The sequence below is a fragment of the Watersipora subatra genome, chromosome 3 (genome assembly GCF_963576615.1).
Source record: "Watersipora subatra chromosome 3, tzWatSuba1.1, whole genome shotgun sequence".
Lineage (NCBI taxonomy): Eukaryota > Metazoa > Bryozoa > Gymnolaemata > Cheilostomatida > Watersiporidae > Watersipora > Watersipora subatra.
The window spans coordinates 47,310,908-47,365,568 of record NC_088710.1 but is presented as its reverse complement, the minus strand read 5'-3'; the positions used below and the strand labels follow the sequence as shown (position 1 = coordinate 47,365,568).

The following is a 54,661-nucleotide window of genomic DNA, read 5'->3' as shown; positions in this document are numbered from 1 at the left end:
GTTGTTTATACATAGCAGTAGCTATCAAGTGATCTCCTGATAAGTGTATGATGTATAATGTTAAATTTCTCTTTTGTACTCAGGTGTTTTATCATACAGAATATGATGGTCACTACGAATCACTGAGCTGTGCTTTTGCTTCATTTATCGGAGGCAGTGTTCAATATGTTCAATATGTTCAATATGTTCAATATGTTCAATATGTGAAATCTATATATATAAATCTCAGTGTTTGTTTAACATTTGCGTGTCCAATGACAGCGATAAAGTTTTAGGAGTAATAAATCCACTCCATACTGAATGTGAACTCGGAACCTCCAGTTCTGCAGTCAGTCATCCTATTCATTAGACTACGCATTCAACTGGTCATATTGAATAACTGTGCACATACTTATGCAGCTGCCACTCTTTAATGCCGATTGGTTAAGATAGCACACTTCAGTTAGCACACTTAAAGATCATGACTTCGTGAGAGATCATGACGCAATCTTTTCCCTGGCTCAAGTTATCATAACAGCTCTTATTATAGTGAAGATTCAGACTAGCTTAAATTACTCAAGTTCATTATGTAAATAAATTTCAGCAATTGAAAACGAATTCTTTATGTAAAAGACTTGTTAATTACCTGTGCAATGCCAAGCATTCAGCTGGTATTCATTATATTGAGGTAATGGTGAGAATTCTATAAGATTATATTTTCAGCTCGCATGCACCAATTTCCAAACAGGGTGCTAAAAAGGTGTGCTACATGGCTGTTCATACTCACAGGGCCAAACATAAAAAACAACACTGTAGTTTCTATTTGAGTGTAGAAGGTAGCTATTCCTGACTGTGGTCAGCATTTAATTTACTCCGTGGATGTAAATAACATCCATATTTGGTGATATCCTTTAGCTGCCCCTGTTCACCCGAATACAAGTGTGTGCATCGTTGGCCCACGTGTACTACCTTGGTGGTCTACATAACATTTACTAGAGTAAATAAAATGTTAACTCCCACCGGATGACAAAAGGTTACTTTTCAGTTTTGGTCCACCAACCACTAAAAATACACAAATTACTTTTTTGGAGCTATCGGGGACGAATATTTTGTCATGTTTCCCATTTAAAGTGTTAATTTTTACATTTTGTTCAATGTGAGGAATGACACAATTTAACTTAATGGACAGACAACAAATCTGAGTGTTATAGTACTTTGTAAAGTTTAATGTCTTCAAAAATAGCGAAGCTTTGCAAAACTTGGCCAATAACAAGTTAGTAGTATTAACAAAATGAATGTCTGCATTAATCACTGTATGAACTTACCAAGATTATAGTGCCAAGGTTACCGTGGAAACACAAAAGATTCTACTTTTTGAGCACAAAATGCTTTCACCAGTTATTGGACCGCTGTCGCATGTTACAGATACTTTCATTAGCGAACAGCTTGGTGTATTTGAACACTTTAATGTTTGCCAAGTCTAACAGCGTAGTGTGATTTATTAAGGTCAGCACAAGTGTGACATCACAACTGTTTAGTTTATAATTATAACAAATGTCAATTTGCATATTTTCTGCTCGTAAGTAAGGAATGACTCCATATATAAATAATGGTGTACTTCGTCAGCACACTTTGCGTGCTTGTACTACAGACAATGAATGTTTTAACTTGAAGTGCTTATTCTACATTGAAAAACTAAATATTCAGGCTAAATATCATAAACGAGAATACCCTAGGACACTTATGTATTCGCCTCATCTAACTTTCGCGTTTTCGCGGAGTCATCCTTTCGCGAAAATTTCATGTGCGAGACTAAACTATCATAACGAACGAGCGGAAAGGCGAAATTAAACAGCTTTGTTCATTGATAGTCCAAGAAACAAATGGCAGCAAGCGATCAAATTGCATTATCGATCTCGCCCACACCATTCTACCTGCAGTTCACAATTAAAAACTAGTCCCAAATTGAAATTTTTTTCTTATCGGTGAAGTTGTGAACTGAACCTGAGGAATCTAATTATGTTTGTTCCACTGCATTTATTTTCACATCACTATATTTTCGCACTCATCAGAGCTGCGAAATTAAGTTGAAGTGAATTTTTACGATGTATGCTACTCACGAAACTAAATACTAGCGAAATATAAGTGTCCTAGGGTATATAGACTAGAATATAAACAAGATATAAACAAGAATATAAACAATAAAATCGCATTATTTTTCCACTCGCAGTTCAAAGAGAATAAAAGCGAGTCGCAAGATTTTGGATTCATGTTTATTCGGAAATTACAACTCATCACACTTGTGAAAAATAATTGTAAAAAAGATGGTCTATTTTTGAGTAAAAGAAAGTCCTATTAATGAAAAATATCATGAAAACTTAAACATTTAGCAAATTAGAACTGCACATGGATATGGTGATATATGGGCAGTGAACAAACACACTTTGGCCTCACGCTCTTAAAATTCCTGAAGGTAATAACAAGCAATGAATATACACAAAACATTAGAGCCAAGAAATTGCAGTCCACTTGCATTCAGGTCAAAACCAATAATCAATGAGATGCAAATGTTATGCTTTGAAAGATAGAGACCTAGATAAATTATAAAGCCAAAAGTTATATAGACAAACCTAGTACTCACAAATCCTGGCTTTGAGATAATCATTTTAAGAATTTCGCTGAAGTGATAAAAGCCTAAAAAATTACTAACACGTTTAGGAGCATTATCCTGGAATACCCCTGCAGAGCTAAAGAATCAAGTGTTTGGAATTTCACCCGCATCTCGATCAATTGTGGTATTAAGTGAGATTTAAGAATCAATGTTAAAAAACTTGGCATGTTTCAGCAATCTACAGCTCTATTTCTGGGCTCAGATCTGGTTCAGGTCCTTCCGGGCTTAAACCATAATCTGGGCTGAGGGCTCCAAATGATGGTTCTACATCTAGGCGACCATAAGAACTAGATGAGTTGAGAAACTCCCACATGAGCCTGTTGACTTCCTCAGGGTTATCTTGCTGCACCCAGTGGCTCGCTCCCTCCACATACTCCAACGTAATCAAATCAGAAGCGTTTGCGGACTTAGCTGCGAGCTCGAGGCTAAGAGCCTGGTCTTCAGTTCCCCATATCAGCAACACAGGGCATTCGAGCTTGAACTTTTTGCCCCTGAAATGATCTCTAGACAGCATGTTATTCCTACGGTAGTAGTTGATAGCGCTATTTCTTGCCTCTACAATGGAAACATTGAAATTTAACAATTGCTGGAGAAACGTAATTTCTAGAGTTAAAAGTGAACATATGTATGGCTCATTTTTTTGCAGAACTAATAGCTTTCACATAGGAATTTAAATACGTGCAATGCAGATTTTGCATACAATCTAAAGAGTGCACAAAACGCATGTTCAAATAAAGCTATTGAATCACAAAGAACAAAAATATTTCTGCTAAAAATATTTTTTAAGGTACATGTACAAAATAACTTAATTTGAACAAAAGCAAAACTGTCTTCTCTGTGGATTGTTCATCGCAAGATAAACTTTTTGTAGTCTTCTTATTATTTCATACTTGAAATTTACAATATAAAAACCTCACTTGTGTGAACCTACCCCAGCTGCTTAAGGAATATTTGTAAACCTCCACGTCTTCGTCTGTCAGACGACTTTTATCTGTCACACCCCAAGCGCCACGGAAACAATCATTCATAAATTGAAAATCACAGCATGACATCATAAACTCTGGAAGCCATGGTAGTTGAAAGAAGAACATGTACCTGCAAGATAAATATCTGTTTGAACCAGACTATGCTCTGATACTACCCGCAACAGCGGATATTGTAAGACGGTTGTTTATAATTAAAGTATTGCTTATGCTTTCTTTTTATACAATTGATTTGTGCTTTTCCTGTAATATCCTTTTTTGGAAACCTTTGGAAGCTTATGCCAGGTTGGAAGAGGGTTACTTGCTCTTATGTATGCAAATATAGAGGTTACAGTTTTAGAAGTGTCCAACAGTGAAATATAGTTACAGAAATTAATAGTTTTTTATTTTTTCTTATACTATGTATAAAAATACTCCAAAGGTACATTGCTCTAAATACTCCACATGCAGTGGAAACAGTGAGTGGTTATGAACATGGGTTCCTGCGGATTGAATTATCTGCAGTGACCAATTGAGTAGCTCAATGGTAGTAGGAGACACAAACTACTACTTACATGTACTAATACTTACTATTGCTAAGTTAGCTGCCGGCTAATCACTGTCTATGACCATGGTTGCTAACTCATTTTTTTAAACCTGGCTTTAATACATTCTCACAAAATTTATTTTGAGTTTTTAAGAGCTCCCGTCTTTCGAAGTGATGGAAATCTTTACTATAATAAAAGCTGTATCCATCAGAAGCCAGTTTTTTAAAAACATGACCTACATCGAACAGAATTTGAACCCACGTTTATCAGCTTGATAGACCAATGCTCCAACGACTGAGCTAATCAACCACCTTGCAGCATCAACGAATAATTGTGCAGATATTTATATTACACCTGACGATCTCTCGCGACGCTACGAGCTGCCAGCGTACGAGTATTTATAGTAATAAAAATAGCAAACAGTAAAATAGTAATGATGGTTAGTACAACTGAACAATGTTCAGCACTTTGGATGTTTATTAATAAAAGTAAATTTGAACAACATATCTTTTAAATTTATATTGTATAATGATGAGTAACGCTACAAGACCGAAGCCTGGTAAACAAAGTGTTCATTTTCTGTTCGTTGAATACATTAAAAACAAAAACTGTTACTACGCGTCTATGCTCGCAACTTCAATAGTCAAACGCAGAAAGCAATGCTTAGATTTAGATGCATAAAGTGAACTGTATAAACTAAAGACATTGCATGACTGTGTAATGCATCAGCCATAGCATTACAGCCACACCTGAGTCTCATTAGTCAACACACACTAAGCTAAACTGCTATAATAAACTATATAATATACCAAGTGAAATGTATTAGTCAGCAGATTTTAATTTTCTTTTAAATTGGCAGAAGTTGTGGAGGTTGACAATTTGTTCAACGCAGCTTTATAGTTGATTTGAACAAATTGTCAACCTTCACAACTTCTGCCAATTTAAAATAGCTGTTTGAAACATTGTAGGAAGCTAACAATTTATATGTAGTAATAAACTGCATGCAAATCAATAAATTACGTATATGTGTTAACCAATAAATTACGTATCTGCGTATACGACAGAACATAAAATACTGATGCGTAGCGCGTAATAACCCCTGCCTATACTTAATTTCTGAGTTATTAGCAACAGCAACTAGCAACAATAGAATAATGCTGGAAGTATCACACTCTTCATATGAACTATAAAAACCACAAACACAAAATAATTATTTTACTAGATTAGTAAAATATTATTTTTAGCAAATGTTGTAAACTCAATTTAGCTGACATATTCAAAGGGCATTCATTAGCACCTAGAAGACACACAAGACATTGTTTAGCAAACATTGTTCTTAACGATGATTGATGACAGAGCAACAAATACTCACCAAGACATGCAGTACTGTTTAAAAGTAAAACCTTTCTGGAATCCGACAGCATTAGGAGCATTCATAACGATCACCTGTTCACACTTGTCAGCATGGTTGACAGCAAAGTTCCACGCTAAAGCACCGCCCCAGTCATGAGACACAATGGTTGCACTTTCATAGCCTGTGAATGTTAAAAGACCACAATCTCAATATGCGATCACCAAGGAAACAAACAACTACTATGAACAAAAAAGAACTGATCATCAGTTACAAATGCTGGATAATTTGAATGAACATTGAAACGTTAACAAAAGCAAATGCTAATATTTACTATAATAAGAGCCGTGTCTGCCTGTCCGAAGTCATACTAGAAAAGCAACGAAAAAAATTCTTCAGACAGGAATATATTAGGAATTGCAGGCAACCAAGGTACCACTCGATCGCCTGGCTGCACCATGGAATAATTATGCATATAGTTGTTACACATGATGATATCTCACGATGCAAGTAACTGCAACCATACTAGTCGTTACTATGATGAGAGCTGTGCTCATCCGTCTGTCCGAAATCACGCTTACAGACTAGAAAAAAGATAGCGTTCAACGAGATTCAAACTCTCGAATTTTAGTTTGGTAGACTGACACTACAACCTGTGCCAGGCGAAGCCGTTGCTGTTTTGTCGAAATATTTGTGCAATTACTTAATTACAATCTCTCACAGCGTACCAGACTGCCACGATACTAGCCTTTACATAAAATAAACATTCAAGTTTGTAAGAAAGGGTATCAACTCCACAAGCTATGAAGTAGCATTGCTTAATGACTCACAGTGAAAGAACAAGTAAAATATACTCGCCAAGCTCAATGATGATTTGCGCAATTGTGTCGACTAAAGAAGTAACAGAGTAGAAGTCTTTGTCTGCAGGTTTGTCACTGTCACCATAGCCAGGCAAATCGATAGCAACGACCCTGCAACCATATTTTAGCCTCTATGTGAGTGATTATAATTAAATAAAATAATAAGGCAAATCATAAAATAAAAACAACATAATAGGATACAGTAACAAGATCATGTTGCAAAAAGAAATTCCACATAAAAATCTTAGCACTCTGACAAAAAATAATAAAGATGAAGATTTTAATATATCAGATATTATCAAAGTATTCATTAAAAGCAAAAGGTAATTAAATAATAATGAAAATAAAAAGACATAAAACCGCTTCAAACTATATTTCAATATTTTTTCTGATGTTTTCGCAATATTTGTAACTGTCTTCATAATTTGCAACATCAGTAACTGCTAATCATAACAGAAATACAATATACTATAAAACATTCACGCTAAAAATATAATACATGTACCGTAACAATTTACACTTTACATTCTATTATCCACCAAATCAATAATATATATAATATACATCTCAGCGTTTGTCATTTTTCTGTCATTTGTGTCTCCAGTTATAGTGATAAAATGTAAATAACCAAAAATCTACTTCGCACACGAGCTACCTGCGATACAATGGATTAATCAAGCACATAGTCTTTACATCGGCTAAAATACACGCGCTTGGGCAAATATTATCGGTTACCACTGGCTTAGCTTATTAGCTACTAGATCTGTTAGAGATCATTACGTGTAGCGTAATTATTACCGTATTAAGCGGGCTTCAGATGTTGCTTTTATTATAGTAAAGATTTAGACTAGCTCAAGTTACTAGCTTATCAGATAAGTTGCTCAAATTCATTGGGTCAAAAAACTTGACTAATTGAAAATAAATTTTCTATTCAAAAAACTTTTTTTTATTACCCATGCAACGCCGGGCATGCCGTAGTATTAATTTAAATCAGATTATTTTTGGTAACCAACAGAATCTCAGTGATAGGCTATAAAACCAAACGAATTCTTAACAAACCTTTTAATCTTTTGAGATAGTTCTCACCTGTATTTGCTGGAAAACTCCTTCAATTGATGTCTCCAAGAGTACCAGCACTCGGGAAAACCATGAATGCACAGCATAAGCGGGAGTCCAGATTTACCATTGGCCACGTACTTGATTTTTAATGACTGAAAGACGTTTCGTAGCAATTATCACGTATGCAAGGCTATGAGATCAACCATTGGATGTTGCGTTGCATTGGATGTTGCGTTGCATTGGATGTTGCGATGGACCAACCATTTGTGCCCATAGACAAAGAGTGAGACATAAAGATACATGCTAAAACTTAAATTGAAAAAAATGAAACTATGCAAGCACAGCACAATAACTTTCTAATCAGATGATTAGCATGTTAATTTTACACGTACCCTAACCGAGCAAGCTGACGTTTCACCTCGAAAGTTCAAAGTCAAACTGTCGTGGGTGCCCAGAGAAGGATCTGTTGCACAACTTGGCAGCTGAGATCGATTTTTCTTAACAAACAGCACCTTTGAAAACTTGATAATAGTACTCAACATCATAAGTATTCCACGACATCCCCAAATTGCAATGGAAATGTAGAATATAACCTTCACCAAAATACGTTGCACCGCTGAAGCCATGGTGAAAAGGCGTTACCTTTGATCCGGAAGTGGGTGCCAAGTTCTAAAAAATTAGTTGGAAAGGGTTATCTATGTGCGTTGCGTTTTGCATAGAGTTATAATGGTTGATTAAGTCTATGATTTTCAAATGGCGCTTCGTAGTTTGAACGAAGAAACCAAGGACGATTGCATAATAGAATACTAGTAGACACAAATCGGTTCGGCCCGAATTGTAATAGATATTCCGGTGGAGTTACAAAGGCGACTCTTATCAGTCGATGAAATTTATCCACGATTTATGACGACGAATAATCGTCAGTTGCCGACAAATCCTTCTTGCATCAAAGGCCGGACTAGCTTATTAAGCCCTCTTTAGCGGGAGTCCTTTCACGGAAATTCTCGAACAGCAATGGCTTCCACAGGGTGGTCACCTGAAGAAGAAGGATTAAAACAAATAATTGACTTACTAAAGGAGTCACAATCATCTGACACAAATATTCAGCGACAAGTTCAGCAGGTAAAAAACAATAGCTCTTTTACGCTTTTTTAAACAAGCCATTAATTTTGGCTCGTACTGATTGATTTTCAATGTAAATAACTAATACCACGCATGGAGTACCGAAAACATAGTTTTTAGTTGACCAAATTATCGCAATTGAAACTGTTTTTAATAGTTTAGTGCATCAAAGTTTAGGAGAATAACTGGGTTTCTATCTCATATCTGCAAAACTGGACATATATGCCCATTCAACATGCCGGTCGTTGGTCACAAATTATATTTTCAATTTATCAACCAGCATTGGTTATCGCTCAAGGTTGGATGCTATTGTATATATTTTGGCTTATGGCTGGTGAGTTTTTAGGTTCTGGTTATTTCAGCTGAAGATATCGTTGCTGCGCTCGTAATTTTCACAACTTATGCTGTAACCAGCCATGGTTTTTCGCCTGCTAAACGTTTCGTCGGCATACATTTACAATTACGTTCACATTAATATTATAACATTTTATATAGTAGATATTTAGGTGTTTCACCTTTGAATGGTATGTCTTTCCTTCGTTTCTCGTACCAGCTATTTTTAACATAACTACATGATGGCTGTAATGATTAATTTATCCAAATTCAAAATTCGCTAGTATACTTCATTGCAACAATATTAATTAGGCTCATGTGAATTATGTATTATTCATGTTATTTGTACTAAAAGTGAAGGCTGTTAGTGTAGTGCAGCAACTTAAACTGTGTTGCCATTGTCTTATTTTTTCAATAAGTACATTTCCATTTACTTTGGTAAATGCTTTGTTTGTTTTAGAAACTTGAAGAGCTGAATAAATTTCCCAACTTCAACAACTACTTAATATTTGTATTAACCAAGCTGGTTACGGAAGGTGAGCTATTATATTTGCATAATGTTTTGGATCCTCATTGTGACAAATCAGTCATATCTGAAGATTTATGGTGAACACAATTTCTTTATATGTACACACAAAGTTTTGCTATTAATTGCTATTGACTATCCTGCCAAAAGGTTATTTTTGTGGTGTGTTGAGTGTTTTTCTTCAAATTTACTTTAAACAAATTTCCTTTGCAGCCAAAAATAAATATCTGTATAAAGAATTGAATAAGATAAATCTTGAGATGTGTAGAAATACCTCAAAGTTTGAAATGGTACCCATCAGCGTGTATAGCCATCTTGTTCACAAAGATTAATCATTTAGAAAAAAACATTCTTACTAATCTTCGGTTGGTTGGCTGCCTATTGGAGTGTAGAATAATATGTATACCGTAAGTCCTCATGTTCAAGCCGTGCGGCTTGTGCTCAAAACCAGATGACTCACGAAAGAAAAAATAATCCTCCAACAAGCCGCGCATGCCCACAAACCGTGGCTAATGACTGAGGTTTTGTCGTCCTTGACCCCTTCAGGAGGGAGAGTGTTGAGAAGGGTTTCGCTATACCCCTGTCCTTTTGAATTAGAAATCAGTACATGTGAAAAGAATTTTCTTTTACTTCTAAGTTCGAATTAAAATTCCTAAACCCTTGCATCAAGAACTTACTTGCCATGTCTCAGCTAGATTTTTATTGCGCTGTTAGAGAGCTTCACGTTTATGGAAAGATGCCGGTCAAGAATGAAACGGTTTTAATAACCTATGACCGGTGAGTTAAACATTAGTGATAAATTCGTCTTTTGTCTAAAGTATTCCATAAACATGACCTTGAAAATAAACGAGGTCGCCAAAATCCCGTACATAAAAGTGTATCATGACTGCGATTCTATGGTTATAGCGCGGAACTGAGCAGAGACTGCATTTATTGAGAAGCTGCCCTAAGCCTCACGTAAGTTTTAAAAACTTGGCTTTAGCCGCGGTCTATGACCTTGAACCAGATGCCGCGCCCAATGACAAGCCGCGCGGCTTGAGCATAAGGACTTATGGTAGTTGATTTGGCAGAGACAGCTATTTAAGGTTGGATGCCCTTTCTCTCACCATCAGTGGCCCTTTTTTTCTGAGAATTGCACACCAACCTGTTCACAAGTCAGGCACGTTACATAACATTTCATGTTGATCACGTTTGAAGCATCTGATTAAATATTTCTCTTTTTTGCAGATGAACCAACACGATCACTCAGCGGACTCATTGTAAAAAATAACATCCGTGCTCACTATTCTAAACTTCCCAAAGAAGTTGCAGTATTTATAAAGCAAGAATGTCTAAGCAGTATAGGTGATCCGTCAGCCTTAATTCGAGCCACCATAGGTATTCTCATTACTACGATCACATCGAGGGAAGGTCTGGAGGAATGGCCGGAGCTTCTGCCAACCCTCTGCAATTGTTTAGACTCGACAAACTACCATGTGGTAGAGGTAGGACTGAATTGTTAAGTTTCTTGGAGCAGTTATTGGTTAGTTGTATTATAAAAGTTAGTGCCGGCTCTCAAATAGAATAAATATGTCAACGACTGACTTTCTATAAACGTAAGGGTGGCAATTTTTTGTTAGTTTTTATATGGATAAATGTTTTTTGAGGGTAAATGGGGAAACACGGAAGGGCTATTTTTCTTCCTCTGTATCTACTAGACCCGTGTTGTTACCCTTTGTTACAGGGTGCTTTTGGAGCCTTGCAGAAGATCTGTGAAGATTCTCCAGAGCTCTTGGATTCTAATGTAGTGGATAGGCCATTAAATATACTTATTCCAAAATTTTTACAGTTCTTTAGGCATGATCATGCAAAGATTCGGTAGGTCTTTCGTTTGTTAGTTTCTAGACTAGCTTCCAATTACTATATCAATTGAATGGCTTCACTTGTTCTAAAAGAACAAACTTTGCTGGTAGACATAATAAAAACATAAGGAGATTGTTTGTTTTTGCAGGTCGCATGCACTTGGATGCGTCAATCAGTTCATCATGAGCCGAGCTCCAGCCCTTATGAACAATATTGATAAATTCATTGAGGTGAATATAGAGCTGCAAGTTTTATACTCATTTCTATTCTTTCTTTTCACATTTCGATGGCTGATTAACTCTTTTGTAAGCGTAGCTAACATGCTTCTATCAAAGAGGTAATAGCCCTTATCACAGATTTATATACTGAGAGAAATAGCTTAACTGGACTTATCACTGATGCATGTATCACTGATACCTGTATCGCTGATGTCTGTATCGCTGATGTCTGTATCGCTGATGCTTGTATCGCTGATGTCTGTATCGCTGATGCCTGTATCGCTGATGTCTGTATCGCATACACAATGCCATATTATGGCTATGCATTGTGGGCATTAATTTTAGCTTAACCAACAGGCCTGCGTAACTTTAGGATTGTCATAGTAATCATGTACGTCACAGCGAGTCAGCGCATATGTCTAGCGTATGGGCCTCAATAGCGGGTCTCTGCATCATAGCGGGTCTCGGCATCTTAGCAGGCCTGTGCAATAGATATATACTGATCTTGTTTGCTGGTTGGCTAATGTAATAGTAAGCGGATTAGATAAGAGACGATACGTTGTAGAACTTGTTTGTTCTGGCCGAAGATGATGATGCGGAAGTAACGAAGAATGTCTGTCGGGCTCTAGTGATGCTCGTGGAAGTAAAGATGGACAGACTTTTGCCTCAGATGCCAAACATTGTGCAGGTACATACCTCCGAGTGCTGTCCTCACCTGTGCCTTATATCTCAACAAGCATAGCATGCAACATCTTTCTACTTTCTCTGATCAGCTTGAGCTCATGTATTCACTCACAATGGCACGCTTTATTTGATTAGTACGGTTGATTTTATCATTTCAACCGCCATTCATTTTTGTACAAATGTAGAGGATGTATTATTAGACTTGTTTTGAACTATACTGTTGTGGAGTTTAGTGGATATGCAAATATCTTGATCTCCAAGCTCAAGCTCTCTGCGTTTTATAATTGAGTGTACTTGTAAACTTGGCTCAACTTAAGAGTCATGAATGTATCCTTGACGAATAACACTTGTGTGTGCGGCATTTACCGTTTTGTTATATTGCTTTTTCTCGCCAACACCCTAGGCCTAGATCATTTTGTGCGGTGTTGTAGTTTATGCTTCTGAGAACTCAAGACTCTGATGAGACCATTGCGCTTGAGGCATGTGAATTTTGGCTATCTCTGGCGGAGCAGCCGGTGTGTCGTGAAGTACTCGGCGCTTACATGGATCAGCTTGTTCCCGTGCTGATCAGGGGCATGAAGTACTCAGAACTCGACATCATTCTCCTCAAGGTATGGCTGTTGCTAATCCCTACCTATAGGATATGTTACAGAAGCAGATGCCCATTACAATGGAGGGGCAATTCATTTGTAGTTTGTTTCCATTTATATATTCATTGAATTCTTCTTTGGTTACAGTCAAACTTCGATTTACGACTACTCATACATAGGAAATTTTAAAATTTTGGTGAATATTTGTTTGAACATGCAAAATGATTTTCAGCGTTCAAATTTTTGCAAAATACAGTATGCGCTTCTACAAAGTAAATAATTCGTTCTATGAACATTTACGTTATGAGGATATTACGTTATAAGAACAGTAAAATACATGTAAATTGCCTAATCTGTTCCAAAAAATTTTTTAAACTCACCCTTTTGGGCATTCAAAAAGGAAAAACTTGATGTAACTTTTTTAATGTGTGGGCTGTACGTTAACTGCAGCATTATTATTTTGCATCCACTTTTCTCCTTTTTATTATCAATCTCACTGGTGTTTATAGACCATGATTGTGGTATTTCTATAATAAGTTGATGGAAAGCACACATTTTTGACGTTCATTTGCAACGATGCAAAAAAGTGGGCCTACCTGTTCGTCGTCTATCTGTAACCACAGGTCACGTTTAGCATAAAAGAGAACTTTTGACTATACTCCAACTTGTGACATTCCGATCGGTGGACTGACGCTGTAACACCTGCACCAATCGATCGCCTTTGTGTTTAAGAACAATGCGCAGGCACCTTATTCTCTGTTTTGTTGACCCATCTGGCGATCTAACACAACGAACTAGATTGTTGCGAAAGTTGTATATATAATAGGTGTACATGTAACAACGTTATACGCGCGTCATTTTTTTGCCAAGTACGATGAAGTAGATTAATGTTCAAATCGAATTTGATAACTCGTCTGACTTGGCATTTTATATGGAATTTTTTACGTAGTAGGAAGCAAAAACGTAATATAATTTTTTTACGATATCTGGGTTTTACGTTATAGGAGCATCTACTGTATTCCAATTCCATTTTTACTAGAAATCATAAAATATATGGAAATAATTCAAAATCAAATGTTATAGTAATAGACAAATTGAGTTAGGTCAAATCATACCTCGTGTAAGTTAAAAGTAAGTTACTTCACGTATCTTCATCACTTGTTCAACCACTAAACTTACACTTAGCAAGTCTACATCTCCGTCTCTGTAAGGTAAGAATGGAAACTTTGTGCTTAATACTTTAGTAATTTAATTTTTACATATAATTGATATTACATTATTCTTGTAAGTTTTTTTATAGTTTTATATAGTGAATTTGTTTTAAGTACTTGATTACTTGAAATAGTTATCATTGTTTTTGAGCTTCAAAATGAATCAAACAAAATATTTTTTTATAAAAATTTTTACTTCAGCACATAATTGTTTCACCTTATGACACAAATTCTGGAACGGATTAACTTCATATTTCAAGGTTTTATTTTAACCAGTATGCTTACACACGCAAATTTGTGCATATGCTATCACAACCCCTCAAGCTCACAATAAGTTACTAGATGCTGGTCCAGTCTAGAACCTCTATATTGTGAGACTGGTTGCACCATATTGGTGTTGTTGTAATTGTATGCTGCATCGAACTGTATCAATGTTTGAAACCCATTATGTAATAGACAAATTTTTGTATGCAATTACATGTAAATTGCCTAATCCATTCGAAGATTTTCCCAAACTCACCCCTTTGATCGTTCAAAAATGAAAAAGTCTAGACAACTTTTTAATTTAATGATTTACTGTAACTGTAGTATTATTGGTTTGTAGCGACAACTTCTCCTTTTCTAATCATTTTCACTCGGTTTGTAGTTCATGATTTGAAAGTTAGGATCGCACACCTCTCAGTGTCCTTTTACATCAAGCTTTACTTTTATTCTAGACAGCAAAGTACATGTTGAGAATGAAAAATAATGATAAACGTTTTATACTTCTGCGATAAAGCTAAACAAAAAATATTTTAGCAATAATGAAAGCGATGTCTATCTGTCAGTCTGTCTATTCGTCTCAAGGATTCAAGGTTAGGATAAAGTTTTGACGATACTCCAACCTGTGACATTCAGATTGGTAGATGTCACCCTAAGACCTGCATCAATCGATCGTCTTTTAAGTATATTTGAATAATTCACGGCTACGTATTCTCTGTGTTTTATTGACACAACTACCGGTCTCTCACGGCAAACTAGAATGCCAGGGTACTTGGACATATGATAGAGATATATGTCGTTTTCTCACCCAAGTGGGGCGAAAGCGATATTTTAAGGCTATCTACAGATTCTTGCTATTCAAATCGAAATTCAGAACTTACACCGACTTGACACTTCATGTCATGTTTTTTTATCGTAATACGAAACAAAAACTACATGAATTCTTTACGTTATGTGGAATTTACGTTATAGGAAGTATACATTATAGGAGGTATATGTTATAGGAGATATACGTTATAGGAGGTATACGTTATAGGAGATATACGTTATAGGAGGTATACGTTATTGGAGGTATACATTATAGGAGGTATACGTTATAGAAGGTATACGTTGTAGGAGGTATACGTTATAGGAGGTATATGTACGTTAAAGGAGGTATACATTATATGACGTATACTCTATAGGAGATACACGTTATATGAGGTATACGCTATATGAGGTATACACTATAGGAGCGTCTACTGTATACCTGTAGTATCTAAGTTATGGACTAGTTTGGTTCTAAACAACTGATGGTAAGTCAAAATGGTTGTAAATGGGATCACATTCAAAGTAACTCTTACATTTCAAAAGATTGCGAGGGATGACTTGCTTTTAGAATTTTCTAAAATGAGTATTTTTACATTTAAAATCGCAAAATTCTTATAGTCACATATTTAAAGCTTGTTTCGGTCTCGCATCAGCCAGTCTATCACTAACTGCCATGCAGACTGAGTTTTGTTAGCATAAAATCTATAAGGGTTATAATAGGCTTCATTCATCATCAATGGTGATTTATGTACACTGTCCTTTATCTTATCACATTTGCAATTGCTCTCCCACTAAAACTGTTTTGTTACCAAAAGCACCACGAGGCACGGGCAATAACTGTATGTTTTAACAATTTCTGGTGATAATTCTTTGGTTTGACTTCTTTTTGTTGGTTGTCATGTTGGTCTCTGAAAATGCTAAAGATAGCCAAATAGTTCTTAAAGTTTACTTCTGCTCATTGGGGTTACATTAAAGGTTGACTTGCAATAAAATTCACATTACAGTTATTTGGTATCAAAAGATTCACCATGTCTTACTCTGTTGTGTTGTAGGTGCAAAATATGTGGAAATGTGATTAAAAGCTCATAAACGAAAAGCCGCCATAGATTGGAATCTCTTTATTTTGATGACGTAGCCATGAAATTTGGTTATTGTCTTGTCACATGATGTTCTCACGTGAATTGAAAGGCCAATAAAAAGCTCAATATAAAACTTATTGTAGCATTAGTTTATGACAAACACTTCGGGTTTTACCGAAGACCCCGTATCAAATATAGATCCTCGCTACTTTACAGTTTTGTTTCGGCATTATTCAATCGTCAAGTCGTAATCTGATCATGTGACCCAATACTTCGCAAATAATTTTCGCAGCACTTTTCGATTATCACAGGTGACCAACAGGCTGGTCATGATTATCAGACAATGATATGTACTCCTTCAAACTAAGGCTAAAAAATTAAACGAATTTTTATGATAAGTTATAGGATATCAGTGCCAAAAGTGACAGCATTACGGTGACGATCAAACAGCCACGTAAGAACAATAGACATGGTTTTATTGAATGCGTGAAGTATATTTGTGAAAATATTTCGACCAATAAGGTTGCATAAAAGTGTAAACAGAAACCATCTCTCACAACTACATCACATTTGAGCCGTTTTGGAAAGAGAATCCAAACTACGGCGGTCTCGTGTGGCTGCGATTTTCTGATCGTTTTTGAGCTTTTAAGAGCTTGTAATCACATTTCCACATATTTTGCACCTACAACACAACAGAGTAAGACATGGTGAATCTTTTCATATCAAATAACTGTAATGTGAATTTTGTTGCAAGTCAACCTTTAACATTATACTATTGGTGTACTAGCACTAACATTGTCATATGTGTGTTTCTACCGACTGCATGGTGACCACCAGTTGGATATAAATTTGAAAGCTGTTGTCAAGAAAGTCGGAAGTCAGAAAATTTAGTGGTAGATGATTAGATGGATTGTTATTGTGTCATTCGTATGGTTGAATTGAGTTTTTGTTGTAGGGAGATGTTGAGGATGATCAACACATTGAGGACAAAGAATCGGATATTAAACCCCGCTTCCACCGGGCCAAGTCTCATACTCAGAAACATTCCGATCCTGCTAGCGGAGACGGGACAGCCGGTGAGAGTGATGAAGAGTAAGTCATCTCTTACATAAAGCGCTTACATTTTATGCTGTTTTGTCATGTTCTCCAATCTCTCACCAGAGATTGTAACTGTTTAAATCAGTGGTTCTTAACCTTTTTCAGTGTATTTCCCACTTTGAAAAACCACACTTCGAGATTTCCCCCTCTCTAGCAGCCGAAAATTGTGGTATTTTTGCCACTCTCAGATTGCAGGAGGAGGCTTTTCAGATATCATTTTGCCATACAGTCAAAATGAATCAATTATTAATTGAACTGTGATAGAAATCATATTTTATAGATAGTTTGTCATGATATAGGCCTACCTTTTATTTATGGAAAAATGAAGTTCAAGATAAACACAACAATAGAGTAATTTAATTATCCAATGAGCTGCTTCATACATCACAAGGCTTGGCTTCCGTATTAATACAGTTGTACCCATAATAGAAGCATGTATCTGCACCATGTATGTAGTGAAAATACAGTACAACAGTTATATCCTTGAAATGCTCGTAATCAATATTCTCAATCTGAAGCGTGAGAATTTCCCACCTCAAATCCTCAAATTTCCCACTGGTGGGAAATTTCCCACTGGTTAAAGAATAGAGAAAGCATAATATTATTATGCTTTATTAGTTATCTTGAGGTGTTGACTGATGTTCTAAAAAAAGAATCAAGGAGATTGACCCACTCGAAGCTGAGATATAGCCAACCAAACACAGGTCTACCTAATAAAGAATCAGAGGAAAACCCTTCGAAAATCCCGAAAACTGTGACGTACAAAATCGACTTAATGTGCATGTGCCGGAGTTGCGCACCCTTACCGCCGTTACGTATAATGATTGTTTTGGCTACGAGATGTGAAACGCTTCTCGCGATAGTAAATAATTTACAGACTAGCTCTGGTTTCTCAAGAAAATCAAGCAAACATTGTGTGGTAAAGGCATTTGCCCACAACCCCTCGCCGTGATTTTTCAAAACAGAAGAGCAGATTTTCACTATTGGGCTTCAAATTTTAACTCGATCTTCACGGATATGCTCCGAAGATCATCTGTTCAACGAACGGCGCGTGTATAGTCTATATGCAACATCCGCGATTGCAGTTCGTTTAGAATAAGAAATGGGAATGTGAATTTTTGTTCAATCATCATTTTTCTACTGTGTATCTACTGCAGCATTCAGTTGATTTTCATGATTATTGTCACTATTAACAGACTGTAAGTTCACTACAGTCATAATCTTAAAAAGAAAAACTTGACCGTGCTGCTCTCGCTGTAAGAAAAGAAAACGATAACTTTTGATTTGATTTTTCTATTGATCTATTATCTTATCTATGATTATTTTTTATGAATAATATAATAATCATAATGCATATTTTACAAAATAATAATATAACTGCGTATAGAATAAATGATGTAACTAATATAATTTGTAGAAAGTGATAGCAGAATGTTGCGAAATAATAGATGCGTGTAATTATTTTATTCTAAAACTAATCTACACATCAGAGGGACTGGTTCGGAATTCTCAGACCAATGATTGTTAGGCCCAATTTGATTGTTCTATACTTCCAGGGATTAAACCAATTAAAACGCCGTGATTGTTATAGGAGAGCGCATTAGTTGGCTTAATTAACCAATGGCACACAAGTCGATTTCATACGTCATATATTGATGATTACCAAAACACTTATGTTTTTTGGTAGACTTGTGTTTGGCTGGCTATATCTCAGCTTCTGGTTGGTCAATCTCCTTGATTCTTTTTTTAGAACATCAGTCAACACCTCAAGATAAATAATAAAGCATAATAATATTATGCTTTCTTTATTCTTTAAGAACCACTGGTTTAAATATTTGCTTATCTTTTTAGTTGGGATGGAGATGATGATGATGAGCCATTGTCTAACTGGAACCTCAGGAAATGTTCAGCTGCAGGCCTCGATGTCCTTGCAAATGTCTTTCGGGATGACTTGCTGCCTATATTGTTGCCAATTCTTAAAGAGACCCTCTTTCATGATGTATGGGAGGTGAAGGAGAGTGGCATCCTCGTGCTGGGGGCTATTGCTGAAGGTACCTGATCTGCAACTACTGCTTCAGTAGATGCAGGAGTTGTCTTTTCTATGATATGGTAGCATGCACATGAGACCGCAATTCTAATATAATTTAGTTGCACCAAATTTTAGTTGATTTTATCAGAAGGTCAGGTATTATTTTATCATTTGCTATTGTTTTTGATGTTTGAGGTGGCCTGACTGCTAAGATATTTCAAGATTAAAATCCACTAAACTTTGCTGTTAAAATGCTCAGAAGAAAAAGATATGCTCAGACATGCCCAAAATGATGTATCTAGCCGCGAGACTGCCTGTCTCTCGCTCCGTATTACATTGGATACTGCTATTAAAGTCAAGTGCTACGTGGCTCTATTGGCATAAACTTTAATTGGTATTTGCTAATAATTGCCTGAATAAAACTTGAAATCTAGCCTCACATATATTGTTATAGGTGTCTCAAACGTCTCAAATAAGGGTAATTAAAAGTTTTTTTTATTAGTTCTAAATGCTGTGCACACATCTTGAGTACGGACTACGATTCTGTCATCTAACGTAATTAGGTCGTCGAGTTAACGTATTTCATCAAGGTCATTGTATCAGCGAAGTTCTCAGTTGCTACCCACACCGAGAACTAATTACTAGAAAAAATAAACAAGCCGCATCTTCGAAAAAATATGTTCGAATATTTGGTGAAACAAACTGCATCTCTGAAAATGTCAGCTAGTCTAGTCATTATTAGCATCAATTTGTAGAAAAAATTACTGGTCACAATTGATTAGTTGATTCAAGTACAAAACGAATGATTTTTTAAGTTGACCAAAATAGTGAACGCAAAACAACGTCTCTTTCTTTTAAACCAATTAATCCACCGATTCTGACAAAGGGTTTATAAAGCCATTCTTGCACCTTCTTGGTGGTTTGTGGCGTGGACTCACCTGTTTTCACTTAGAAATGGGAGCATCAAGTTTTTCAAGTAGCTCTCAATATTCAATCCATCGAGTTGAGCTATGCAAAGGTACCTGCCAATACAGCTCTGATTACACTTCATAAACCTATCTATTAGACAAGATTTTGGCACAGTTGGCAATGGGGCTATGATGTATTCAATAAGTTCTGCAAATCATGTTTGACATTATCTTTAACATTATTATTTTATTACCGTACTTTTCGGACTATTAGCCGCTACTTTTTTCTGATGATTTGAGTCATGCGGCTTATATAAGGGTGTGGCTATTCTGTGGCTTTTTCTTTTATCGCTAGGGCGCATTAACCAGAATCTCCGGTTAGTGTGCCTTTAGCGGTGAAAGAAAATACGAAACAATGCCTAACAGTATTGTCCCGTTAGGCACTAGGTTAAAAGCGTCGGTTAATACGAAACATTGCCGTTAGGTACTGTTCTGTTTTAAGCCGGAAAGTTGCTGCCGTGTTAAAAATTATTGTCTTGAGTTCTGCGGCCTATATAAAGGTGCGGCCTATATATTGTTTTATTATCGGTTTTTTGGAAAATAAAGCAGATGCAGCTTATATAGTGGTGCGGTTTATAGTCCGAAAAGTATGGTATATAAACTTTACAAGCCAAAAAATTTTATCTCAGGAAAAAGTTTTAATTAAAAACATCCATCCAAGTCATGGCCACTCGAATAGTTTCAGCTCTATACGAAGACAAATTACATTACTGCAGTAAACTCAACCTCTGTATGTATGTATCGTATATGGGTATTTCTCCTCATCTTTGGTATTGAGATATGTAGCTCTCACTATGTTGTATATGCAGGTTGGTAGTGATCATCACTCTGCCCTTGTAAGTCCTTCTGGGTGTGTTCAAAATACCAATGATCTGTAGGTGCATGACTCCTGTTTTTACACACCATGTTGTACATCTCATGTTCCTGCAGCCTTTCAGATGGTTTCAAACACTCCGTATCTGGGTGCTTGGGTACTAACAAAATATTAAGTTTTCATTATATTTAGATAATTTATTGAATTTCGTTTGGAAGTGATATGACATCTACTAAAATTATCAGCAACAAAAATACAATTAGCGACAAAACTGACCATGGTAGGGTGTCGATAGTTATGAAAAGCCGCTCTCCATGGACCTGGTTTTATAAGGTCTGTAATCTCCTGCACTTCTGCAACACACTTGAGACCAGCCTGAGAAACAATGCCACATATCATGGTTTGTGCAGCACACATTCATGCCTCTCTTTCTCGTGTATGACAGTTTCTACATTGACACCACTGTTCTACTGGTGGCGCCACATAAACATCCTGTAATCAATAAAACAAATGCAATAAATATATGTCATTCATAGATATGTCGTTTTACTGAAAGCTTTCAATTTGGTAGTTAAATAGATTGAGAGTGTAAATTTACAAAATGAACAAATGTTTAGCAAAAGCATAAGTATGCCAAGCCAACAGTTCGAAGCTTTGTTTCTGGGAATTAAAGATGAGCATTGATCAATCCATTTTCCGCAATTTCTACAAGTGAGAAATGAACATAAATTCAAATCAAAGAAAATTTGAAGCAAATATTATTAGTATATAAATAGTAAAAAATTTATAATTTTATTAATTAGTATATATGTGTTCTTGACTAGTAAAATTATTACTTTTAGTTTACTATATATATATATAGGAAACTCGAAGTTGAAAATAGATTTACCTCCATTCTCCTATCTTCCTCTGCATCATAACTCTGCTGACGCCTGTCAGCTCTAACCATAGGCTGTCTTCCCCAATCTTTAACCACCTGGTGGTCAAAAAACTCAGCCACCTTTGCTGGAACTTAAAAGCATTGTTAAGATTTTGATGTTCATCAATAAAACATGTCGATTCAGCGTGCTTGCTCTAGTAAATCAGTGAATTCTCCAACGACAAAAATCTTCAGGATCACGGACAACGCGTTTTAATAGCGATAACATTTATTATGACCTAGTATATAAAGATTTCGTGCTGATGATTGGCTAAACAAGATATCGTATATTTATCGCTTATAGATGCTAGATAAAAGCATCTACATGTATAAGCTTGAATCTGAAGGAATCTGAATCTTAAATCAAAAATAATCTCATTAAAACGCTTATCTCTCGGGACAGGGCCAGTCTACAAATACAAAAATGAGATCAAATTGTAGCTGTAGTTTTAGCCTTATATTGGTCTTAATTTCATTTAAATAACTTCAATGGTGCAATCACATCTTTAAGCTAAAAAGTTGTTCATCAAGCTACTATGTTTAGTATTCACTTTAGCAACTGTTACAGCAAGCATAATTGTGGTATTTTGCAGGATGCATGTCAGGTATGATGCCCCACCTACCTGATCTTGTGCCATACCTAATAGAGAGATTGGCTGACAAGAAGGCTCTTGTAAGATCCATCACCTGTTGGACTCTGAGCAGATATGCTCACTGGGTGGTGCTGCAAGAACACGAGAAGTACCTTAAGCCTCTCATGACTGAGGTTTGTCTGACCAATGATGCACTGCTTTCCTGATGTGATCCGATTTGGTGATCATTATAGCTAAGGGACACTTTTATTTCACCCCGATGTACTTGTTTAAGTCAGTATTTCTGCTTTTCATGTCTCAAGAGCTATCATGTGAATCACGAATTGTTTTAGTTTCTGTAATTAGGCAGGCACAACAATAGGAATAGTGCATTACTCTCATCAAATGGACCAGGTAGCCAGTATTTACACGCACCATGAAAAATTGAAAGTCTATCATCCAACCACAGGCTGCCCATATTTCTTGAAACAACTGAATAGTTGACTTCCATGATTCCCTTTTCATTATTTTAAAGTCTGCTATCTGTTGTGCAGTGTATATCGGTTGTATACATCGTCTATTATATATACATGATGGTGAAATTTCTGTGGGGCTTTAATATCATTTGGGTATCTAGTGTTTCCTTCATGTTGCAAAACCTGTTTATCTTGTAGATTTGACTGGAATAAATATTTAAATCCATGTTTTCTAGTTGCTGAAGCGAATCCTAGATGCTAACAAGCGAGTGCAGGAGGCTGCCTGTTCAGCTTTTGCCACTCTGGAAGAGGAGGCTTGCACAGAACTCGTACCTTACCTTCGCTATATACTGGAGACCCTTGTCTTCGCCTTTGGCAAATATCAGCATAAGAACCTCTTGATCCTCTATGATGCCATTGGCACCCTCGCCGACTCGGTTGGCCATCACCTCAACAAGACGGTTAGCATCTGCTCTGCTATCTGTTCTGCCCTTTACAGGGTCATGTAAGGTCATTACGATGCAGATAACTTTTCCACGTAGTGGCTGCTGACTTATTGCTAATATGTTTGGCTTTTAGGAGTACATTGAGCTGCTCATGCCGCCACTCATTAACAAGTGGAATGCTTTGAAAGATGAAGACAAGGATCTCTTTCCTCTGCTCGAGGTAAGCTCGTGGATATTTATGTCTGGTCAATATAGCGATATTTACCGAATCATCCTGTAATTGCTACTTTTCTTTCATCTTCAATTCACGTCTCTAAGCATGCCTCATCTGAATAGCCTCACCTAAACTATATAGGCTATTATAACTATTAGATAAACCTTATAAATATACTATGGAACAGTTACAATACATGCCGGTAAAATAGTCACTAACTTGCCACTACTAAATATTGCAACATGTATTAACAAATGATCAATGTGTCTTCCTGTGATAGCTTCACTAAAAAAGGTTGCAATATGTTCCTAAGAAGATCAGGTCATTTCTTGCATTGGCTCATAGCTTTTTTTTGTTTGCAGGTGTTTGTTAACACTATACTGTTGATATTATCATAATCGAAGAGCCATATTCGTTGTTGTGTTTCTAGTATTCTGTACTCAGACAACCTGTTAGCTTTTTAATATTGCAGTTAAATATTGCATATTGGTGTCTTGATTTAGCTTGCTAGAGAGCCTTTACAATAATGGGAGCCGTGTCTGCCTGGCCGAAGCCACATTAGGAAAAGCGATTAGACCTCACGGGAATTAAACCCATATATTCGGATTCAAAGGCAAGCACACTACTACTGCGCCAGTCGGCCACAACCTTTTCACATCTAAGAATAATTGTGCACATAGTTATTACACATGACGATCTCTCACAGCGCACAGGGCTGCAAGTACACTAGCAATTATAATATGGTTATGAAACTCGTAAAGCCTGGTTCCCATATACGCCGACAGCACCGCAGTCTATCAGCAGTGAAATGTGGATCAACGCGTCGAGTACTGCCGGTAGTTACTGGCGGTCAATGCAAGAGTTCAGCGCTGTTCAGCTTTTGTGAAGAGCCGTAGGCAAAAACTCCTCAAAATGCACTGTACAGGTGAAGGTCAGCACTTTCGAGACGGCAATGGCTAGTGACCATTTTTATGCGATTACCAGCGATGCAGCTTTATGTTAGCATTAACATTAGCCGCCGAGCCTAGCGCCGTAAATGTTTTGCTGCGCAAAATTTCCGCCGGGGTCTCGCATTCGATATGGGAACCAGGCTTCAAGTCCCAAATTGATTGGTAATGATCAAGGAATTTAAAGGTTGACTTGCAATAAAATTCACATCACAGTTATTTGGTATCAAAAGATTCACCATGTCTTACTCTGTTGTGTTAAAGGTGCCAAATATGTGGGAATGTGATTAAAAGCTCCTAAAAGCTCAAAAACGAAAAGCCGGCGTAGATTGGAATCTCTTTATTCCGATGACGTAATCATGAAATTTGGTAATTGTCTTGTCACGTGATGTTCTCGCGTGAATTGAAAGGCCAATAAAAAGCTCAATATAAAACTTATCATAGAACTAGTTTATGACAAACACTTCGGGTTTTACCGAAGACCCCGTATCAAATATAGATGCTCGCTACTTTACAGTTTTGTTTTCGGTTTGGTCTAATCGGCAAGTCGTAATCTGATCATGTGACCCAATACTTTGCAAATAATTTTTGCAACACTTTTCGATTATCACAAGTGACCAACAAGCTCATGATTATCAGACAATGATATGTACTCCTTCAAACTAAGGCTAAAAAATTAAACGAAGTTTTGACTGTAAGTTATAGGATATCACTGTTAAAAGTGACAGCATTACGTTGACGATCAAACAGACGCGTAAGAACAATAGACATGGTTTTATTGAATGCGTGAAGTATATTTGTGAAAATATTTTGACGAATAGGGTTGCAGGAAAGTGTCAACAGAAGCCATCTCTCACAACTACATCACATTTGAGCCGTTTTGGAAAGAGAATCCAAACTACGGCGGTCTCGTGTGGCTACGATTTTCTGTTAGTTTTTGAGCTTTTAAGAGCTTGTAATCACCTTTCCACATATTTTGCACCTACAACACAACAGAGTAAGACATGGTGAATCTTTTCATATCAAATAACTGTAATGTGAATTTTTTTTGCAAGTCAACCTTTAAACAAATCTGTTTTTAGACATGAAGATCTATGGCAACAACTTGAATTCAGAGAATACGTGTTTTATGAAATTCAAGGTGGCCAAGAGCCAAATAATATTGGCATGCTCGTAAATAAGGCACAATAGGTAGTTGTATGTAGTATTACTGACACATAAAAGCCATATACCGTAAAACTTTTATTTGAATGCCATGGCGCTCTAGTTTTCAACCTTTCCCTTAGAGTGGCGCTTTATTAAAGGTGGCGTTCAAATATGGGGCGGTGTTGTATTTTTCAACCACCTCGTCAGAATATTGAGAAGGCAACTTCAACCCTTTCACGGGTGAATTGAATTTTGCCTATGTTTTGTACCCTCCTTCTGGTGATATGACATTAACCCTATTGTATGTAAGAAATTCGGTAATGAGAAAACTGATACTGCACATGTCTCTATCAATTGATATCTATTGCTTGCAATTAACCTATGATCATCTTATAACCTGTGTTGCAAATTGTTCGAGCTGTAAAGTTTTGTTTTTCATTTTAAATTTGAATGCATATTTTCATGCTATAACTATATTTAATAAGGTTGCATCAAAGCTCATTGCACTCATCCGATATGTTTGCTATTTTCATGAGCAATAGAACAGGAGTTGCGAGCATTGATCCATTGTAAGCTGAGTTCAGATTACCGTAATATCAAATAACATGCTATAAATCTGCAAATTTATAAATATTATAATCTATCAAATGCTACAAATATGTATTCAAGAACAAATGACATAAACGAACCATAATTATAAATCATGTGGAAACAAATATTAACATTTTTAAAACAAAAACATTAGCATCGTTTGCTCAACCAATTGCGCTCTGATGGTTGCATCTGTGTGGACCCATTTCATATTCTTCTGGCTGTTCAGTACCTTCCACAATGTCTTTTGATCTCACATGTCTTCTGCACAGTTGAGCTAGTCGATATTAGCGTCCAAACAACATTGGAAAACAGACTTTGCTACGAACAGAAACAATGAACAAATGAATTGCTATTGATATAATGGAGTCATTAGTAGTACAGTTCTGTGACTGTTCTACTGATGACTTGTTATTATGGGTTCGTAAAGATTAAGAATGTCAAATAGTATTGGTCAAATAGAAGTAGCGGTCAAATAGAAATGGTCTTCAATTGAAGGGTGGCGCACTATTTTTCAACCCTTCTCCCATAGTGGTGTTCAAATAAAGGTGGTGTTCAAATAAAGGTGGTGTTCAAATACAGGTTTTACAGTATCTGTATGTAAAATAAAGACTTTTGTAGCCAACATTTTTTGACAAAATTGGAAATGTAGTGCAGTTCTTCATTGCAATGGCCACCTCAAACAGTCATGAAAATTGCAAGTTTTCAACTTTCATAGCTCTAGCAACTATTGTGGTGTTTCCACTGATCACGGCTATGTAGTCTGATTGGTCATTTCTAGTATTTTATGTTTTTGCTATCAGCAAACGCGAATCATCTGGTCAGTTGTTTTGTCTTAATTCCATTGCATCTCTTCGGCATGTTTATTGCCTTGTTTATCATCACAGCAGGTAAATACTTGTTTTTTCTCACGGGTGCAGTTCAGTTTCCTGTGAAGCTCATCCATGTATGATTCATAACATCCCTCACTATTAGTCAAAGTTATTTGGCCTAAACAGAAAAATATTGTATCGATACATGTATTGATCATTGCATCTACATGTATATATCGTTGCTCACGGGTATCTCTAGGGCATCATTACCAGATGTGTCGATGACTGTCATTGTGTACATTTTGCTAACTTACAGTGCTTATCAAGCATTGCTACTGCCCTCCAGTCTGGATTTTTGCCGTACGCAGAACCTGTCTTCAGGAGATGCATAAGTCTTGTTGAACGGACTCTACAACAAAACTACGTAAGACAACAATTTTCTTTTAATATTCACATATTAACCAATAGCTTGTCGAATGCCAACTCTGATTCAACACAAATGCGGTTATTCGATTGTAGGCAGCTATATCCCAGCCGGAGCAGTATGAAATGCCTGACAAGGACTTCATGATTGTAGCGTTGGATCTGTTGAGTGGATTGGCTGAAGGGCTTGAGGAACACATCGAGTCATTTGTGGCTAATAGCTCTGTTATGAACCTCCTTTATCAGTGCATGCAGGTAGTTATCCAACATTGCATGTGTTTGCTATTGTTTCTAGTGATCATCTCTATGTTATTATGACTCGATAATTCCAGTAACCGAGTTCTTCGGGCGATTTAGAGAAGGCCTTTTGAGCCAGGGTATACTTAGTCAGATGGTTGCTCAGTGACTACAATTGCAAATGTATTGTTCTTGCTGGTACTGCAGTAGTTAATACGCAGCAAATACTAATGCTTCTCTAACCTTAATCATCAGTAGGCGGTCACGGGGGGGGGGGGGGGGGGGGGGACTTTGGTCAGGTCTAGAAGGGTTATTTTACATGAATTTTTTAGGAACTGCCAAACACCTGCTTCAGTTGTATCTAATAAGCGAGTTACATGTTTTTGTTAGCTAAACAACCACGAAAATGCAGTATGTTGTGGCAATGACAATTTGCCAAAAGTTCATATGAATAATTGAAAAGAACTGTTTAGTTGACACGAAATGGAGATTTTTTCTCTAAGCTGTTCTAAAATCTGTACAAAAAAAGGTTTAGCAAATGTTTTTATACATCTAAGAAATTCATTCTGAGACATTTCATTTTCTAGACCTTTCTGCAGCTTTATAATCAAGTTTATATTTCGGTCGCTTTGCGGTAGGTGTCCTAAACAAGCGATAAGCAACTGAGATTTGTTGTCCGTTAGTTTCCATTGCAATTTTTTCATCTTGAGTTGTTTAACAACAATGATACTGAATATGACAGTAGTCAGTTGTTTATCAACAATGATACTAAAGATGACAATTATCAGTTGTTTTCTAGTTTGCTATGTTCATTTTTTACATTTGAATCTGTTCTTGAGAAAATTGAAGTAAAAAAAATGCTCTCAATGGAAATCCTAATTCTTTGACAAGTAATACTGCTATTCAGCCAACTCAAGTTTGAATTCTCCCAACTCTTCTCTGACCATGGTAATATACAGGACATATCAAGTTACACAGTCAATTAATACCTCATATTTTATAAAACATCCGGCTACAAGAATATGCGCCAAATAATAATTTAAAGATTTAGTTCAAGTTTAAACAGTTCATCTTTTATCTACAAGATTTCAGTCGACCTGCAAAAAGAACCTTCAATGAAGCAATCAGTTGGCAGCATGATTCTTTTGGTTTTTTACTGGTTTTTACCAATTATTGTATCTGAGTTTTTTTTACATGTTTTTACTAAAATATTCATCTAACCTTGTTTGTTTATTCTTTTTATAATAAGTGTTAATATTGTGCTGGTCAACTGAACAGTTAAAGAGACCCTAAACATCTATCTCTGCTAGTCGTGCATTTTATATCTGGTGCTTCCGTTTTAGGACCCTATGCCTGAGGTTCGCCAGAGTTCCTTTGCTCTCCTTGGTGACCTCACTAAGGCGTGCTTCAAGCATGTCAAGTCTTGCATAAGTAAGTCATTTTTGTCACAGACTCATAAAGTCATAGAGTTACTGCTGCCTGTATGCGGGTCACCTATACCCTCTGGTCTATCACTGAAGGCATTATAATGCATGCATATATACACTATGGTATTACCTGGAAACAGTCCTACATTACATACAGTTGCCACTTGTGCTCATTAGTGGATTGTAGCTGTCGGTATATGACTGACATTTGACTGTCATATGTGACTTACATATTGAGTATATTGCAGATGATATCATGCCGATATTGGCAAGCAATTTAAACCCAGAGTATATATCAGTGTGTAACAACGCCACTTGGGCCATCGGAGAGATATCTATCAAGATGGGTAAGTACAACCCATAGCAAGATTGTAACATGCAATAATGTTTTAACGGGCTGCATGTATGCTTCTTATCTCAGACTTGCTTGTTGAGTGCATCGAGTGAGGAGGTATGTACTCTGGCAGTGACTCACACTTGTGGGCATGGTGTGTGTCCGGCGCACTTTTGAGAAGCGATAAAAGCAAGCAAGCAAACTATGGCTTTTGGTATAGTGCGTATTTATGCTGTGAATCTTGGCCTCACACTAGGAACTGCTGGTGCAGATGACGAATTGTGTAAACCAGGACATATTGACTGTATGGTTGTGCCATCACTCTAGTTTGCTTTAAAAATCCTAGTCATTTTGGTTCATCAACTCGAAAAGTTTGATTAGTTTGTTGGTTTGTTCCATTTTCTTTTAGCAAAATGATAATAAACTAGTTAGACATGGCTTGCATGGCTGTCCATCAGTATGGTTACAATAGTGCAGGCGCGATGTCATAAATAATGCATGGTAATGTTTAGTCGTCATTGCTTGCAGGGGAGGAGATGAGGCCATACGTCAGTATGATCCTACCTCAGCTTATAGATATTATTAACAGGCAGAATACTCCAAAGACTTTGCTAGAAAACACAGGTGTGTAATTCGCTGCCGTACAATAAAATGTTCTAGTTTTTATTCATTTTCATCACTCCCATTTTCTTCATCTTTCGTATCTTCATTTTGAACATCAATTACTATCACCCTGCACCTCTTCTCTTCCTATTCCCCTCTACTCTTGTTTTCTTAGACAAAGTTTTTCAAGTTTATCCTTTTATCACATTTCTGCTACTGGCTGATGTGGCTACAGTAATTATTAATCACTGAACATTTCATTAAGTCATTATGTTTGGCGTAATTACAGCCTATCTGCTTCTTGCATCTAGCATACAATAAGAGATATCTTTATTGCTCCGCATATTTGTGAGTTTTCTTGACTCCGTCACGTCATTAGTACATGCAATGATTATAGCAATATTGATTGACTAGTAGAATGTTGTTGTTAGCGAAATCTCTGGGTTGATTATGGGTGTTCAAGTTGATAGCAGTTATTAGTCTTATATTCAACAGATGGGTTGTACTCATTTAGCCAGTGTGTCAAAGTTCGGTCTGTCGCTTGTATCATGGCAGCAATATTTTATTAATGGTTGATAATTATTTTTGATTGGGTTAGGGATACATATCTGTGTAGATTCGATTATATTTGTGTCAATATTTCTTTTCAGCGATTACAATCGGCAGGTTAGGATTGGTGAGTGCCACCGAAGTTGCGCCAAAGTTGCACTTCTTCATCCGACAGTGGTGAGCCCTCATCCCACATGTTTATCATTGTTGAGTTTGTAATGATGAATGTCAAGTCTTAACAAATGGTTATTTTCAATTTTGCGCTTTTAAAAGATTTATTGCAATAATTTAGCTTCAAGTGCAGGTTTTGAATATCACAGTTAGCGGTCACAGCATAGAATTATAGTGACATATTAAATGTGATTGTTAAAACACCTCTATAAACTGTGTACCAAATATACCATTCTATTAGGAAGGGCAGGCAACTCACCTGTGTAGCTATGCCAGAAATGCTGGTTTTATCATTGTACACCACTGATCAATGTTTGTAAGTGTACATCGCTGATCAATGTTTGTAGGTGTACATCGCTGAGAAATATTAGAGACAATGAAGAGAAAGACTCGGCCTTCAGAGGTATTTGCAACATGATATCAATCAACCCGCAGAGTGTTGTGCAGGACTTCATTTTCTTTTGCGATGCCATAGCTTCCTGGGTAAATCCCAAAGCTGACCTCAAGGAGATGTTCCACAAGGTTAGTTCTGGGCACCATGCTGAACTAAAGGTCTTGCGCCTGACAAGTTTTACAGCGGCATAAGTGAACTATTGGCTCTCAAAAAATATCGCTCCAAATTTCTTTTTTGTTGTTGTAGATATTGCATGGTTTCAAGAACTATCTGGGTGATGACAACTGGACCCAGTTTAGCGAACAGTTCCCTATGCCCCTCAGAGAGCGTCTCTCTGTCGGATATGGGGTATGACATGCAGCACTTAGTATGGGGGTGAGTGTCAGTCACCCTTTGATCCCAACTTTCACAATGTTCTGGTTATTGTCCTATTTTTAGCATATTTTGACTAACGTTGTTTCTTTCAGGTAACTGTGGGAATAATGGGTAACAGCTGCTACTCGGGTGCAGTCCAGCTCTAGGGAAACGGCAAGCAGCGGGAGTAGAAGAAACGCGCCGCTGTGTATATAAATAGAAGAAACGACATTCTGGTTTTCCATGTTTCATGTAAGGGCATGTATGGAACTTTTTGTGCTGGATAATAGTCATAAGCTTGCCGTCTAGTCATGTCAGGTTCAAATATTTTTTATTTTCGTAAAAGATAATGTCTTTTTCAATCGTAAACCTATTTTTGAGATGATTATGAACCTTTTAGTATTATCGATACATTCTGAGTAAGCAACTTGACTAGCAAATTTGAACCTGACTTTAAGGTGGATCCTATCATGATTAGCCAGGAGCTGAGATGGAACACATGCGCTGTTTTTATGAAGAATTCGGTTGGGCTTGCCGAACAATATTTTTTTGGGAGGGAGGGGTGGTGGTTGGGAATGGGAGGGTAATCATCTAACTACTCTGTACCTATCACTCGCTGTCTGTTTCTAAGTCACAAGCGTATCAAACATATTTATTTTTCGTGAAGTTACATGTCTTCAGATAGACACTCAGTATCACGCTTTAAGCTTCTTCGTAAGTTGCTTTTCAATATTTGGATCAGTGTAGTGTCAATATACTTTCATTGATGTCTTTCGTTTAAATTACCCCAGGACCATCTCGCTAATGAAAAGTAGAACTATGTAAGAATTAAGTGATTGGCATGAAATATATTTTGTTCGCAAGTTACTTGTGACGGTAATATGCTGCGGTCATTGATGTGCAGGTTTTACTTTGGACATGATCTATATGCCAAGCCTATTACACAAATTCAGAAAGCTAAATCATGAATAGGGCTCCAGTTGCTACATCTATCGATTTAGCTTCGGTAGCAACAGCAAACCGTTATAGGTGATTGTTAGCAAGCATGATAACCGAAAGACAAAGGAAGTATAGTAGTTGTTGCAAGTGGTGGATGAGATGAAATGACGTCGTGTTCACTTTTTCTTGGCTGTGATTTCTTCCCAGAAGTTCAACAGTTTCTTGTATTTACTCTCTGCAATGAATAGTGTTTTACGTCAAGTGCGATATCCAAATATTTAGAAGCTCTCTACACTGCTTATTTTCTTACCGTATAAATCCAAGCGAGTTATAATTCCAGCTACGTAAACTCACCCACTAAACCTTTGTGAACATCTGGCAAGCTTTCGCATTTCCTGCGGCTCAGACGGCTCTCAGGTTCTGCAGATTTCGCTCGCACAAAGTTTTTGCGTAAATGAAAGATTTTTGTGTCGCTGTTTGTTTCACTGGATTCTTTGGGTTTTGGCTTAATGGGAATGACTTGAGGTTCTTCCCGCTCAAATACTTCTTCATTATCGGAGAGCGCTTCTAGATTCCACCAATCCCAACAGTGCTTGTTTCTCTTCAAGTAAAGATTTTAGTAGTTTTTACTTGAAGTGTAATTGCTAGGGCACATCATGAGTACTTGAGCACATTTCTGGAGCGTAGCATGGCCTATTATTAAAATTACTTGAGTATTTTTGTATTTATTTTTTCAGTACATGTATTAGCTAACGTACGGCGAAAAAGTGATGCCCAGCAACCGTTAATTGAATTTGGCACAACTTATAAGCTTGTCACAGCTTATAAAATATGAAACTCATCAGTTTCATTTTTTGATGTGAAAAGTTGAATGTTTTTCGCAATGCCACACAAAATTTAAAGTTAACTGTTAAAACGATTACTGTAAGTATAATATGCCCCTTTTTTTAAATAAACTGGTTAGATATCAAAAACTTCTTGAAGAAACATAGGCTGTCAGTTGTAGCCTATAGAATTGTTACTATCGATTATGACCATTCTATAATATGACATCAAAATACTATCTCAATGTTAGGTGAAAGACTCGGCTAGCTAAACAGATAGCAAACATGAAGCATGCTGTCTGCCATGCAATGAAGCTCTATATTGTCTATGCGTCTATATGAAGCTACATCACACAGTTGGAGGCGGATTGCCCAAGTAATAATGAATTCCGTTTGCTTATTAGTCTCAACTTGGCTGCTGACTACTATGAGTGAGCGATGTTAGTAGTAGTGAACTAAAGGCAACTTACTACCACAAATGTATCTCCATCCGGATCATGCTCTTTCTCTTCCTGAGATTTCCACTCACTAATAGTTGCTATTTTTGGCTTGCGCGAAACGTTTCGTTTTCTTTTTCTCATAATTTCTAAAATAGTAATTGCATGGTAACTATATACTTTAAAATATTGATCATCTAATTTTCATGAGCTCACCATTTGCTTCTGCTCGTGGGTTATTTCTTAACAGTCCAATCATTGGAATAACCCAGAGTTGACGAGTTGAATCTTCACACTGGTTGACTTTAAATTTAGAATGTAGAAATGTAGCAAAGTTGGCCAGCCATGTTTTCATTGAAATATTAAAACTGCATACTTTCCTTCCAAACATTAAAACTGGTGAACATGGTACCACAAAAACTAGCAGTATTATATCATTACACCTGTTAACAGGTGTTAACAGGTCATATCAGCTAAGAAGATGGCAAATCATTAGTCTTCTATCCGTGCCCTTTATAACCGTTTTAGCACTGGCACAGAATTCATTGTTAGTGAAAAACTGCTACTAATGAGCTCCTACACTTAATCAGAGGCCTGATTTCGTTAGTTCCTAGACAGCAATTGCACGCTAGCCTGCTTTTCCAGAGACTTATCTTGCTCACTAGCTTAATCAGTCGATAAGAATCTTCGCGGCAGCGCTACACAAATGCTGAAAAGGAGAAATGTTATTTCTGTTCAACTATAATATCGTATTATTAAATGCAAATTTGCGATCATTACCAGAAAAAATAAAACTTTTCAGTTCTTACCCATTCTAATAAAAAAGGCTAGCTTGTATTCAGATCAATGACTATTTGTCTTCTCATAACATACAAGTAAATTTAGTTTCACCCTGACACACTTTGAAAGATAAAAAGCTTGATTTTCATGCTTTTGTACTGTGATTACCTTTGACTGTGATAAATCCCATAGTGGAGCATGATCCCTCGCAGTTTCGTGCTATACAACGGTAGACTCCCTCTTGAGCTCTTGTAATGTGTGTTATTATTAGTGAGTACTTATTCTGTGTCTCGTCTTTTTTAAAAATATATCGTTCGTTTGACTCTGAAATAATGTCATCATCTACAGACCAGGTGATACTGGGACAAGGGAATCCAGCAACGATCACTGAGAGGTCTAGGGTTGTGCCTCGGTCGACTTCCATTGACTGTAACCTTGTTAGACATTCTGGGGCTAAATAGAAATAAAAACATCATCTGGTGAGGGACTGTTCACACAAACCTCTGGTTGATATCATTGCATACTGTTGTATACAAGGATGGCTTTTTGATATAATACAGTCAAACCTCCACATATGAAGTCGATTCATTTTAAGATCTTCTTTCCGTAATAAAGTTGTATGTTGAAGCTTCTGCCTCATAACAATACACTGTGATTTGTGTAACTCATTCTACAGCCTAAATACCTACAATAATTCTTTTATACTGCAGGTAATTGACACTTAGCATCAAAACAAATGCATGATATAGAACTATGTAAAAACTTGATTATATCATGTAAAAACATAGAAGTAACAATCACTGAAATGAGGTTTTTATTATTGCTTTACGTTGAAGGCAAAGGAACGAAAGTGTGGACTAGTAGCTTCGAATGTCACATGCTGGAAATTACTTTCGGTACAGAGTCAAATTTGTTCGTCTGTCTTTAAGCCACAGCTAGAGGTTTGGAAAAAAAAATTACATCGTATGGAATTTGAACTCGTGTTTTTGACTTTCACATTGTGTATTAAAAGCTTCCTACATTGAGGTAGGAGGGTGAAGGTAGGTAGAGGTTTGACTAGATATCTACTGGTCTACAGCTATTACTAAAGAATTAATAAACAGTGATGTGTAATTATTCTAGGCTTGAGTTTATATTATATGTGAAACCACTCCTAGAGGTTAGAAAAAAATTGCTTTCAATGGGATTTAAACGCAGAACAATCGGCTTGTTGACCAACACTACCGTCTCCGCCAATCGACCAATAACCTTTCAGAATTATAAGTGCCATGTCCATCTGTCTGTTTGAAGCCACGACCGGAGGCAGAAAAAAAGATCACTCCATCTGAGATATGAACCCCTGACATTCAATATAGCCCGTGGAATGCTATCTCTGCACCAATAATTCACCTTCCCCAGTTTATGATTATTACACATATTTATTCTTACACTTTATTGATACACCTGAAAATCTCTCACGGTACTCGATATTTCTAGAGTACTAGTTCCTGATAAAATGAGAACGTCTACAACGTTAGAGTGTTCAACTCTCTTACTAACAGCAGTGCCATATGGCATCAGCAGAAAGTATAATACTAGTATATGCTGTGCATATATAGTGCATCAGCAGAAAGTATAATACTAGTATATGCTGTGCATATATAGTGCATCAGCAGAAAAGAATAATCTAGAAATATGTTTCAGTAGCAAAAGGGATTTGTATAAATTTATTTTATACCAATTCAAGGCTCTAAGCACCATTCCAACGGTCAGTAAAAACAATCACTATTTAACAAGAAAATTTCAATTATTTTTTTACGTGTGCTTACATAAAATGCTCCTTTGAACTGCCTTTGTTCTCTCACAAATAAGTTTCATCCGTATTAAAGTTATAAAAGTTCAGTTGTAACCTGTGTGTCAAAAATGAGAGTTCTAAAGCTGCGATTTGAAATTCTGTTTGAACACTATTGAAACTTTAAAATATTTGTTAAGCGAAAAAATCTAAGACCACGAAAGTTTTCTCTCTAAGATATTAGTGACAGCCATTTAAGTAAAACTAGTAGTTTATTTCCTTGGCAAGGTCAGCAATAATTGAAATATAAAAAACTGTTTAATCTTGTCCCCTGGCACTGCTAGCAGACATGACATTTGTTTTACTTGGTATCACAATAGTAATCTTGTAAGCCATAACATTAGAATTGTCAGCTCTTGTTTGGCTTCTGGTGCTGCTAATATATTATGAAGCCATGGTCAGGTTATGTATGTCTTACTTGTAACTACACGAACCATACCTAACAGGTGGTTCTATTCCTATCAAAAAAGCTTGGCATAAAGTTTGTAGTAAATAATTGTGGTAAATAACAAACTCGACAAGATGGTGATGGATAGATCATGCATTTTATTATTGATCTCACCTGTTCGAGTTGAGATAATTGCCTGCACCTTGAGAACATAGCAAACGAAGACTAGCAACTTTAAAAGCTACAATTTAAATTTATTCTACAACTAAAAACATTTAGTTCAGTGACATAACTATTTGAAATGACCTATAAACCTTTCATTCATCTAACATGATTGTTCCTAAACAATGAGTTGGCTACCTGAAATGTTTAATTTTTGATACGATGTACTTACCGGATTGTTTTGGAGGTCTTTTGTTGTGAAAAACTAGTGGCATGACCGGCAGCTGCTCTGCGATGACCATTTCACTATTAGAAAAACCTCTGCTATCCGCTATTCCGACATATAAATCTGCTCTATTTTTAGAGTGAGCTGACACAAATATCCTAGCAGCTGTTGTCTCTTTATTATGGTTGGAGTGTTTCGACAGCAGCGTAACAGCTTGCCTGTTGCCTTGCCGCTGACACAGATGCTAAATAGATTGGCTAAGGGTTTATCTGGCTATGATGATTGGTTCAACATTTCACGAAAAAAAGACAATTTTATTATCAATTAGTTCAGAAAAAAACTTACTTTACTTTTGATAATTGTCTGTGCAACAGTATCATCTATTTGTCAAAGTTATTCATAATTATACAAACACTTTTCAAAAGTATTTATAATTGCATTTAATTGGTGAAATATATTTTATTTCTTCTAGTAGGTCTAGTTAATTGATTGGCTATGTTCAGTCAGTTATATGGAGTGATCTGTGCCCATGCACCTGATAGGTACTTGAATGAACTAATTAGCCATGGACTGGTATAAGAAAGGAATTACTCCAAGATACTGTCTCTTCAGTAGGTAGACAGGTAAAGCTGTAACTACTTAGAGCTGCTTCGCTAGGCGGGTCAAAATTATTCCAGAGAAAGGAAGGAGACCGACTACCTTGGCTGCACATGATACTTGTTACACAAAACAGGTAGTAGATTTCAGCTAGCAGTACTGGAGAGATGTAGAAGGCTGTTTGGAACATATGACTAGTAATGAAAGTTCCTATAGCAAACAACCAGAATATGAGATGAAGAGTCGTCCGCTCAGTTGGTTTTATGTAATACATTAGAGACAAATTAGACATTAGATACAAGAGACAAAGGAAGGTGAAAGAGAGGTGAAAAAACACAAATAAGCAAACCGTTGTGTTTGGCTGTTGAAAAAAATGTAAGAGACATTCGTAGCAGCTGAATGCGAAAATGTTTATAGGCTCTTAAATTTTACCACTGAACAAATTTGACTGCGGAGTTGAAAGATGATCGTAAACAATCGAATTACCAGATTTAGAAGTCGTCACACCGCTGTGATCATACTTTAACAAACTCTTATTTGCAACCATCTACTTAATTGTTTTTTTGTACAAATGACAAATGGCTATTAGGCGAAAAAGTTTGTTTGTTTGTTTGATTTTACATTAAATCATAGCAAAACAAGATGACAGGAAAAGTAAGATGGAATGAGGGCCGATATGCGCAGTAGCTTGGCTACTCGAGGCGCAGAGCCCGAGTTGACAGATGAGATTGTTAATGAAGAAAACATGGATAATCTACGCCCAATAAATCAGAACGAATCTATTCCAGAGAGTTCAGCGAGTACTGTTTCAAAGCAGCCCTAAAACCATTGTGACTACCAATTTTCCTTATCCAAATTGGCAAGGAGTTCCATTCTGATGACACACGATAGGTAACCCGTCTATGGACCGCATATTGCCACCCGTCTCCACCAGTAGAGGAGGAGGGTGGAAGAGGTAATGAAAATAACGAATGACGACTGTTATAATGTGTTGACAAGTTAGTTTGAGATTTACATTGTGTAGAGGCTAAAATACATATTCTTAGTTGGTATAGTTGTTGTATAGGCAAAACACAAGATCTTTTAAACTAAGAAGTTGATGGAAAATAGGAGTTTTTAAGATATATTATTCTAAGCAATCGCTTCTGGATGACTAAAATTTGTTGAAGTAGCTCATTGGAGCATTTTCCCATGCTTCCAAGCAATAAACTATTTTACTGTTAATTAGAGTGTTATATAAAAGCAAAAGAGGCATTTCTGGTAAGATCAATGAGGCTTGGTAAATAAGTCCCAAGCTTTGTTGCAGTAGTTTTTTCAATAGTTCTATGTGTCTCGACCAGTTTAGTGTACTATCTATTGTAACGCCTAAAAATTTTATGCTATCTTTATTGAAGTTTTTAGCGGTATATAATAAGTTAGCATTTTCAGCAAACAAAATAGTTTTAAAATTATCAGTACTCTTTACAAGAACATTTACATATAACAAAAATAGTGTTGGTCCAAGGATGGATCCTTATGGTAGGCCTACTCCACATTTAATTACTAATGGTTGGGGTATTTTTTGAGATATTATAACACTTTGAAGACGGTTTGATGGATAATTTTAGATTAATTCTACACTCGAATAAGAAAAATTATTTATTCAAGCTTATTAATCAAAATAGAGTGATGTATTGTATCAAAAGCCTTTGAGAAGTTGATGAAAATACCTAAAACAGATAGACTAAATTGTTTAAAGTTGCAAGTGTATTGTTAGTAAATTCTATCAATGCTTCACGAATTCCTTTCCTTTTTTGAAATACAGATTGAGTTTTTGCAATAATGTTTTATTTAATAGTCTAGTTCTTGATTTGTTGGTTAATAAAACGCTCAAAATTTTTTGAAAAAAACCTGCAGAATAGAAATAGGTCTATAGTTATTAGATAACAGCTCATTGCCTTTGTTTTTAAATAGTAAAAAGCAAAATGGAACAGCAGATAAACATTAAAAACTTTTTCAATGATACCTAAATTAAACATACCAATAAAACATCTTGCTACCTACTTCTTAGGTTATGTAACATTTTATAAAAGACTGAAATGTTTAAATCAAACACGCTGCTGAAACACATCTGATGTTTCCGTCATCATCGTAGTTATAGACAGTGTAACGCTCTACATTACGGATTGACTAATAACATGTACTCTTTTAGCTAGTCTAACTGTTTTGTATTCTGTTACTATGTTTAAATCTCAGCTGAAACCTTCATATTACTTTACGCTTTGTTGATTTTATTTAGTAAGCTATGAAAACAAATTTAATTATTGGTTTGGTTTTAAGAAATCCATAGACATCTGAAATTAGTAGATGCGGGCAAATCCTACAAACTGAAATTATTGCACAAAGTACCCGGCACTCTATCAAAAATATGTTTCACTTTCTGCAGGAAAGTGGCAGCACAGCTAGTAATGTAGAGGATTGCTTTGAAGGTGTTTTGTTGTGAGAAGCCAATGGCATGACCAGCAGCTGCTCTGGGATGATAATTTCACTCCCAGATAGATTTTCATTATCTGCTATTCCCACATATAAGTTCTGTTTTATTTTTGGTGTGAGCTGTCATGAGTATCCTAACAGTTGCTGCCTCTTCATTATGATTCTATAGTTACTATCAAATGAGTCAATTGAAGTATATATTTGTTGACATCTAAACTGAATAGTGTCACTTGCAACTGGAAAGATTTGGTGGTTGCTCCAGTTCAATAATAATGCTGCTCTAGTTTGTGACCTTGAGGTCAACTAGTTCAGGTGGGAAACCAATCAACAAAAGTTGTGATTATAAAAAGCTGAAAGAGTAAAACACTCTGATATACTTTATCAAAGCCCTACCAACAGCAAGGTTCTAAAGCTTTTTCAATACACTGAGTTTCTCTATCCACATTACTATATCTTATCTATAGATGTGTGTCTTTGAACCTCTTGTCAGTTCACATGCTTTACTTATTAATCATTAGAATATGCTACACTTTTTAATATAGGTAGCTTTGGTAAGTTTTGAGAACTATATGGCTAAAAAATTTACACCGGAGACAAATAAAATTAGAAAATGAAATCTGAAAATCAGACATAAATAAACTATTAATAATGAAAAGTATTTAAAATTGGGCCAAGTTTCTCTATGTAGTCCAAGTTATGTTCAAATGCTTCGGAGAGATGATAGAAATAAAACTACGTCTTTCCTATTTGGTTTTTATTAAACCCAATTATAGTGATGCTTTTAATAGACAAAAACACAAAATTATACCTGAACCATATTTACTATCCTACAGTGTAAGCTAATAGTAAAATAAAATGAACTTATAATCGCTGGAGAGTACAAACAGCGTGCTAGTTACTCAATAAGTATTTATCTCTAAAGAGTACAAACAGCGTGCTAGTTACTCAATAAGTATTTATCTCTAGAGAGTACAAACAGCGTGCTAGTTACTCAATAAGTATTTACCTCTAGAGAGTAAAAGCAGAGTGTTAGTCGAACAGAAAGTATCGATTGCTGAGCAGACCCTATTCCTGTCAGACTTAATATTTTAGTGAACACACATGGCTAACGTTTTAATAACAGGTTAAGTTAGTGCATGAAAAACCACAAGAATGAAAATAAAATTTTGTGGTGATGTCAAAAGTTAGTTTTTTGCATCACTTTTTATGACTAACACATGTTTGATATAATATATAACAATTATTTTTACGACTAACATGTGTTTGATATAATATATAACAATTATTTTTACGACTAACATGTGTTTGATATAATATATAACGATTATTTTTACGACTAACATGTGTTTGATATAATATATAACAATTATTTTTATGACTAACACTTGCTTGATATAATATATAACAATTATCTTTATGACTAACACTTGTTTGATAAAATATATAACGATATTTTTTAGACTAACTTATGTTTGATATAATATATAACAATTATTTTTTTGACTAACATATGTTTGATATAATGTATAACAATTATTTTTACGACTAACAAGTGTTTGATATAATATTTAACAATTATTTTTATGACTAGCACTTGCTTGATATAATATATAACAATTATCTTTATGACTAACACATGTTTGATACAATATATAACAATTATTTTTACGACTAACATGTGTTTGATACAATATATAACAATTATTTTTACGACTAACATGTGTTTCATATAATATATAACAATTATTTTTATGACTAACAAGTGTTTGATATAGTATATAACAATTATTTTTATGACTAACACTTGCTTGATATAATATATAACAATTATCTTTATGACTAACACTTGTTTGATATAATATATAACGATAATTTTTAGACTAACCTATGTTTGATATAATATATAATAATTACTTTTATGAATAACGCATGTTTGATATAATGTATAACAATTATTTTTATGACTAACACATGCTTGATATAATATATAACAATTATCTTTACGGCTAACACATGTTTGATATAATATATAACAGTTACTTTTATGGCTAACACATGTTTGATATAATATATAACAATTATTTTTATGACTAACACATGCTTGATATAATATATAACAATTATCTTTATGACTAACACTTGTTTGATATATATAACAATTATTTTTAGCTTTTGATGTAGATTGTTATGTTTTGAAACCCTGAGAAGGCTGGGTAAGAAAAAAAGCTGGGCGAGCCTTTGATATGACAAAATGTTATACTGATGCATGCATCTGTTTACCTGTCAGCACTAATGAGGAATCTTTAAAAAATACCGATTTGAAATCTGTCCCTCTAACATAGTTTAAAAGAAGATGAAGCCTGTAACTGTATCTTGTCTGTAATTGTTCTTATTTAATTGTAGTCTTTAACTAGTTCGGACAAAATAAAGTGAGAAGGGAGCAACACTGATACTGCTACTCACTATAAAATTGAGAGATAATAATGACAGGAGAAGACAACACTTCTTTATAAATTTGGCTTATACATGACAAATAAAGCTGTGTGGAGTTTGCATGATATAAAGTTGCAAATCTCATTAGTCATGTCTCAAATTTTAACTTTTTTTAGTAACCAAACATCATGTAATCTTTTACACTTTTTAATTATTTTTTTCTCACATATTTTATGACTTTAGATAGCTGCAGTGAATCATAGGGTATAAAGCCTTATAAATCAAAGGAAAAACATGAATTAACCAAAGCATTTACTAAAAAGAATGGTGCGACCGATAATATTGCTGCTGAACTAGATTCCGCCTCAGCTGTTAATATTACAGGTAAATGCCTACACAGGTGAAACAGGGAGCATAGATAAGCTCTTAGTAGAAACTTTCGTGTGCACTGGGTTATAAAGATAATAGACCAAGCATAATTCGTACTAATAGTGCTAGCAGGTAGGAGTTATCATCTCTTAAGTCTTGAGTTAGCACTGCCTGCTAACAATACTTTCACTACTACTACTCTGCAATGCAATTACTAAGTTACTTCAAATAAGTTATTTATTTAGTTCAAAAATTAAATTATTTCAAATAATTTACTTTTGGTATAAGAAAAGTGTCAGTGCTGCCGTATGTTTAAAGAAAACGTCGTATCATTTATATTATTGATAAGATGAATGCTGCCGGTCAAGTGAGTGACAGTTGATTGTTCAGTATACTTACTAAAGACCAGCTAATAAAGTATATTAGTGATTTGAGGTTTACATGTAAAAATTATCTGTGCTAGTACGACATAGCAAATGATAATACTGATGAACATTGGTTGCAGTTTGAATCTAAACTAGCAGCGATTTGTGAGATGAAATTTGATTATGTAACTAAGGAAGTTGTAAGAATATAAAACATAAGATCAAGAGTTGTTTCGCCTTGTAAATCATTGAATGCTCAAACTAAGAACACCCTTAGTAATAAGACAAGTTTAAAATAAACATCATGAATCTATTATATAATAATAAAATAGTGAAGAAACAAGATTATGATAATGGGAAATGTAATAATAACGATTGAGTGAAGAAACAGGAATAAATTTGGATAATAAACAGATATAAGATAGTCAGAAAACTAAAGGAGAATCAGTAGATGAAATGAAGAGATATCAAGAGTAAATGCTGTCTTATAACATTGATTCTGCACATAAATACATATAACATCAGTTTGTTGCAAGAAAATAATAGAATAAATCACAAACCAACTGATAAAGCTGGTATACCTGTTACTATATTTATAAGCATCAAGGTAAAATATTCAAACAGAGCAGATCATTTCTACTCTCTTATTCCGTTGCCATACTAATAATATTACCAACTACAGCATTACTCAATACATTTTCCAGGTTCAAAAATTGACCTAGAGAATTCCATTGTCAATACAAATGTATCCAATGCAATACAATATTCATCATAGCTGCATTACATAATAACTGTCCTTTGGTGACCAATCCTAACTAAAGACTTCTTGTTTTTTTTAGTTACCCTCACAAACTTCATTTAAACACACTTGTTAAGTATGTATATTAGAGTTGTTGTGACCAAAACATCTATGACAATTTAAAAGACAACTTGGGTAACGTAAGACCTTTCAAGTCCCACTTCGGCATGAGTGGAGCTTTCAACTTTGGCATCTGACTTAGTTCAGCCTCCTCTGACCTTTTTGGTGGATCCATAGGATGAGATAGTCCAACCCGTTTAAGTAGTCCTATAATAGGTAATGCTGGTTTTACCTCACGTTCTTCAATGTCTATATTTGGTGGTAAACCATGGCCAATGTTAGCTAGAGCACAAATCATAGCCTCTTCCACTCTCTCATCATCAACATACGCGTCCCAACTATCATCATAGCCATAGGCAGAGTAATCCTCTACTGTATTGTAATTCTCCTTGTCAGATTCATCTAGAGTATCAGGGTTAGACGATTCCCGTAATCATGGTCTCCTCTCAGTTAACTCATCTAAAACACAATACATATTCCTTATGAAGTTTGTTAACTACTAGTGCAAACACAAAAATGGTCGAATTAAATTACAAATCAAACAATATTTATTCTTACCTTCATCATCTGAGAAATCTGAAATCAGAGAAATGTCAGACTAAGTGGTACATTCAGATTCAACCTCATCACAATCTAAAATATAGCAGTTTTTTATATCTCAACACCTCACAGCCAATCAAAAACTCAGCAGAAACTCAATCAAAGTCACTGTAATGCTAGTAACAATGCATTAACATATAATAACACTGTAAAATGTAATACTAGTAACCTTGACAACAGCTCTCTATTACTCTCATCAATAGTAAACGAGTGTAATGGTGTAAATATTAATAAACAGAACTATAGTGACAATCTAAGGCAGGTGGTTCATATCTGTGTATTAGTCAAAGGAGGCAAGTGAGTTCTCACAGCGAAGTAATTTAAGAACTAGTTCACAGAGCATTACATCTTTTGTTAAACTTAACTCACCACTAGAAAATGGAGTTGTTCTCTCTGGGTTATGTATCGGTATGGCACTGACTGAGGGAGTTACAGGGACATCAAACCCAAATGTTATCTCTAGTTCACCAATCTCTAAAGTGTATATACAATCAGCATATTGTCAAATCTTAACTTGTGCTTTAGAGTACAATATATAAGACAACATTGTTCAACATCTAGCTAAAATGTAAATTAACGCTAAGAGTTTAGGCATGTTAGTCACCACGCAAAACAAAAAACTGCTTCACTTTTAAATGTGGTAGTCAATATTTGCTTGTTTTTTAACAGAATTTGTAGTTTATTGCAAGTAAATATCACTGTTGACAATTAATCGAAATGATGTAAGTAATCTGCTTGGCAACAAGTGCTATCGATAGTGTGGCAATCTAAACTGCAAGCAGCAGCCTACTGCAGCCAACCAAATCAGCGATTACTACTTACAACATGCCAAGTTTAATCTACAACCACTACCCACTACATGCCAAGCTATGCTGCAAGCACTGACTACTACATGCCAATCTATGCGCTAAGCCCTATCTACTAAACACTAATTTAAGCTACAACTACGACAGTATAACTTCACCTTTGTATTCCCATTTTTTCCCAACTTCTCTTTTAAAACATCACTGATGGTTTGCTTTAAACTTGAAAATCAACTAAACTGTTCAAGCTTTAAATTAAAAAATCAAACATACCAGAGACTTGATATGGTTTTGCCTGAGATGCTATATCAGCAGAGAATTTTGACTTGTGATCAGCATATGTTGGAAGACTTGATTCTTTTCCTTCAAAGAACCCAAACTGTAAGCCAAGGTCTGTACCGCCAGAAATTAAACATACCAGTCGGTATACAAACAATATATACAAACACAAATTAATTTTTGTTTTTAAACAAAAAACAAAATTTGGTTATTAAAATTGTTTGAGTTAAAACAAATAAGTTTTACAAAATGTCAAAATGTTTTAAGAAAAAAAGGAAGTAAATGATCAGCATGAAAGAATAATATAACATACTTGAGGTCTGAGACTTTACTATAGAGTTTCTCTCAACATTCAAAGGTGTTAACTCTTCTTTCATGTAACTATTTCTCCTACCAGAGCTGTCATTACAATTCTTGTCAGCAAGTTCAACAGCTTGTGCTGAATTAGACTCATTGCTGATGTATGATGCAGGTGTTGGAGAAGACAAATCCTCATTATCAAAGAAACCAAATGAGAAAGCTTTCTCAACAGCACCTGTTCATATAACATAGACTTTATCTATGTTATAACTTTATATAAGTTTGCTTGCCATATTTTGTCATGGTTTGTTTAGCACTAAGAATGCTGGCTATTTTATTAGTATGATGGGAAACCATAGACATCAGATGATGCAGTAGTTAATCTCTTCTAAGGCTCTGTAGACTGCACTCCATGTATAGAACAATTGATATATAACAAACCTATTATGCAGTGATTGGTTAGCAGATCTGGCACAACAAGTTATAAGAAATTTTTTTTAGAAGCATGAAAGTTTTGTGTTTTATCATATATTTAATATATTGATCTACCGAAGGAGTTCTCATGGTAACAAAGTAATATGTACGCTATGACTAAAAGATGCTAGCATCAAAGCGATAGCTAACTTTGAACGTAACAAACAATAATTGGCTGCCAAGCAATATAAAATAATTACAGAGGAGGAGAAGGTTAAGTGAGACAAAGGGAATCTAGTGACTTACATAAATCAAAAGGAAATCAAATATGTTCACTATCTAGTAAAGAAGAACTACAAATGAGTAAATACTAATTATAAAAACATCTACTATCAGCGACTAACAACTTATAAGCAGTGTTAAAGGAGACCATTTCATGTGCAGTCTAGTAATAATAATAGTATTGTCTATTCTCTCTCTTTAAGACAAACATTAGATAGGGTACATCATGCTACTGTAATATTATAAGTTTAATATAATACTTACAGTCAACTTCTGGTTCTCTTTTCATAACAACGGGATGGTGATTTGTGCCTTCTTCTATGTTAGATTCTTGGCTACTCATGTGTTCTGTCTGGCCATTTGTATTTTGGCTCACACTGTATTTCTTGTCTATGACTGACTTGTCTGGTTCTCCACTCAACACTCTTTTGCTATCATCCTGTATGTGAGCACTGTTTACCATGACTGTTAACTTTGAGGAGTTATCTTTCTCACCACATGTAACTTTAGGGAGCTCTTGCTTGAACTCGCTTGTCTCAGCGTAGCTTACAACAGGAACTGTTTGAGAATCTCCAACATCAACTATTTCTCTGTTACCCTTGTCCTCGCTGCCTTCGCAGCATTCAGGCAACAAGTCTGAAACAATTGAAGGTGAGCAAGTTAGTGATTGCGTGAAAATAAGTGCCATCATTCGTATAATTTAGAAAGAACCTCTCAATTAAACACAAACTAAATCTGCTTTTAAACAAATCCAGAGCCGTAATTTGTAACAATTGAACTGTAACAATTTATGGTAAACATTTTAGAGACTGCGCAAAAAAACAAAACCAGACCCGTAATTTTGGTGGACCATAAAGCCAAGCGGCAACAAAAAGTTCTGAAGCTTGCTCCAGATTAAGTGATTCAATATTAATATTCATCTGTGAGAATATGAGAGTGACTAACATGATGGTTATAAATAAATAAACTAACATCGTGTGGTTCTATCAGGTTTGTACTGACCATTTCAGAGATTAAAAATAACACATGACTTAAAATATAACAATTATCTGCATCTACTACTACTAGTTTAAATAGTTAGTTTACTTACCCTCTATAGCCTGTGCAGCCGTTGCCATGACTTTAGCTGTTTCAGCTATCGCTTTATACCAGGGTTGTACCAGCTGCAGAATACACTCCTTGCTTTTTTAAGCCTCAAGGATAGCTTCAGCAGGTAAACATTTTTTATTGGTTTCCTATAACAAGTGTAGCTGTAGTTATAATATTTTGAGCAATATTGTATGAACCAATAATGTGTATGTCATATAAAAGGAAAAAAACAGTGCTTTGTTGGTACATTATAATGATGATTTTTACTGATGAATGGAAAAAAGTCTAGATCTTGCATTTAAACAACTTGATATAACACACTCACCAGTATTGAGAAGAGACCGGTGTATCCAGCAATTGTCTTCTCAATAATTGCCAAAGCATTAAGCATCTAAAATGTGGTATAAATGTCTCTATTTCTCTCGAAAGAATTAAAACTGTTTATATGTTAAGTTTTTATGAAATAAGATAAGAAGCTAACAAGCCAAGCAATGCTGTCAATGCTACTCTGACTAAAGCTAGCTTTTTATTGATAGTAGATAGCAAAGATTCTATTTATAAAGAAATATTGATAGTGACAGCTTACAAACAATTCATAATAGATATCTACATCACTGACTATAACCATAAAATATAGATCAACACTTACTGTTAGTGTAGAGTGAAGACTCTCCATTATCAAGTATTATCTGTTGGTTTAAGTGAGCAAAATCAAAGCTGAACTTTTGACAGTGGCAGCTAAATATGTCACCAATTCCATGCACATTAAGATATGACATAACAATTCCATTGTTGGGCTGTGCTGTAGCATTACGTTATAACGTTGCATCTTCATGTGACTCCACAGCCAGTTATATGATGTCATCAAATAGTACTTCTATTTATAGTCTACTATTCTATGAAAGCTCAAGATATTAGCTGACCTGTATATAGATATAGACATTAATAATATATAGTATAGAGTGATGAGAGCTCGTAGTCTCATAATTTGTTCTTAATTGGTTATTGCTACTGTTATTGTTATTGATATATGTACTTAAAATCATTTTTATTGTTTTTTGAGGCAGCTTGAACTATTAATTTGAAAGTTATTTTTATCATATTTATTATATTCTCATAATATATTTCCTGATCATATTTTCAGATTTTTATATTAATTAATGACCTTGAGTGTTGACTAACATTCGTTGCATCACCAACTCAACAAAAACTAAAATGCTTATATGGATATTTGAAAGAGGATTTTTTCTCATCAAAAGTTGCTCGAAATTATTATATTCCAAAATAAAACATGCACATGAACATATTTTTTGTCCATTACAACTGTAAAGCGTTCTGTAATATAACCTTTTACACCCTATATTATTGTAATATAGCACCCCCTAGCCTGTAAGGTAATAATTAAGTAAGTAACATATCTAAATGTGCTGCCATAATGCTGCCCAAGCAGATCACGAGCCATCCCTGACTGACATTCATTGAAAGGTCTCATGCATCAGTCCTATAATTGTGTAGTGATTCTCTGCATGTGCTTCTCACTAGTATAGTGGATTACTGCACTCACAAACACTACTATGTTGGATATACAAGTATTACAAGTTGTCTGGTCTTACCCAGTTTGATTATATAAATATGATTGTATTCATCTACTATGTATTTTCATCAATGGCTCAGTAACACTTGTGATTAATTGTTGTAGGTGTCAAAGTAGAATACGTTGTGCGACAATCAGAGACCATGTGCAGACCAATATGACAACAATATATATTCTAACCAACTAATATTTGATACAAAAGATAAATTTATGCTCAATAGGTCCATCCAACACAACAATAGCCACAAACAAAAATATTAGATGGAAAAAACTAAAAAATTGGCAAAACAGTTTACACGCACTCAGGCCTTTTTGTATAGCAATCTAATATACTAAGCAAGCTCGCATCTACAGCCCTTATATATATTAAACAAATATCCTATCACTTTGATTATTATCTGCATCTCTATGAGAGCATCTAAATTCTGTACATTTATTCCTTTGACATTGTCATTAGAATCAGCCTATTCGTTGATCACTAGTTATTTACCAACCAGATTCCAAACAGCTACTTTTAAATATTTTAATTATAAGCTATTTACCCTATTCAGATACCCAAGAGTAACAGCAGTTATCACCAATCAAAATAACAGCCAGTTAGCCCATTCAGAAATTAGCTATAAAAGTTACATTTTGGTATTTGTTACATGTGGTATTTGTCAAGCTGTTTATCCCGTTTGTTTATCCCGTTTGTTTATTTGCCGCAAATGTTTGAAAAGCAGAAACTTTGAATGTGAGAGATCTAGAAGATAATGTTGTAGCTGGTACTTTTACTAGTATATTAATAAGATGGAAGAATACAAATAATCCGCATTGTTTGAGAATGTCACCTTGATGCGGAGAAACATAGTAACAGAAATACCAGCAGTAATGATTTTTGATGCAAGATATTATTATATAAGAACCACAAGACAAGTGATGCATTTTATTTTTTACGATTTTTTGAAAGTCGCAAGTTCAACTAAGACTAAATTAAATATATATTCCAAATAAGAAAATATTTAATGAGAACAGTAATCATTCATGAAACAAATATATTCCTACAAAGTTACCAAACATCTCTCAAATGGGTAACTCTATGTTAGACAACTCCATATTGAGTAGCTTTATACTGTACAACTTTGCGTTGAACAGCTCTAACTTACACCGTTTTATGTTTGACAGTTTTATGCTTGATAGCTCCTATTTTCTATCATTCTCAATTGAGCACTTCAATATTTAGCTGCTCTATGTCAGTCAAATCTACATTGTATGTTACACAACTCTACAGTGGCTAACTTCATATTGTATAGCTCTATGCTGAACAGCTTTATGTTATATAGTTTAATGTTGGAAACCTTTATGGTTGAGAGATCTATGTTTTACCATTCTATATATAACAGCTTTATATGGCAGCTCTATGTTAGACAGATATAAGATGAATAGCTCTATGTTCCGTTGTTCTATATTTAAATATTCTATATTTTAGACAGTCTGATATGAGATTTATTGATCATAAGAAAGATTGTACTTAAAGGAAGTAAACAGCTCTGTACCATTCTTTATGGATGAACATGTAGGTTTGACCTGAGTGCTATGTATAGCAGTTGTTTTCTCTTTATGATGATGATATTGATCACATCTGTTCTGTGTACAAAAGATTCCTACCATATAGTATAGTATACAACAATATAGTTTATAACCATAACAGTAGCTACAGATAACGGTATAATGTGTAGATTCTGTGCTGCTAGATTAACTCATGAGAATAAGGAACACAGACTGGATTACTAAAAGTAGAACTTTGTACCAAATTGTGAGAAATATTTGTAGACAAAGCTTTATCACTTATTAAGTAAATTTTACATTGTTTAAAACGTCAATAGCAACACAGGAATTATATGTAATGGCAGAAGCCAGATCTTTTCAACAATACAGTCATTTATAACAATTCATCTGTACTACAAATAAATAATACTTACTATTGATCATGAACCAATTCCTATGATGACAACGTGTTTAAACAAAACTCCAAGTTGCAAAAATTCTGTCTTGCCTGATATATATTACAGAGATGCAGTGATTTTTGTATATGTAAAATTTAATTAAAGTATTGACAATAATCGATTGACCATAGTGTTTTTTCAATCTAAAGCTTTGAATCATTGCATGTCTAAACAAGTTATGCTTACTGACTGCCCTACAAACTAGGGATTTGTATTAAATATTTAAAAACAATATAATTTATTTTAAGTAACTTTGAGAACAACCAACAAAAGTTCAAGTTATTTATAACCCTTGTTTATTTGCCATGTAAAGTTTGAAAAGCAAAGAGATGAGAGTCATTGACAGTCCTAAAACTCAAAACTGTTGATCACTGTTTGAGCATAAAACTATAGAAAGACTATGAAAAGGTTATCACAGTCATATATTACTATATTACTAACAAGAGATATTGGAACTAAAAGTTTTAAATAATAATATAGCACACTTCACCATCATAACCGGCAGCGAGCTGTAAAATGAAGTGCAGCACACATGATCTCTGTGAATATGTAAAACTCAGACAACCCTTGTTATGGACACAGCGGTAACCACAACTCTCAAGGCTGAGTTGAGTTAAATGAACATCTGAATCAGATCCTAAACATCTGGTAGCTGTCTTTTGACTGATGGTTACATGAAATCTTCTTTGAGCGGATGAGGCGATGCGCTTTTCCAGAATGACAATAGTGTTAGTCCAGGTTTGAACCCCTATCAAGGAGTCATCTAACCCACTCTGTAGGATATTGAAGGAGTCTGACCGGAGAGTCGGTTGTGTTGAATCAACAATACTGATCTTACTACTCATGTTTCTGTAGTTCTGCAGCACACCAGTGTTTAGATTATGTTGTACAAGCATCGAGCCAGTCCAAAAGAATTCCTGCTGCCAGTAAACATTGGTGAGTGCCACCTCCAGTTGCTGAGTGCAGTCATGGTTGTTCATTATAAACCGGTACTTATCTAAAAACTGCGGTACTGACACTCTGTTGATTGAACTGTTAGACTGAAGATTAACAAGCAGGTACTCTGAGTAATCAAATGATAGAACTTCTACAGCTGACATGTCCTCACATGACTGCTGAATTTGTCGGCCATAAAACCAACTCGGAAACTCACAAACTTTCTTATAGTCACAGCTGGTTAGATTTAGCCTCCAAATCATTGTTGGTAAAAGGAAATATACAGTGTCTTGTATAAATTCACTTTGGAACAACTGATCAATATACAAAAGATCAGAGGATACCTGACTCCAGCAAGATGCATCATTATTAACTGTTTGGTTACTACTCAGCAGTGTGATGCTACTACCATCCTCTTGAACTGAAGTGATTTCGTGATATGAAACGACGATGACTGTAAGAGGAGACGATTAAATCTTTAGAACTTTTGTGGGCATGATATGTGTCGGGTAGAATATCTTTGATACTACAGTCAGTTCAAAGTCTGTTGTAGAATCTAAAACTAATAATTTATAATAACATTAACAGACGTTGCACCAATCTACTGCAAAAATAAGCCTGAATATTTGACGCCTAATTGGGTGTGTTTGTGATCTGGTTAACTATTTCTTTGAGAGATCTATTAATAATGATGTACTCATTGATAATAGACAAAATATAACATCCATTTAGGATGCTAGATCTATGCTCAGTCTGAATACTATGAAGCAGACAGGCTGTCACAGGTGTGGTTCAGTAATAACAGATCAACTAAGTAAGGTAACAGTGTATCTTTGTAAAATGAACATCAAGTATTTTAATGTATATTGTGATGTTGAGTTACAAGCTATGTTTCAAAAATAACATGTTTCAAATTTACTACTAGGACTCCAGAATTTTGATTATTCATTTACAGTTGTTACTCTGCAGGTACATAAAGATAACTGTATTATAAAGTTGTATAGAAGGTTAAACTTACGTCCACACTGGCAGTTCTGAGTGGTAACAGAGACTGAGCCTTCTACTTGTAGGACTGTACTATTCACTACATTCCCTGCTACTGAATCACAGCCCATTGTAAGTATTGCTTCTGCTGACCACTCATAGTCCCATAGGTTGAAGTCAGCCAAGTCTCCAGGCATTATTTGGTCAATGTCAAAGCCTCCAACTAAAACAGATATTAAAATATTCATGATGAGCCAAATTATTGAGTTTGATCTCATCAACTGATATTGATATACAATAAAAAGTAAAAGCAATGCTCGGACTTAACATGCATCTATCATCCACACTAACCTTGCAGTAACAGGTAACAATGAGTATAATGGTATGTTACACTAACTTGATGGTCTTGCATGGTGTATGTATACATATAATGTCAGGGGAGATAACAAGAGTCTGCTGAAGACTGAGGTTTATTAACACTGAAGAGATATAATAAACAGAGTAGTCATGTACCCAGGACCAAATCATGTAACTAGTATCTATGTAATGTATGTAACTAGTAGTAGATCATCTATTAGTTTATACTATTATAATGAGTTTGTCACTTTTTTCTGAATGCTGTTTGTTTTACATAGTTGTGTACACCAATATCTATGTTTAAATAGTGTGGCAGATAAATAGAAACCATTAATAACCATTAATTATTAAAAGCCATCAAGCCATCAAATAAAAGCCAGTATTGGCCAACACAGCAACTAGCAGGAATTTAGCTAAAATACTAAAATTATCCTAATGAGTCAAAGATCAAAAATGTAGAATAAAGCAGACTTAAAACCAAAAGGAGATGGAAATATATATTTACTTGCGTAAAGTCTCACATTCAAGTTTGCATTTGTTTCCTCTTGTCTAAGTTTTGTGATCCGTATCATCAAATCAAATGTGTTGTCTTGAACTTATTAAAACTAAAAATGAATGTTTGGGACATTCATAGACTTTATATGATGTAAACTTGCCCATGCTATTAAAACTTAGACATTTAAAATAAAGCAACTGTGTCAACATGTCAAATGACCACTAAAGCTT

At 35.3% G+C, this 54,661-nt stretch overlaps 3 protein-coding genes across 3 annotated transcripts; 1 reads left to right on the top strand and 2 right to left on the bottom strand.

Moving 5' to 3' along the window:
- Positions 1–2,233: 2,233 nt before the first annotated feature.
- Positions 2,234–8,071, bottom strand: LOC137391081 (epoxide hydrolase 4-like). The gene is made up of 6 exons (XM_068077432.1): positions 7,823–8,071; positions 7,458–7,582; positions 6,370–6,482; positions 5,533–5,695; positions 3,582–3,745; positions 2,234–3,205 (listed from the first exon to the last, which is right to left on the bottom strand). Exons 1-6 carry the CDS (start codon positions 8,054–8,056, stop codon positions 2,829–2,831), a joined length of 1,176 nt encoding a protein of 391 aa, XP_067933533.1. The 5' UTR covers positions 8,057–8,071; the 3' UTR covers positions 2,234–2,828.
- Positions 8,072–8,419: 348 nt separating this feature from the next.
- On the top strand, positions 8,420–32,497 carry LOC137391713 (transportin-1-like). The gene is made up of 21 exons (XM_068078245.1): positions 8,420–8,552; positions 9,346–9,421; positions 10,639–10,895; positions 11,135–11,268; positions 11,402–11,483; positions 12,037–12,159; positions 12,587–12,766; positions 17,062–17,198; positions 19,056–19,255; positions 22,528–22,700; positions 23,219–23,443; positions 23,562–23,648; positions 27,455–27,562; positions 27,658–27,816; positions 29,142–29,229; positions 29,474–29,572; positions 30,088–30,183; positions 30,813–30,888; positions 31,230–31,404; positions 31,523–31,651; positions 31,744–32,497. Exons 1-20 carry the CDS (start codon positions 8,445–8,447, stop codon positions 31,628–31,630), a joined length of 2,691 nt encoding a protein of 896 aa, XP_067934346.1. The 5' UTR covers positions 8,420–8,444; the 3' UTR covers positions 31,631–31,651; positions 31,744–32,497.
- On the bottom strand, positions 32,459–37,443 carry LOC137391714 (neuronal cell adhesion molecule-like). The gene is made up of 5 exons (XM_068078246.1): positions 37,224–37,443; positions 34,779–35,063; positions 33,864–33,979; positions 32,924–33,170; positions 32,459–32,804 (listed from the first exon to the last, which is right to left on the bottom strand). Exons 1-5 carry the CDS (start codon positions 37,291–37,293, stop codon positions 32,746–32,748), a joined length of 777 nt encoding a protein of 258 aa, XP_067934347.1. The 5' UTR covers positions 37,294–37,443; the 3' UTR covers positions 32,459–32,745.
- Between the last annotated feature and the right edge of the window lie 17,218 nt (positions 37,444–54,661).

Bases quoted from the DNA above. Each gene is read 5' to 3' on its own strand.
- LOC137391713 (XM_068078245.1), top strand. From the start codon at position 8,445: ATGGCTTCCACAGGGTGGTCACCTGAAGAAGAAGGATTAAAACAAATA. The intron at 9,422-10,638 runs GTGAGCTATTAT...TCTTTTTTGCAG, and splicing joins AACCAAGCTGGTTACGGAAG to ATGAACCAACACGATCACTC. The intron at 19,256-22,527 runs GTACCTGATCTG...GGTATTTTGCAG, and splicing joins GCTGGGGGCTATTGCTGAAG to GATGCATGTCAGGTATGATG.
- LOC137391714 (XM_068078246.1), bottom strand. From the start codon at position 37,293: ATGGTCATCGCAGAGCAGCTGCCGGTCATGCCACTAGTTTTTCACAAC. The intron at 33,980-34,778 runs GTAATCACAGTA...TTACTATTTTAG, and splicing joins GGGATTTATCACAGTCAAAG to AAATTATGAGAAAAAGAAAA. The intron at 33,171-33,863 runs GTAAGTTGCCTT...CTTTACTTGAAG, and splicing joins ATGGAGATACATTTGTGGTA to AGAAACAAGCACTGTTGGGA.
- LOC137391081 (XM_068077432.1), bottom strand. From the start codon at position 8,056: ATGGCTTCAGCGGTGCAACGTATTTTGGTGAAGGTTATATTCTACATT. The intron at 7,583-7,822 runs GTACGTGTAAAA...AACGTCTTTCAG, and splicing joins CGTCAGCTTGCTCGGTTAGG to TCATTAAAAATCAAGTACGT. The intron at 5,696-6,369 runs GCGAGTATATTT...TAACATTCACAG, and splicing joins GCAAATCATCATTGAGCTTG to GCTATGAAAGTGCAACCATT.